Below are 72,089 nucleotides of genomic sequence, written 5' to 3'. Positions count from 1 at the left end.
TGGAAAAAGGTTGCAACAAGCGGATAAAGACTGATACGTCCAAATTAAATTTAGCGCCAATTAGAAAAGCTGAAACCGTTTTGGTGTAGAATGCATAAAATGAAAAGTTGCATCGCGTTCGTGGGGTTAGTGGTTGATTTTCTGGTCGGTTAAAGTCGGAGTTTCATATTCATGGCGTCTGTATGAGTCGCTCTTTGTCAACTTCTTGGTAATATTTCCCGTTTTCATTATTCTCAATTATCTGCAGTCAAATGCAACGCAAGATAAATTTTCGAGTGATTTTCATTTTTCACTGGTGTCAGTGTCGAGGTTTCAATAAAAAAGGGTCGCTCTAGCGAAGGAACATCGAAACTAAGCCGGCAGACTTCATGCGCCACGATGCTTAATCCACGGATTTATTCTCTTAGGTTATCTGGGCCGTATATCTCTCCCGAGGACCGCGGTCTGCCCAGGCATACTAATAGTAAACCTACAGATTGTACTGATAAATAGATACCACAGCCAATGTTCGCTATTTATGGCCAGATTCACACTAACCCGACCGATTTGCAAATGCAAGACGCTGTCGCCTATCTACACAACTCTATTTACTCGAGGGATTCATACGCGATGTATGCTCAACACCTGTTCTGCACAAGTGCTTTTAAAATCAAACCTAAAAGGTGCTCTTAACTTACTACCCGCCGTGATTTGTTCGCAACCAGACGGGCTTTATCCTTTTGACGTTTACTGGACTTGCACACTTTTATGAGACTTTAGATGCATTTCCCAAAGATAAACCAAGAAATTGCATCTAACTGGAACAGTTTGTAGAAATTTATCTCAAAAACGTAACTACAATAATTTTGACATTGAATTAATTAGAAATTTTTATTACGTTATAAAATCACAAACTGCAATTCTCAAGACTCGAAAGCTATAGGTTGTACTATAACTGAAGTAATAAACTGACTTCGAAATGGTGGAGGCGCCGGGATAGCAAGTGTTTAGATGTTTTTTTCTCAACCTTCAAAATCTCTATTTGTAATCTTTCCGTTGTTTTGGCATTTCCTGTTCTCAATTATTTTGAATTTGTGGTCTTTCTTACTTAAGATAGATCAAAATTTCAGTTACAAATATTATATACACGAATTTTTGCTAAAGAAAAAATTATTTATTATCTAGTCCCTTCATTTACCGATTTTATTAGTATGTTGTGTGATACGAGCTTTTTAAGACGCATTATATCACAAGCGAGAATTTAGGGCAAGATTTAGGGATTTTTGTGGCTATTGACAGCATTTGCGTGCGCTGTGCAATTAAATTAATAATTTGGACTGTAATTAGTTTATTCACAAAAATATAATCTTAAAGCGTCCAAGACGTTGTGTAGCTTCCAAGGAAGACGGGCTTTTGTCGCAAACAAGCAAAATTTGAAAATTGGATTAAGGAGAATAGGAAAAAATAGTTTTGAAACAGCTAACATGCACTGATAATTCTCTCACATAATTGCCAAATAATTAGGTTGCCTGCATTGTTCAACAAAATTTCCCTGGTTTTTAATGTAATTATTATTATAGCACTCTCTTGGATATTACAATACGCGTTTTGCTTATCGTAATGGCCTCAGTACAAAATGAAAGTATAGAAAAAATTAGACAGACCGACATATGGAAATTTTCTGAGAGGTGTTTTAATTTTAAGAGGTGTTTTGTAAATATATATTTTATGTGTCGTGAATTCAGTAGTACCTACAATTTCTTTCCATCATATCTAGTTTTTCTATATAAAAAAGTTAATGTTACATTTTTTTAAATTACGTGTAATATTAATCTATACATTTTCTGAAATAAATTATTAATTTCAAATATTAGATGACGTTGAACTACATATAATAATAATATAAATAAATAATTGCCTGAAGATGGTAAGGCAGCAATTGGTCAAGACAATTCGCAGCTTAAAATAGATAATTTGAGAAAAGGACAAAATATTTTTTCTTTTATTAATCATAATATGTGTTCTCCGTTACGAGATGCCAAATTTTACGACCAATTTTAGGTGATGTACAGTGACTTATTATTACGTAACTAATGATGCAATTAGGTAACCAGTTACGTAATAAATTTTGTTTTGGTTAACGATCAAGACTAAAAACAATTACAGGAATAAATTTTCAATTTGCAACGGAATTATGAAAATTTTTTTTACAATTTTTTTACGAAACGTTATGAAAAGCCTGTTATTGCTTAACTGACATAATTTACAAATCTTGTTTGCTGCGCTTACTCGTTTTGGTAAACATTATGCTTGTTAAACAAAATCAGTCCTTCTAACTATTATACGTTATAACTCGATCTAGGACCGTTTTTAGACGAATTCTTTGATTAATTATACATCTTATATTAAATTTTCTAAATTACTTATTTTTTTGTCTAAACCTACTAGATGTGCTCGAATTACCAGCATCGTTTTTCAACCGCTTTTTTCGTTTTTTTTTTTCGTAAACTTTCAATGGTATAGCATTTTAACCTACCCATTTAGCAGGTGATTTTACGTTTATACAAAACCAAATTTGACACGTTCTATGTCTGTAAGACCCTTAAAAGTACAAAAATTGTCAATTGGTCCAGGTATTCATTTCCAATTTTTGAAGATATAAATTTTTAAACCGGAGTGGGCTTTAGAGAAATTTGTGTAACCCTGGAATCAGAACCGAAGAGATCATTTCCAAGAAGTTGTAATCGACACTTGTAATCAAATTCAGATGTCACGCCAGAAAGGCAAAAACACAAGGAAAGTTGGTAACGTAAATAGTACGGAATTACATGTTAAAAAATTCCATTTATGAGCTATTTTTTCGCATTTGGATATTTAAAAATATAAATTAGTATGTTTTAGAAACCCATAATTTGAATAAATTATTTTACACCATCAGAGGCACAAAACTAAAAGAAAAATGTAAACATGTGGTTGGAAATTAAACAAACATCTGGATCAGGGTTTTAAATTTAATATCCCAGGGCAGTTTACAATAATTAATTATAATTATGGCATTGTGAAACGAATTTTTGATAATTATGGGTGAAACGTAGAAATAATTTTATATTTAATATTGATTAGGAAAATTTCGATAAAAATTGAGTAGCGATGGATGGCATAGAGTGAAGTAAGAGGTCGGATATCGCTCACATTTCCACGTCATAAACCATTTTGTGGCATTTTTTGTCCAGTCGTCGCACATTGTCTGCAGACACACGTCGTAGCTTTGTTTAGGAATGATCGAATAAAAAATGTCCCAATTGGGGTTAGTCGTAACGAGTGGCTTTAACGAGAGGTCTCAGGTATGGCGGAAGAACGACCACAGGAAGAGTGGTATCCAGGATAACACAGCTGTTTTATGAGGCAGCTAATTGGGATTCATTACGGCGGCCAGGGTCCTGCGGGTTCGGTGCATTTGGCGATTACACGCGACTTATTCATCTCACTAACTGTGATTTATAAACTTTATTAGGGTAGCTTTTGAATTGGAGAACTGCTCGTTTCTAAGGGTAATTTATAACCCCATACCTGCCTCATATTTAATATTCAGGCGTTTAGGGCCTTTCTATACGCATTCTCTTCATTACGTCGACTCGAATTTCAACGGCATCAAATTTTTATAAGAGATCGAATTAAAGGAATTCCTGGCCTTTGTTTAACACTGGAAGGGAGTGTGAGATCATGCTTTATTTCCAGGCGCTTCTTGTTTCCCAGAGGATAAAGTTTTTTAGTGCAGTTCTAAAGTTAGCGCCAAAAAATAAGGATCGTGACAAAGAAATTGAGATGAAATGAGACGGAAGCCGGAAATTCACTAAGGCGTCAACTTTCGCAATTATGTGGACGAATTACAAAAACACCAACGGTATAAATCTGGATTTACTTTAACGCCTAAAAATTCGGCTTTAATTAAAAGCCTCCTCCATAAAGCCGACAAATGTGATCTGAGCTATCAAGAATTAGCATGGGATAGTCCATATGTAAAGATAATCCCCTGTGTAATCCCTCTATCTAACCCGGCACGCGCAGATAAGAGACACACTGTTATAGTTTCTGGGCGACGTGAAGATATCTTGGGCAAATATGCACTACGAGCGCCCGCAAACTGTCTTAATCGTAATTGGCATCCGACATTTTCGGGATCTAGAGCCAACGCAAACATTTTGTTACGCCAAATCAAAGGAAACTCAACTTTTCAACAATTTAGGGGGTTTATCCCGCTTTATTTAAATGTTTGCAGTTTGTTCCTTTTGTTTATCACTACTTAACTCACGTTCTAAAGCTTTTTTTTGTTTACTTATCCGGCACATGATAATTCGAACTGTTATCTATTCAATCTGTTTTAGTTTTCTACAAAAGGATTTGTGCATCAAAATTGCAAAAACTACGAAACCACTTTAAATCTGAAGTTGAATTGAATTATTTTAAAAACTATGTTATTTTATGCTTCAATTTTCAGTATTTTAAACAGAAACTGTTTTAAATATGCTTCGCTACATTTGTCATATAATTAACCCAGAATATTTCTCCAATCCGTTATATTTCATTATTCAAAATTCAATATAAAACATTTATTCAGAAGAATAGATACAGGGTCTCAAAAACTGGCGCACCAACTCAGTGGTACGTTATTGAGAAGTAAGTGCAGATTACGGGAAAAATGTTGAAAAAATTCCTAAAGTCGTATTTTAAAAAATCTGGAGCTACAAACTTATTGTGTTAACTTCTTTAGTTTTCATTATTTTTTTATGTTTTTATGTTTCATACCAGGTAATCGTTCCGTAACAAAACGATGAATAATTATTTTTAAATTTACTTTCAGACTTTAACAGTTTTTTTAATTTAAAAAAATTAAAATTTATCCAAAAAATCACAATGTGTAGATGTGCCAACACTGGGAATTATTTCCTAGGAAACCGTTTCAAAATGATTTATTTTTATTGTTGCTCAAATTCTATTGCGATCATGACTGTTAGACAACGTTGCCACATATCATTTATCTAAAATCCGTTATTTATCAATAACTTTAATACAAAGAATTTTTTTACTATTTTTACCTTTATATGTAACCAGTTCTCTACCACACACCAATGAGTTGGTGCGCCAGTTTTTGAGCACGCTGTATAAATAACCACGTAGAGAATGATTTAGAAGTAAACTTTAATTATTTTGGAACCATTTTTCATATTTAAAATAAAATCTTTTTTTACAATTGGATGTTGTTCCTAGGTTAAATCATTACCCCACAGACCGGTTTTTTGCTTTAAATATTTGTAACCAAGTTTTAATGGGTTACACAGTTTAATAATTTTAATTTTGTTATGAAAAAACCTAAGGTTCAAGTGGCTTGAAAAAAATAATGTAGTCATTATACAAGAACAAAATTTATCAAAAATTACGTACCATTTTTTAGTAAAAAAAATAAAGCGACCAAAAATGATTTGTATACAACTGTCATAAAAACGGCACTTTTTTTCTTGATGTTGAGTCGTGAAATAACACATTTGTTTATAGGAAAATAAAGCCTTGAAAACCTAAAAATGAATTTTTTTACGGGTCATGATCTTGAATGAAATTAGCTTTTATTAGATGATTCGAACGTTATTTGTTAATATGTGATAACAAATAATTAGGAAATTTGCGCACTTTCACTGCTCATTTTCCTTAAAAAGCACAAAAAACAGCACCACTTTCAATTAAATAAGAATGACAATCCTAGATGACAATAGTATTCGGAAATAAAATTAACTAGACGCCCTCTGGTGATGACTTTTGAACTATGTCGAAAACAGTAACGAAATTTTCGTAATTCCACATTTAATTGACATCTAATAAATTGTTTAACAATTTTGCGTGTATAGTAATAATTCCTTGCATTAGAGGGAATCACTTTAAAAGTACGTGGTGGTAAATACTAGCTTTGACTTTGGTTCTGCGGTTTTTTGTGGTATAAAGTGTTTATTGTTGGAATTTGAAAGTGGATAAAAAGTGAAAAAGATTTAAATTTTCATTACAAAGTGTTATCAAACAGTTGTCTAATTAAAGACTGTAGTAATGTATCACAGCGAACACAAAATTGGGCTCAAGAAACCAGTGAATTAGTAAAGTTTGTGAATTTTAGTTTAGAATTTTTCCACTGATAAAATCATGAAATACTTCAATAAATCAACAAAACTACAATTAAGATTAACAACTGCTAATACACATAAACGTAAATTATGCCAAAAGGTAGGCTTTTCAATGTCTCTGTAATAATTTTCCAATAAAGAAAGTGAACCAAAAAGTCATCGTTATTCGTGTTTTCCTCGTCATCTCTAATTTGTCAACATTCGTTTCTTCCACCAAAGATACAATAGTCATTCCGCATTGGCAATGTAATAATTGTGAAACCTCAAAATTCGTACAACGTTCAAAATATCCGAATAAACATTTTACCGCCATTTATGGTTACTGTTTTCGACCTAGCTCAGTGGCGCCCCCAACGGTAATTTTACTTCCGAATTCAGCAACTACACAAGCCCTAGTTGCCATATCAAAGCACACCGATAAATTTAATTTTTCTGTAAAGATTCGATCGAAACTTTAATTTTGGTAATTTTTCACAGTTGCACACAAAATTTTGAATGCTGCATGCTCATCAAGCTCATCAAGTACAACAACTTTTCTCTATAACATTTTGTAAACTTAATTATTATTTTCACTGTTTTCCTCCTTCCTTTTATGCAAACGAGCCGGTCATTGTCTAATAATTAGTTTGCATTGTTTTTATGTGTATAGCAACAGATTTCAATATGTTATCTTTTCCAAATTATAAGTAAATTTCCGAAACTTTTATTAAAAAATTACAAATAGAAAAAATATTTTATTTGTTGAGCTCACGTTATTTTTCTCATGCGATTTGAATTTAATTTATTTTTTTTTTGAAAAAGAGATCAATTAAATTTTTAACCCCCTCATGCTTGGTTACAATTAATGTTTAAAATGAACACACTAACCTGCCAGGAAATGATTCCACTTAAAAATAATACCCAATTATTTGTAAAAAAAACATATTGTTTATTACTTTTCATAAAAATTCAATATCAATTTTTACGTTGATACGTTTGTTGGGACAGCTCCGCTTCAGACGTTCTCAGTATATCTCAACCTTAAGTCTTTGATGACTAATTAATGTTTTTGAAATATATTGCCTATCAGAACAAAATCTTAAATTTTAAGTATCTCTATGTTTTACTACTTAGAATGGATGTATTTCTGATTACCATTTTGTCGTAGCTCATTATTTACTAATAATTGATATACAAGATGAGTCTGTTAAAAGTAGTTTTACAAAACTTAATAGTCGCACAGAAATAATGAGAAATATTCGAAGACCATTTTCCGATTTTGTTTTAATCTAAACGGTTATCTTTTCTGAATTATTCTCCATGTTTCAAAGGTAGCTATAGGCCTTATAGGCTTACTCACTTACGATTTAAAAGTAATAGAATATAATCTCTTATGTTCAATACAAACTTTTACTAATTAGTTTTTTTTTTTCAAAAAACGATCACTGTTTCACAATTAATAGTTTTTGGGTAAATTGCAGAAATTGCAAAATTTGAAAAAATTTATAATTCAAAAACTATTGAAAATTTGATGATTTTCTCAACGCCAATCGATTGCTCATATCATTTTGAATAACCTTCCATTAAAAGAGTTCCACTTTTTCGAATAGTTTTGCCTCAATCGACGTTTGAAAAGTGAGTGTGTGAGTATTTCAACATGTTTTTGACATTCATCGGGCAATAACTCCGTAACTTTTAAACGTAACCCCACTAAGTTTGTCACATTTACTAATAAGTTCATAATTCCTTTTAGTCGTCTGTTTTTTTTTTCAAGCAAAGCAAAAGTTTAAAAAAAAAATCATGATTTAAAAAAATGGGATAGATTACCCAAATATTTCATGATTATTATTATTCGGAGTAAATACTATACACACCCAAAAGTTTGTTAGATTTCCAAAAACAGAACAAGCATTTTTAGCAATTCTGTATAATTTTCTAAACTTTATGTCAAGGAACGTATAAAAATGCAATTTTTGCGATTTATTACGACCACTTAGAAGATTGAACTGCGACATTGTTTTATTTGCAAGTCCCTCCCTCGATAAAATCGCTGATGGATCAGCAGTACGTTTTAAGGCCACTTACTCCCAAATAGTTATTTTTAATTAAAATTACCTGACAACAAGAATTTTTATCTGTCTACGCTTGCAATAAAAGTCTCGTTTCTGGGCAGTTACGGCGGATTAGTTCGCAATAATTCGGCGTGAATTACTGCCGGTCGAACAGTGGTAATAAATATCCAGAAAGCATAAGAAGCTCGATATCATGTCAACCAAGTGCTGTCATCTCCAGAATGCCGTGAGTAATGCGTTCTCCTCCTTCACTGAACCTTGCCGGGAGTGGAAGTGATGCCCGTGATATCTTTACACAATTTTGCCATGAGTAATAACAACCGATCCGGTTTCGAGGTACAAATCAGGGATATTTTGTGTGAGGGCAGTGGAAATTGATTTATAATCCGGCAATATTCATAAGAAGGAGGGAAAAAGAAATGGCTCAATCGGACGTAATTGATTGGTAAAAGAAGATGGAATTTGATTCCGGCGAATTATCCAGATTTATGCATTATTTAAAGTCTGCTTTTGAAGCTCCGTTCGCACGTTCCAGGTTTGAGTCAATCTATAACTCATCTGGGACGATTTCGTCTAAATTTATATTCATTCAAAGTTCTTTTTAAGCGGACAAGTTTTAATTGGAGGGACAGATGGCAAGTCTTGGCCTTAAAGACAATGCTGGTGCAGTGACGTGTCAAACGCTGGATGAATTATTATTCAAATCCTCCGCTAGACTAATTGTAGTAAACAAGAAACGGGCAGCTAAGATCCGAGGAGCTACACACAATACTGAAAGTCGTGCAAGAATAAATTACAAGCAAACTTGTTCCACTCGCTCTCTGCATACTAAATCTTAGTTTGTATAAACATATTACATACAATCAAGAGTGGGATTTTATTACGCTCCACCACTGACTTTATAACGACTTTCAGCAAACAAATGGAAATCCCCCTGTTATCAGTCGCTGAGATTCGGATTGTGTCTTTATTGAAACTAACACAAAAGTCATGAGTCGGGAATAATTGAGTTAAGCTATATGTTTAATGTTGGAACAGCACCATTTACATTGCAAAGGATTCGTTAGAAATAGAGAATCGAATCGATTCGCTCCCAGCTCAAGGTATCTCCATTATGATTTGTTGTTTTGCACATACTACAATACCATTTTAATTAAATTTTTCCAAAGAAACATTGCCAAAACAACAAATACTTGTTTGAATTACAAAAAACGCCTACCCAAGCACACACACTAAAAGCAATAAAAACTCCAACATGAGAAAAATTGCTTTCATAACTTTTATAAGTTGTTGCTCAAGTAAATATCTATTTCAGATATTGATTTATTTGTTATCAATCTTCTTATTGGCACTGAAACACGACACATCATTAACTTCCACCGACTTGTAGTTTGCTCCGGATAGGTCATGTTATTTGCACTCCTATGTCTAATTACAGAATTTCTCGAAACCCACGTGTAAATAAACGCCGCACGTTTGGATTAATTCTACACGCAGATTTTTGCAAAACTAAGTGCCCACAACTACAAAAACTAGTAAAAGCTTCGAGAATAATTTATTAATTATTATTTATTATTTATTATTTATTAATTATTATTATTTATTTATTTATTAATAATTTTATTATTTTCAATGCTACCAGTTGTAAAAAGTGTGAACTGATTAAAGCCCCTAAGGGTAAAGAAAAGTTTTCATTTTTCTTAAATGTTCGCTCCGACCGCGGCTTCGATAATATGCTCAATTATTTTTCAATTGATACCTAAATTTTTTAGAGATAATTAACCCGAGATAAACAAATATTTGTACATCCCTTTAAAAAATATGGCACACTTTGACAGTGGTCGTATAATAAGATAAATAAAAATTCACAATTTTTAAGAAACTGACAAGAAAACAGAGAATTCTTTATTAGTAGAGCTCAGGAAATATGCAAAATGCATATAAAATACATTATGCATATTTTGGCAAAATTCTATAAATGCATATGCATTTGTGAAATGTGCATATTTCAATGTTTTTTGCCAGAAATTACTGTAATGTACAAATAATCTATGTGTAAGCAAGTAGAATTAAACCCGTGCCTTCTGGTAAGCGATAAGTTGTGGGGTTTCCTGGATTTTTCAGACAGTTTGTGATTATGAATTACCTTCCTATAATTAAACAAATTTTGGGAATTAGTAAATTCTTAATATTAAAATTACTTTTGGTTTTTGAATATGAAAGCATATTCTTTGGTAGTATCTTACAAAACGACAACCATATATTTTGTGTAGTTTGCAGCTAAAAAATATTTTCTTATAATACACCTAATTTTTTCTCCATTTTGAAAATGTACAATTTCATGCATTTCTAAGCCAAATTAAACAAAGCTCAACGTCAAAAATAATAAACCCCACTCTGTAAATGAATTTCAATTTGCGTCAATGAGTTTTTTTTTATTTTAGAAAATGATGCTACAATATACAATTATAACGCCAATAATTAATAAATAAACTTAACAGAAATATGTGTCAAAAAATAGTTTGTAATGGCAAAAAATTAGATATACCTAGTATGTTGTAAGTAACTTATTGGAATTTTGTTATTATTATTGTTACGATTTTTGTTATTAAAAACGATGTATAACCTAAAAAAAATTACTATTTTGTTGTTTTATAAGAGCATGTATGCATATTAAAAAGCATAATAGCATGTTTTTGGTGCTTACTTGTATCCATATTTTAGGGTTTTCTTAATGCACATTTTCTGAGCCTTAGTTTTTAGATTATATAGACTGAATGTTTTAAAAACAAAACAAAACAAATTTCAGTTATCTAGTTTTAGGGCTACCTTAATTGTGCAAATAAAATAATGGTTTTTATCTTCTTTCTACAGGGTGTCCCAAAATTTGCGAATTTCGACTAGTGTGATTATAATATCTAATAAAATAATAAAAAATAAATAAAAAGTAAATAAATAATATTAAGAGTTATTAATTATGCAATTAATAATAATAATAATAATCATAATAATCATAATAATTTAATATAATAATAATTTTACTCTAAAATATAGCAATTGTTTTGAGAATTTTACATTATTGTTTTCCACAATCATCTACATCATAACACCAAACACTGTAATTTTTACCCTACGTTTGAAGACAATGCAATTCAAAGTGCACCTGAATGAAGTGCACCTTTAAACCAATGCATCTTTGTGGAGATGCCTCAAATATTTAAAATATATTTTTAGTTTAAATTTTAAATACTGCTTAATACTGCCATGTTGGGGAATTATTTATCAAGACGTAACATAAAATGTTTTACAATTTAACAATAATTAAGTGTTCTTAAATTTCCTTAATTTATTAATTAAAATTAAATACCCAAAAGTAAATGGCTCCGCAAAATTGTCGGGGGCCCTACGCTCAAATAAATTTTATTCGCTCTGTTGAGACTGCTCAACTGTTTTTAAAACTTAATAAGTTAAAATTTAAAGATTCAACACGATGGCAAGAAGAGTGAATTTATGTTTCTCTTTATCCGCCAATAAATAAATCAACATTTTTGTTCAAAGCTTTATACAAATTTGTCTTAACGTTTACTTAAGTTAAGCTCTTATTCCTGCTTACGAAGCGGAAAAAGTGGGACATGTCGGATTTAATCTCGTAAGTGGTTGTAATAAATCTCTTCGAAAACACCAATTTTCTATGAGCATGCTTTGTTCGATTTTTTTGATTGATACCGTTATTTGCCCTTATCTTATAATATAATCTCGTTGCTGGCCTGGCTGTCATTTAATTACAGGGTTTCCGTGACTGAGTTGATTGGTAACACCAACCCCAAAGCAAGGTCGGCTCACTGGGGTGTACTACAAACCAAGCAGTTAATAAAAACGACACGATATTTTCAGTATATAACAAATTCCTTGGCGGACAGCTAATGCAATCATTTGAGAATTTCTAGTTTTGAAACCAGAAATGTAGCGCTGTAAATACATCCAATGAAGATGTGTAATGAATAAAAATTTCATTATTTAGCAGGACATAAACAGGAAGGTAGTAACTTTCCAAATGCTTTATACTTTGTGCTGACAATAAAATAATTTTATTTGCAACGCTGTGTTCATTACGTTTTAGTTTTATCTGAGCATTGAAAAATAACTGTAATTCTTGCCCGACTTTTGTGTCTCTACTCCGCTAAAAAAATTAATTACAGTTTCGCAATTTTTTCCGTTGTTGATTGTAATCAAACTAGTCGACAAGTGTCGTGTCGCAGGAATAATTTGTAGTCGTACGACAATCCCCATGATCAATCATAACTTTCGAGAATGAAATGAGTAATTGCAAGTCTCGTTAAAAACGACTGGATTTACTTTAAGTAGTTGGTCGCGTGTTGGCTTACCCTACCTATATAAAGTTCGGGTTTATTGAATAAACATCCGAGCTATTATGCCGTACAGAGTTATCTGATTAGATCCCGATAATAAACCAAGAAGTGATGCATGAAAATGTCAACTTTTTACCTAATGGTTTGTGTCGTGACTGCAACGATAATGACAAAATGCTTAAACAGAACCCGGCTGTCAATCGCGACAATTTGTACCAGTTTTTTCCAGCTAAAAACAAGGAATTAATTATTAATTAGCACAGAACTTTATGTACGACATTTGTTTTTAGATAAAAACCTAAGCGATAGGTGCACGAATGCACGCAAGTTTGTGTTTCAGGCGCGTTTTTCATGAATTTTCCTTTCATGTAAGGGACCTTCAGTGCATCGCTCCAGAGTAATGTAATGACAAAATTTTCAGTGAGATGTTTGCCGATCGCTTAGAGGAATTGATATTGTTTTCGTCAACGTTGGGAAGCAACCCGGAAACATCCCATCGCGATGATGGATGTGTAGTGGTGCGAAGGGAAACGTAAAAATCAGAATAGGCAATTTGGAATGGTCTTAAGCATCCATATTTCGCACGTAGTCGTGTATATGTATGAGTTATGGTAGAGGTCGCCACGTCCCAACTATATTTTATTTGTTATCGGATTCGAGTTCGTGACGCTTTTCCCAAATGTCTGTTTGCGGTTTTCATCGAATTACACATACTTTATATATTTAAATCTTTAAATAAACACATTGTGTCTGTCGCCGCATACATTAGCGCGAAATCAGCGAAGAGGAATCCCGGAAACTTGCCCTAGCATTAAGAACACGAAATAATTTCCATCGCTGTGCAAACACGGGGGGAGCTATTTTTCCGATCGCTTCTTAATCGAAGCCGCAAATTGAATATTGTGCCACGTTTAATGGTTTTTTATTAAATCGATGTGAAAGTTTTATCAGGAAAAGTTTAAACATCTTAAAACTTTTAAATTAATTAACATTCTTGTTATCTATCTAACGGCTCGGAATGGAGAATCGGTTTCTTGTGGTCGCGTAAACTTACTACCTCCACTTCAAACTTGGAGAGCATCTCGCTGCGAAACAATCAGAATTATTTCCAAGCACCTCTGAAATTACTCTCCTTCATTAACTTTTTACTAATTATGAAAAGCAAGCTTGTTTTTACACGTAATTAATCGACGTCGCCAAACCAAATTCTACCGAAAATTATGAAAATTAACTTCAACCGCCAAAAAATAAATTAATGAGAAAACAACTGAATATTCATAAATAATAATGAGCTTTCTCGTCAAAATTTCTTTTCACTCTAATTATGCACTTTATTTTTGTCGTTCTCCATCCTTAATTGATACATGAATATGCATGAACCTGAACTTCGCTACCGTTAAATTTATTTTGCTGAAACAAAAACAAAAATAGCCTGAAACCATCCACAACACCGTCTAGCCTGAAATCGCCGAACCAAGCTTTCAGGACTAAAGCTCACTTCGCCGCTCCTGCTTTCAGCAGCGAGAGGGCGCCACCCAGACTTCCAGCAAGAAAACTGAATTATCAAACACCCCAACTAATTGATATTTTAAACTTTGATCGCCACCTACCAGAGGCCACTAATACGATTTGCTTTATTTATGCCCCAGGGTGTTCAAATCTAGTTTTACCATATATTCCCCATTTATTACAAACCCAAAAGTTGGTAAAGTTCGATCAATATTGGGAACCCTTAGAGCAATTTATATAGATGTAGCCGCGTATTGTTATGCTAAGCAGATGGTAAGTGAAATAATTCTGGAAAATTTTTCGCAGCCGATCCAACCGGAAAAAAGGAAAATTTTCCGACGTATGGATATTGTAAAATTGGATTCTGCGAAGGCTTTCCCGCGTCTGATTGTAGCTTGGCGTTTAAATTTTTTATTTCTTATGCTTATCCGGATATAAATCAATATTCAATCGGTGTTTTATTGATGATTATTTGCGCCCCCAAACAGACACGAAATAGAGGTAGAAATATCCTTGCGAACGCCTGAATAAATCCTAAGCGAACTTTCCGGAAATTTATGACATTTAACGACACCTAAACCCCGAAATTCAGTGTAACAGTTTTCTAAAGCGACAGATTTGGAACAACTCATTTTCACGAAAACCCGTTTTCGCTCGAAATATATCTTCACATTATTGTTTCCAGCCCGGCAACATTTCTCCTAGTATTAATTATAACCGAGTTTCGCCGCCTTTCATATCTAATCTAAAATTTCCGATTCAGAAAATAGACTATATGCATGAGAGGCGTCACACGAAACGAGACGATTGAAAAAATATTTGTGAAGCGAAACAGAAATTTCGAAAAGTGAAGCGATTAAATCCGAGATCGTGATTTATAAATGTTTAGTGGTATTAGATTGCGAGTCTTACGAATGGATTACGCTGATCTGAGCTAAGTTTTTAATCTTTTGCGAGAGATAAAAACTCGACCAACTTGCACAAACCGGAAATGCAGCTAATACTTTTAAGACTAAGTGATTGTCGAGATGGTTCTTTAAAGATGCCGTCTGTGGACTGCGGTTTTTTACATTTGTTTCTCTAAATAAGGAACGAAAGCGGGTGTCTTGGGATCGAAGCAACTCTCTCATTTCAATGTTTTTACTCATTATTTTCACACACAAGCAAATTTGTAGTTATCAACTGGAAATTCTCATTTCTATATATGCATTGAAAATATGATGTATCGTCCGAACAAAGCCACCCCAAGTTGGATTTTTATTCAAAGTTAATTAAAACTCCCGTGTCTAAGCGTATAAAAGTTTGTTTATTGACTTTGTTTTGAGGTAGAAAGTGGCGCGTTGAAATAAAAACCCGTATATTTCACTGCTTGGAAGTATGGAAACAATAAAGAATAAAATAGAAATATAACAAGCAAACTTGAATATCTTAGCAGCGCACCAGATAGAAACCATAGAGCTTTATATTCTGCAAACATTTTATGTTATGTGAGGCTATTTCGTGCCATTATGAAGGACTTTAAAATGAAAAATGTGTGCTAAAAATTTAATATTGTGGTTGAAGTCTTAACAAGTTTCAAAACGTCGTCGTTGTTTGTAAATCGAAATGAGGAAAAAATGTTTTGAATAGATTAGAAAAAAAGTAAGTGATAGCTTTTGTTCTATCCTTCTAAGCCGCGGCCCGGATTTTGCTCCATCCGATTTTCATTGTTTGGACTTGTGAAAGAATTTTTAGGAGGAAAAAAGTTTCGGTCAAATGATGAAGTTGGAAGCTGGGAACATGCAACCAAAAACCTTATTCCGACACGGAATCACAAAACTTCCTAATCGATGCCGAGGGAAACAATATCGACCAAAAACAAGATTTTTTACTCACCTAACAAGTTACACAATAAATAAACACACTGTAATCACGTAATAACGAGCCCTCCAAAAATATAAACACATTTCCGATCAGTTAATATCCAACGTGACCTCTCTTTCGGGTGTCCTATTTACAATTCAATTTATTTCAAATTATACACAGTAAGTCTACTAAAGCGTTTGCTGCTAAATGGTAGGTATTTTAATTTTTTAAGTTATTTTCTGCGATTCCTTATAATCAATTCCAATGAATTAATATATAATGGGAAATATTAATAAACGGCAGCAAATGCTTTTACTAGCAATTTTATAAGCAATTTCTTTAATTAATATTATAAAAAAATTAACAAATGCTAGTAGGACAAGACTACTAAATGCTTTTGATAGTTGTAGAAAGTAAATGCTTGACGATATTAGCATTTGCTTGAATTACTATTAATACAGTGCAGCAATAATTGCTTGTGAAAATAAGCAATTGCTACAAAAAACGTAGTGAGTAGTAGTGTTGTGAGTAGTGGAAAATTGTAAAACTTAAAGCATTGGAAGCGTGTAAAACAAAATTTATAATATGTTTTCATGGGTCCAAATAATCTAAACACTAATAAAAGATATAAAAAATGACAAAAAAACCTTTTCTTTAATAAATGCCTAAAAAGTAAAAAATAATGTTTTTCAATCATAGTAGAATATTTTTTCTTACAGGTTAGAATTCTAAAATTTATAAAAGCTTTGGGAGTTGTCAACTGAACAAAGTAATCATGTAATGCCGTAGTATTATAACTCCAAAAGCTTTTATACATTTTACAATGTTAACCTCTAAGAAAAATTTTTTTCTTGTGATTGAAAAACATTATTTTTTACTTTTTATTGCATTTTTTAAATAAAAGTTTTTTTTTTACATTTTTTTATATTTTTTATTATGAAGTTTTGTGTGTTAATTTTTACATTGTTCATGTACCGTGACGTCCAAATGAGCAACATACGTCTATGTCGGTATAAGTTACGGTATGAACATATCGAGAACCCTTTTGTAAACATAACCTAAAATTTTAAAACCCCATTTAACCCCTTGAGGGGGTATTTAACTGCATAGATTGCTTTGTCACGCAGATTAAGTAAGTATATAAAATTTCATTTCATTGGGACAACAGGAACCCTTTCAAATTTGGCTCCGAAAATATGAAAACAGACAGACAAACAATAGAGTGAGTTAAATAAAAGTTTCTAATTAAAAAGAAACACAAGATTCGTTAATTCAAAAGAGACGACTAAGTAAAGTTATTTCGTTTTCGAAAAGAAGGTGTTGAGTAGATGTCGTAACATTTTCCTGAAAATAATAATTACTGAAAAACAGAAATGGTGATGCAACAAAGGTTGTAAAACCGCAGTGATTTGAATTAGCAATGAACGGCTCTGAAAATTTAAATTGTGGCTGCCTTGGATTTGTAGTTTTTTGAATAGATGCCAGTAATTGTTAGAGTTTGAAAAGTTTGAAAAATTAGAGTTTCAATGAAAAATAATTGACATTTTTTTCGAAGCTCAAATCTAGACGGGAACAAATTTACAAAATGGTTGTCATCAAGTTATCATCTAGAGAGATTTTGCTTTAAAAATAGTTTACATCTTAACGTCTATTTCGTAGACTATCTTTATGCCAATTCAAATAAATTCGACTTTATTAAAAATGTAACCGTCTGAAATTATTTACATTTTGTTTTACGATATTATAATGTTCAATTAAAACATTACATTAACGTTAGACAGTACCATAAAAAACAATTTCAGTTTTTTGAAACTTTATTTATACGTTTAAAGCAATGTTAAACTTATTAACGTTATAGTTTTGTTACGTGTTATTCATAAACACAACTTAATCTCTGAGGGATTTGTAATTTTTGAGATTCATTAATAAACTAATAAATGCTTTTAGCAGACACCCAGTGTGTTGCATTGTTCTTTTGTAAGGTTGGACAAAATTTTTTTTAATTTAAATTTTTTAATAATCAATTTATACGTGTTTATCTTCTACGGCAAAAAATAGAATTTTACACACGCTGATTAAATTGTGTTATAGACTTGGGTGCACCGGAGCTGCACCCTTGCGAATTAAGTTTAAATTTTATCGTCTTCTATAAAAAATAACTATTTCAGAGTGTACAACGTAAATTAAAAGATATAGCCCGATGCTTTCAGCCATCACTTCGTCCGGAGCATTTTCTAGTGTTAAAAAAGAAAATGTTAAAACTCCAGCCGTTGGGGCATTCTAAACTCTTGACTCTTGAGTCTCTGCGGAGTTGCGGTTTCTTGTATTTACACCTGTTCAAATTCTTGAAATAAAGTCGGTTCGATTAAAGTGATAGTAATACAGTGTGTATAAAGCGTTAATTTCCTATCGGTCGCTTAATTAATTTTCTTCCATGTGATTTGAAAATGTGGCTATGGATTACCGCACCGGCGCCTTGGACGCCTGGCGTCGCAGTGCACGGCGTCGACTCGTGTCAGTCTGTTGGTAGCACTGGAGCCACCGCGACCTTAACTTTGAATCTCAATTAGAAATGTTTGTGTGTTTTGAACAATTTGTATTGGTTTGTCGAGCAATGTGAGCTTTCGAGGTGAGCTTTGGCCTATTATTGTGGGTCTTATTTATCTAATACATCATAAAGTTTTTACAAGCAAAGTTTAATACAACGGAAGCCGCGTAAAGTTTCTTTACGGGCAACGTATCGTGAATAAGTAATTTTTCGGGGTTGTAAAATTTTATTGCAAGCGCAATTAAACGGGCGGATAATTTAAAAAGTGGCTGTCACCATGCAATCCCGCTAATTTAATAAGGCGATACAATCCGTTCCCGAGTGCTTCCCTCATACATTTTGATGAATCGCTGACGCTCTCCTTGCATTTATTCGCAGTAAACCTGGCCAAATGAGAAATTAGGCGAGTCATTGTAACAGATGCGCGTATCCTTTTTATCTCAAGCTAAATTTAATAAAATTGATGCTGGGAATTTGTCAAGACGGAGCGCATCGATTGTCCACTTGTCAACTCGGATTAAAATAAAATCGCAATTTTTTACACCGACTTTAGAGATTAGAGTGGCGCTATTCCGGTCACGCAACCTGATGAAGGCTTTTGATGATGCTATAAAATGAACAGGGGTGCCAGCGATCGAAAAGTGTAAAATTTTCAAGAGCAGCTGTGACCTTTCAGCCCACCAAATCGTGGATTATTTTCATAAATTAAGCCGAAAAAATGCAGCAAAGCTTACAAGCCCCAATTTGTATTCCGGGCTATTTCCGGACCTGTTCAGTCGCCTGTTTAAAATTTTGTTTTGGCAGGCTTTGAATTTTCTATCGGGTCACATGCAATTTAATTTGTTGCACGATTCAATATTTTTGAGATGTTGGCCGACTTGTTCATGTAGAAATTTTCGTCAGATTTTTCCTTTTCTTTGATGCAGTGGTTTCCGAGCCAAATAACTTTGTAACTCTTTAATAAATTTATTCCGACTTCTGCAAACTCACGATTACTTACAAATCGAATCAACAAAGAGTTTTTTCATACAACCAACAAAGCATAATTTCATTCACCCAAGCCGCTGAAAATGGCGATATTTTTACATTTCGGGACGCACTACATTATAATTTGTCATAAAGGCACAAAAGCTAAACACATATTTGTTCTTCAAAGATAATTTTTCTCTCTACTTGATAAACAACCCTTCCGTAGTCATGCAAAGCACAAAGATTGTTTAAGTTTGTGAACAAAAGAGACAGTTTTAATTAAATGTTGACTTTCGCATTAAACTAATTATTTTCATCTGGAAACCAAATTTTCGAATGGAAATTATTTCCGTAAAAGAACCGGCGAGATTATTTAAGACTTTAAGGAACTAATCCCGTTGTTCCATCCCTTCGAGAAAGTGCAAAGAAAGTTTGGAAGACACTACGTATGATTAAAATACATCATGTCGGGAATACCAAGAGGGATCCACATGGATTTCAAAGTGCCCCAAAACTCAAGGGAGAAGACTTTGAGAAAGGTTGCTCCATTATTGCGAAGCTTTCCGAATTCCATATTTCACTGTTTAAGTTCCGCATTTACAAAAAAATCAATACCGCCGTTTTGAAAAAAATTATTTATTTCTGTGGTTTTCACCAACAACTTGTCCAAGTCAAGTAACATTATTCGAAAAATTGGGCCGATGTGTGTAATTGGAGTTAATGTCCTGGACTTGGATGACCCTCTGACCGTTGTCACCTCTTTGAAATGCAAAATACTGGTAAATGAGATTTTAATCCAGCTGCAGAGCTTCGTGAACAAAATGAGATCTTTTAAATGGCATTAGTCGCTTCTCCAAGTGTTCATTTATTACATTTATTATGGTCCGTCTAGTTCCAAAAAGGGAAATAAGCGACTGCTTAGTCCGGATAAAAATTGGACGAGCATCAATCAAACAAACGTAAAATCCTCCTCCTACTCGTTTTGACCCCATTCTGACTTACATTCTTGGCCTAATATGGCACAAAAAACGATTTTTTGCAACTCGAGGTGCTCCAGTTTTTACCCCGATTAATATCTTAGCACAGTTTGATTGAGAAGAAACTTGTAACTTGATTAGAGACATTTCTCCTTTGAGAAATTAATTCAATTAATAATGCAACCAATACAATTTGACGCCCTAATAATACTAATGGAATAAAACGCCACACAAAGGCGAATTCCCGGTCATTTTTTATCTGCTGTCATTAGGACCAACACGTAAAAATCTAACAATTTAAAACCGTCGTATCGGAGTAAATTTGTTTAGTTTGTCGGTGAAAGCGTAAACATTTTTCACGAAACTTTATGGTTTATTGAGTTATTCTATTAAATTCGGGACAAACTCGGAACACATTGTATAAAAGGCGACCAAAGTTTCTTTCACCCTTGCTGCTTATCTCGGTGAATGAGGGATTTGCGAACTTTTCATTATTGCAAAGTGGAACTTAAGAAAACTGGTTAATTTTCGAGGCGGTATGTGCACGTCTGGTATGAATTTTCTACAACTTCACGTTTTCATTTTATTGGGTGTAATTGTCACGTGGACGGACGTGGTAGAGGAGACAATTTTCATATGGCTTTTCCCAAGCTCTGCGATTGTGAAATAAAATCAATTGTAGTTAACGTCAAAGTGTGAAGGCGCACAATGGTCTTAAACTTCCCCCAGCTTCGAGTTTTTCCCCTTCTAATGAATTTTTTCAATAACAAACTTTTAAAGTTTTATAATTGTTTCGGGAATAAGTTACGTGTGTCAATATTGGCAAATTGAAATCGAGTCATTTTATGAACTTTCTATAATTGCTCGATCTACGGTCCAAATAGATAAAGTTTAAACAGCTTTTACCTAAGCCCACACTTTATCCGCCTTCTGATTCGGGTAGTTAAACCCGGAAATAATCGTTTTGATATATTTCGTAAAAATTCGATCGTTGTTCACGAGTTTATGCAAGTTTTGATTACTCACAGATCGCAGCTTTCACGGAGCTTTGCGAAGAATAGAATATTCACTTCAAATAATTGAAAACGGTATGAGAAAAGTTTCGCGAAAGCAACTTATGATTTTCTGCGAAGTATTCACGTACTTATGTCTGGTATTGTCTAATGTGAATTAACATAAAAGCTCTTTTGCCAAGCGATTTGAGAAGAAATTCCTGTTTTAACGAGAAAAGTAAACTACTTCATATCCCGATTCTTTGTGCTATGAAAAATAACTGGCGAATTTCGGAAATAGTTGGGAAAAATTGCATTGGCTCGATTAAAATTTCTATTTTACTTGTTTTACTCTCTAGTCTAATCATAAATCCGCAACTTTATCTCTCATAAAATCAATTCCGATTTTATTAATCTGTGTTTTTAAGTCATTAGCGCTTATAAGGAAAAACTTTTAGTGTTTATAAGTTTAGTGCCAATAACCCTTTATCGTAATTGAGCAGCTTATAAAATCTTGAGAGTCATCTTAAATTCATATTTTAATGGCGTTTCGCGTAACTCTTTTTGATATGGCTTTATAAAAACGAAAGTAGCATATTTGGTTTTTAGGAGGGTGGTTACGAACTAAATGGAAAGTTTGCGACCACATAAATAAATTTATTTTCCCGATAAAGCGTGTCATTTCGGTTTAGTTAGAAGAATTAAAACCGAGAGTGATTTAAATGGAGCGTAGGTGAGGTTTGAATCATCGAACTGGGGATTTCTAATGTCGACCCTTGATCCTTTATTAAAATTTAACGCTGCTGTTATGGATGTGGCAGGCAAAAAGGAAGACGCATCAAAAAGTTACTTTCAGGTGAAATTCAATATCATAGGTCGAGTATCCACTTCCACTAAGTGATTTTTATATTTGTGGAATATTTTCTGCGTTTCATTAATATTCATTTGGGGTTCGCGGCGGGAAGATAGCGTTTCTCTTCCCCAGTAATAAAATAAACAGCAGCGAAAATCTTCATTTTTATACATTGGAAAATTCCGAGGTGTTCGGAGGCGGAATCGATAAGGCGAGATAAATACGATAAATTGGTCTTCCGTTTCGTTTTATTAGTAAAAGTTATAAAGTAATGATATATGGCATTTGGGGCTAAAACAAATATCCCTTATGAATAGAGACACAGGATTAAACTTTCAGATGACTGCCAAGTTGCAGATTTATGGTTTTAATGACCAGGATTATACCGCCCGCTTCTTGTTGTCGACTGGACAACGGATTTTTTTTTAATTTAATTAGTTTATACAAAAATTCATTTTGCATACACGTGCTGCATTTGTCACACCAGCCGAGGCTCTAATAAATTTCAACATACGAAAATTTACTCTTATGGAACTTAATCGCCATAAAACCACATTCGTGTCGCAAACTGGAGCGAACTCTAAATTTACGCGGATTGCATTTTATTTATTACACCAACAGTATTTGCACAGAGCGTAATGCAGCCAATTTGCACGCAAAGGCCCAGAAAAAATATTCGTAAGAAATAACGGTATTTTCAAATGGAAGTCAAGATTTAAAGAGATAATTTTATAGAACGGGTTCTAACATCTGGAGTCATAAACACAAAAGAACTCCTTCTACATTTTTATGAATGTTTTAAAGAAGATAAAAATAATAATAATAATGACAATAACATACCTGTAAAGGTCAGAGAACAATATAGTAGACAAAATAAAGGAAGGTCTTTAGTGTTTTTGAACTTTTACTCAAAAAATACAATTTTATGGCAAAGTTTCAGTTTTTATTTAAATCATCATTGGTTTTCAAACCTTTTGTTTGTCAATCTCGAATGACCCACACAACCCGTTTATTAAAACAATTGATGCCTGATGACGATTTCAATAAAAATGGAAACGTTGATGGAAATTTGTATTTTTGATTAATAGTCTAAAAACCTTTCCTTATTCGGAAATTTAAAGAAAATAGGCAATAGAAATTAATAACAGACAAATTTTAGAAAAATCTGATAACCATCAAAACCAGCGTATCAATTAATTAATAGAGTTTAGGTTTATAACCAGTTTGGTTATAAGTCTAAATTAAAAGTATCTCCAGAAAATTTGACTGCCGATGAGATTAATGATTTTTGTTATTAATAATTAATAATAATAATATTAAAACATAATAATGGAGGTGATCTAGTTTTTGACAAACCAACACTGAAAACCCTTTCCCTTGACCTACTTGCGTGATTGAGTTTTTATAAAATCTTAGTAATACTGTCTAAGTTAAAAAAACAACAACAATGATGATATACAGGATGCTCAAAAACTGGCGCACCAACTCAGTGGTAAGTTATTGAGAATCAAGTGCAGATTACGGGAAAAATGTTGAAAAAATTCCTAAAGTCATATTTAAAAAAATCTGGAGCTACAAACTTATTTTGTTAACTTCTTCAGTTTTCATTATTTTTTAATGTTTTTATGTTTCGCACTAAGTAATCGTTCCGTAACCAAACGATGAATAATTATTTTTAAATTTCGTATCAGACTTTAGCAGTTTTTTGTATTTAAAAAAAATAAAATTCATCAAAAATCATAGTTTGTAGATATGCCAACACTGGGAATTATTTCCTAGGAAACCATTTCAAAAATAATTTATTTTTATTGTTGATCAAATTCAATTGTGACCTCTACTGTTAGACAACGTTGCCACATATCATTTATTTAAAATTTGTTATTTATTAATAAATTTAATACAAAGAATTTTTTTGCTATTTTTAGCTTTATGTGTAAGCAATTCTCTACCATACTCCATTGAGTTGGTGCGCCGATTTTTAAGCACCCGGTATTTGGTAAAAATTTGTTTACTGTTAAAAACTAGTGTTATTCTTTGCTAATTCCTTTAACTATTATCATTCTTGTAGAATAAAGTATTTTTTTCTAACAAAATAAAAAAACGGGAAACAAATGTTCCAAAAAACTTCAGACCGATTAATATACGATTCCAGCGTTTTCAAAAATCGTAGAATCTACCATCTACGATCAAATAATTTCGTTTCTTGAAAAAAATAAGTGTTGTGTTTCAATAATTTCGATTTAGGGCAGGATTTTCGACACTGAAGGCAATCAACAAACTAGTAAACTTAATTAAAAAAGCTTTTGATAGATAAAGAGAAATATTGAGATATTACATGATAAACTGTGTCGATGTGACGTTCGAGGAAAAGCCCGGGATCTGTTTAGATTCTATTTCTCTAATAGATCTCAAATAACCTGTCTAAATAGACAAAATAGTAGTTTCGGAAAAATTAAATTAGGAGCGCTTCAGGGAACAAGTTTGTGTCCTTTTCTTTTTCATATTTACATAAACGACCTACCTTCAATATTTATGCACAATAAGATTAAAACAATTCAATATGCTGAAGCATATTGGGAAGCGTTTGGAAAAAGGAGAATAAATTGACAATAAAACTCTTAATGAGCTTTGTCGTAGAAATATTAATCAAATTGATGGTGCAGTTGAAAATACAAAATTTCTTAGATTAATAGTTGACAAAAATGTTACCTGGCATGAACAGATAATGCACTTGTGTAAAAAGTCATTAAACAGTATATAGTATATGCGATTAGAACAATATCTTTCATGGTATTATTTAATGAGCGTAGTGACTGCATACCACTCACTGTTTAAACCTTATCTTAGCAATGGATCTGTTCTCTGGAGTACTACTGCTGATAGCATTTTAACCAAAGTACTTTTTTTATACAAAAACAGCAATAATGTCAGTAATGAAACAAGTTGCAAACCTTATCTTAAAAGTTTAAAAATTAGGGCTTGGTTTTTTCCTTTTGGTTCACCTGTTGTGATAGAAATTATGCATTTAACAAATTACATTGAAATTTCTATAATATGACACTCAAAGTACATTTTCAGAGAACAAAAGACCGTAAAATAAAATTTAAAAATTTAAAAATAAAATAAAATATCTAATGCATTTCCCTCGGCATTTCCACAATATCTCACACCACTCAAATCGGAGGCAATTTCAAATATGTGATTAAAATTTACTCTCGAATTTATTTAAACAAATATTCATTGTACTCAGTAGTTTTTTGAAATTTTAAAAGAAAGAACAATGTTTTGAAAATTTAAACATCACTTGTGTTATCATAATATTTAGTGGGGTAAAATGATCTCCCTCTAAGAGAAAACACCTCGTGGAGAGGGTTTTATAATGTGCTAAATTTTTAGACCTTTGGTAAAAGCAGATGCTTTTATAAGCATTTTAACATGGTCGGGAAAGCTAAATACTTAAAGGTTTTTAGTAACTGTCCACTAGTTTCCTTGATTTTCAGAGGGATCATTTTAGGCCACTCTCCCCTACTTGCAATTATGATAAGCGGTCGGCCTATACAGCATGCTCAAAAACTGGCGCACCAACTCAGTGGTGTGTGGAAGAGAACTGGTTACTGGTTAAAAATAGTAAAAAAATTCTTTGTACTAAAGTTATTGATAAATGACGGATTTTAGATAAATGATATGTGGCTGGCAACGTTGTCAAACAATCATGATCGCAATAGAATTTGATCAATAATAAAAATAAATTATTTTTGAAACGGTGTCCTAGGAAATAATTCCCAGTATTGGCACATCTACACAATGTGATTTTTTTTTAATTAATTTGTTTCTTAATTAAAAAAACTGCTAAAGTCTGATAGATAATTTAAAAATAATTATTTATCGTTTTGTTAGGGAACGATTACCTAGTGTGAAACGTTAAACATTAAAAAATAATGAAAACTAAAGAAGTTGACACAATAAGTTTGTAGCTCCTGATTTTTTAAAAGATGAATTTTTTCAACATTTTTCCCGTAATCTTCTCAATAACGTACCACTGAGTTGGTGCGCCAGTGTTTGAGCACTCTGTATAATATTTTGCTGTTACATTGACGTGTCTGTAAGCTTTTTGTAACTTTTTCGACAAATAAATTATTAAGTATATTAATGACCGAAAAATCAAGATCAAGACAGGGAAGAGGGATTTAGAAAATTCGGAGCGACTCAGAAAACTGGGGAATTCGGCGTTTTCGGGAAAAATTCGCTCCGTTATGCGTTGGCTGCATAGTATCGGTTATCAGAAATTTCATAATGAAGCCGTCGCAATCCTCTCTTCGATCAGCGGCTAATGCAGCATTGTTTGGGGTTCGTGTGGGGCATGCAGGCCGATGACGTGACGACATAATAGAAGGTGATATGGGGCTCTAAGGGACACTAACCGCACTCAAAACCGCGAGGACGCATCATTATCACATCCACACTCACTCACGATTCAAAATAGACAGTGAAATCGATACCTATACTCGACTTTAGGGTCAAGCACGTCCTCGACTCGATGATAAACGATTCGGATTTAAATTCGCAAGGAAAAAATCAACGACCGCAACGTTGCAGCGGGACGGAAATAGCACAGAAACGGGGTGAAATGGACAGACTGTCGCCTAAAGGAAACATGTCAAAATATCGAATGATATTTGATGCACAGGAACTCGACACGGCTCCACACAGATGACACCGAGCGCTGAAACAAACTAATTAATATTGACGTGTAAACTGTGCACATTTCGGTTATTGCCCAACGAGAACAAGCGAAATTTATAAAAGAAAATCAAAATTAAAAGAAAAAAGTTAATGAATTTGGGAAATTCATCTCCGGCTGGATTCGAAAGTCACACTAAAGGAAGCAGTATTTTAGCTCCTTTGCTCGTAAATGACGCGATTACAGGAAATAATATTCTGCTACACTTTATCATTATCTGGCTAATCTCGTACTTATTATTCGGTTAATCTCTTAAGGCGATATTATGAGTTTAAATGGATATAATGCACCAGAGAACTAAAATAATAAATCTGGAACAACTTACCCCGAGAAACTTTATCTCTAATAAAAAGAAAATTGTTAATTAATATTAATTTCTGCAAGCGTTAATTCATTTAGGTGTCTGGAACATCAACATATCGCGCAGTTTCCAACTTAATCAATAATTATTTAACACAAGTTTCTGGTTACCTGTACTTAATTTTAATCGATAACAATTTAACCAAATAAGGTTGAAATTTACAGTTAGTTGCTAGTTGGATTGATTAAATGGGAACTTTTCATTTGAAATTTGACGCTTGCTACTAATACGCACAGTTTATGCAAACCGTGAAACATTTGTTGTTGCTTTTTTACAAATGAACAAACATTTGTTTTACTTTGTTGTACTAAAGCTTAAAAAATTCGTTTTATTGCGAGCGTATATACGGATTAATTGGTTTTTAATTTTATGGCCTCACTTTAATTACGATGTTTTATTTGATGAATGGGTCGCCATATTTTTATTACGTGAGATACAAATAACGCAAGTAAAATCGCTGTCTATCGTATAATTTCATAATCGCTGCATAATGTTTGCTTTCACAATTTAATATTGCGCGCATGATTTATTTATAGAGTTATTGAATAGATAGCGTTGAAAAATTCCTCTGGGATTTACATGCAGGTGGCGAAGCCAACTATTCGCTCAGTTCAAACAGTTTTAAATCGGAAAAATTTGACTAAGACAGCAGCACAACACTATGTTGAAATGTGTCAAAATCCTTTGTAAAATCTGTCTAAATTGTGTCGAGTATCAAGAACTTTGCATGTTCCTACCTATATTAGTTGGTAACAATGTTTGAAACTGTTGAAACGTAAGATAAATGCTTTGTTATCGGAAGTGTGGTACGCAAATTTAATCAATGAACAAAAAATACAAGAAATTTGAAGTGCATTTATTACTCTCGAAGATTTTTCTTATGTGGGATGTGGAAGATTAACGGTGCAGCACTTATTTACCATAATATCGATATCATCCGTTGTCAAATAAAATATCCTGACAGTGGTGTTCCATGCGCACTGGGTCCTAATGGGAAATCTCACGGTGCTCCTTTTATCGTTCGTTTTATCGATCTAAAAAGAGTGTTCTCTCGTCGTTTATTTATGTGTGGGATTGCATCTATATAAGCCTCATTTCTTAAACAAGCCATAATGGCTTTCTTTTGCACCGAGGTATTTCCACATTTATTCAAACATTTGCCTTTTGAGCTGTTGATAGGTTTTTTCCTTCGAATCATTGTATATTCCTAAAGGGAAGTATGTTTTTGTCAACCCTTTCGTAGGTGTCGGCCAAACTTTTCGGATAAAAATTTAATGAATTTTCTTTGACACTGTTAAACACTGAAAAGCTTTTACTTTGATCATAAAAGAAAATTGAAAAGTTTCAATAAGTATTTTTTTCGAAAAGCCATATTTCTTACACGATTTATTTACATTACGAACTTTTAAACGATTTATTGTTTCTTAATGCATTTCGCACTCCAACTGGGATGAAATATGGACGCGTTTTTATTTCTGATTGATTCGTAAAAACCCAACGCACAATTTTACGACTAATTACGATATCAATTGTTTAATTTAAGGGAGGTATTCACTGCTAATGTATCTGTTGGCCATCCAATTACTCGAATTAGTCTTTTTGATCAAATGACTGGTTTTGTTTATGAGCGTCACTAGGCAATTACGGAATCAAATCGAAAATCACAGAGGTCGTTTTAACTTTTTTAGTTTAATTAAACGCTTTTATTCGATTCCTGATAGGTGGAGGCCCACCGAATGAGTGCAGTCGGTGCTATTTATTAAGAGTAAATCGGGCAGCTTTCCGCATTTTTTAAATGAAAAAATATTCTTTTTTCCACTCGATTCTCGGTCTATTTTAAACTCGACTTTGTACTATTTCTGTAACTGCGATCCTCTTAAATTAAAATGTCCACGTGTAGTATTTTTGTTCTCGTTTAGAGATAATTGGTTAAAGCTGGAACCTCATTGCTTTGTGGTCTTAACTCCTTAATTATGAGACCAATCTGTGTAATTTTTCCCATTCCGAGGAGACTGACTGATTCAATCAGCTTTTCGCAAGACGTTGGCTAGCTGGAGATTTACAAGTCTGGCGCTTGTTATTTCAGTTCTTTGCTGATATCATACGTCGATATTTCGTTTTCATGGTTGCAATCCTTTCTCGAAATGTGACTGCTTTTATTTCCGTTGAAAATTAACCGCATTTGCTTGAGTAAACAGAGGGGAGTTTTAGTCGAACATTATCCACGCGTGTGATATGGAATTCCAACATCTTAATTAATCGATTGTCGTTTGTGATTACTAACCAGCTTGATGCATTGTAAGTATATTTCGGTCCGGTTGCCTTGTTCCGGTAATTTCCGGGTGAGCTTGTTGCAACAACAACTGACGAATTCTAAACAAAACGCTGGGCATGAGCAATTTGTACGACCTTTGACCCATTTCCTGCTTAGTTTTTTGGCAAGAAATTCGTCGTTGAATGTCTCGTTGCGTTTTTTCAGAAATATGGTTTTGATCAAGTCGGACACCGTTTGTGATTTATCGCCAATAAATCGGGGGACGAGTTGTGAGTGCTTTTGGCCGATTTCATAGAAATTATAAAGCGGGTGGCCCATAAATTAAAAAAGCTATGAATACATAAACCGGCACTGCATGTATACGCTAAGTACGGCTAAAAGAAAAATTCCACATGAATAAAATATTAGATTGTAATTCAGCATACAGCGTTTTTAATGTTTTATTATCTGCTTACTCGTTGTTTCTTAAGTAACGGCCTTATCTCTCCTAAATGAGACAGAGTAGGGAATCTTTTAAATTTAGTAGCTTTATAGGGGCACCAACATAACTCACGCGAATTAAACTATTTAAAACTTTACTTTCTAGTCGGAGACATTATTACCTGAATTTATAACGGTCATATATAATTTGATATTTCAACTTTGTTCTAATTTGAATAGGATGTTATTTTGGAAGTTTTTAAAACGCTTCCGGCCGAAATTAAACGCATAAATTTCAGGAACGGATGTCAAATTCTATCTAATTTCCCTTCAGACATAATAAGTTTGCTCACTTGAAACTTATTATGCTATTGGCGAAATGTACAATTAGCAGGCTATCGTTTCAAAATGTACACCTCGCGCCAACACCGCTTTAAACAAATTTCATTTTCCATCTCCGGTAGTATTATGATATTTAATTAAAGAGCGAGTTGTGCACAAGGGTCTTGATTTATCAGATTAATTGAATTGTGAAGTGGATATTGTAAGTGTCGAGGCCAAGTAGTATTAAACTCGATATTGGTTCGGGGATTCACAAACTGTAGTAAATTATGTAAACTGATTCGAATCACCTATTTTTATCGGACACATGTGGTAGATTAGGTTAGGCCGGAATCCAATTGATTTATCCATTTTGGCCCAACTAAAATCATTAATAACGTCGATAATAAATTTACAGCTTTTCGTTCTATTCCGCGTAAATTATCACCAATTTCATCAGCGAAACTTCTCACGAACAATTTTATGTATAAAGGCACGGCAATCAAGCACAACTCGATCCAATTACAACCTTCTTAAAATAATGCCGGACTTTTTACCGAATCAGAACGCGCAATCAATCAATAAATCGACCTCGGCCAATACGGCCCTGATTTCTCCGAGGGGCACTTGATATTTCAATAAATTTTTGACAGGATAATTTACGTGTATTTCCAAGTGTTCTCACAAATTGAAATTTTGTTTTTTCATACCAATGCAGACGGAGCTGATATTAAATTTTATTGGTCAAACCGGAGCGCAACCCTTTAAAATGTAACCAAAAATTTTCTCCATTTCAATCAATCAGGCCCTGAGTTACGGCCCAAGTAAGTGGCTTTATTGCAGTTGGGAAAGTACAATAAATGGAGAAAATGATTTACGAAATGTGTAAACATTTACACTTAATCATCCACTTTCCCGTAACAGACAATTTTTCTCCAAACTTATGGAATTATTCGACGTGAAACCCAACGCTCTTCATAATTATTGTAATGTTAAATCTCGATGAAATTTGATAAGGCTTTGTTGTGTAAAAACAGCTTTTCGTTCTTTGTTTTCGCTTTAATTTGGTGCCGGCTTGACGGATCTTTACACATCAAAACCTGATTAATTTAATTAATTTAACAAGTTTATGGATTTCGGTATTTAAGTAAAAAGCGAGCTGAAACGTTTTTCCTGAAAACATTTGCTCATTTATTGATCAGTTTTGTCAATAACGTTAATGGGCTCTGCTTTATTTTTCTATTTCAGCATTTTGGATTTTACGAGCCGGGATATTAAAGCATTGAGGAGCTCGTCAACTAATTTTATGTACTTCCTTCGAGATCAAAAACAGAAATACTCAACATTTTCTTAACTAGAGGCAACCGAGCGTATAATAATTTACCTACCAAAAGCCTTTAATGTGAACAAGATGAAATATTATTAATACAGTTGTTTCCATAATCAAAGCGAAGTTAATAATAAAACGTTCCCAACAAGATTAATTGAATTTCGTTTCTTTGGCAGGGAGAATAAAATTGCGAACTATTTCTCTATATTAAAAATATGTCAAAGCAGTTGGAGCAAAGTGGGTGTCTGTGTGTTCTCAGCAAACCGAAGGAACGCTTGAATATTTACAATTACTGAAGAGCTTCCAAAGTTCACGTTTTAATTACTATCTGGACACGTAAAAGCTTTGCTACGTGTTTGTCGTCTTTAGATGCAGAAACAAATAAAGCAACCGAAAGGTACATGTCTGCGACAGCAGGAATGAAAAGGTAGCAGGATATTACACTGAAAAATGAAAAACCCGCCAGATTTATGCAATTTTTATAAAGAAATACCCAAAGTTATTGATTTAGTCGAGCGTTTCAATTTTTTAGGAGTTGAGAAATGTTGATGGTGTTGGGATGAAGGTATCGCATAATTTACATGAGGTTCTTTTCAAGAGGGTTTCGAGAGCTTGGAAAGATAGACTGGCTATTATACGTTTATCACTTTTGTCATTAGAGGTGTTTACAATTCCTGACGTTGAGTATTTAAACATAGAGTGGGATAATATGTGACGTTGAAAAGCGAAATATTTGATGGAAATTCATATTTTATGTGGCAGAACCCACATTTAGAAACCAGAATTTCCAATTTAATTTTTATCGCGGACAATACAAAATTTGCAAGCGAAAATGTGATTGATTCAATTTTGAACTATATTGTTTTTTAATATCTGTCTTTTATTATTTCACTCGATACATAAATTATAATAATTGTCTGTGACATTTTGCACGCATGGCACTCATATCGCTCAGTTCATTAGGGCTTAATCGAAATTTATGCACAAATTCACTTTCAAGTTTTAAAGGTAAAAACAGTGTCAAGATCACAAAGCAACGCTTTTGCATTAAAGTTTAAGCTAAATTAAAGTAAACCGAGATGCTATGGCTAATAAATTAATTTTTAAAATGTGAATTTTTCTAGGATTAAATTTAACCACACGCCTCAATTACTTTCCCACTTTCACTGGCTTTTCCCTAAAAATAATTTATCAACTCATGTTATTAAAGGCGTTTGTGGGTTAGCAAGTTCTAAACTGTGCCAAATATGAACATGAAAATTTTTATGCTCTAGTAAGCTGACCTCTTTAACGGATTCTCCAAGGAGTTAAGAGTTAAACCAGCCACAAATGTGGAGATAAAAATATAGTGAATGTAAATATGAAATACAAGAACAGTATGCTACATAAAACCAGTGTAGATAAATTCTAAGTTAGTCGATTTTTTTTATTTATTTTTGAAATGAAACTGCACAATTTGGCATTTGTATTCATGGAAATGTGTCGCTTACAATTTGGAATAAAAGATCATTTGATGATGATATCGATGGTCAAAGCACATACCATTATGCAGTAATAGTACGGATATTCCAGTAAATATTAGTGTAACCACTGTGTAATCAAACTATGTACAATGCAATTAGGGCGGCATAATAGATTGAATGTACAAATAGTTAATTTAGTAAAATTAAATAAAACCAGTCGCAATTTTATGAAGATATCTCGAATACGTGGTTCATAAATCCCATTAAAATGTGAGTTTAGAACTTTTGATGTAACTATCGTGTGCTTGACTGAACGTTCAGAATTACCGCAAATCTATTATGTAGGACTTATCTTGACTTGAAAAGTGATCCAACTTTAATTTTCAAAAAAGTGGTGCACGTTTAATTAAAATCACTGACGGTTATTTATTCCTGTTCTGTTCCCGGAATATCAACTTTTCGCAAACAATTAATTATTGTGGAAACAAGCATTCACTAAATTCGTAATTTCGTTTTTGTAATCCTGTTATTTCATATTAGCATAGTTGTGGGAGGTTCCAACTTTTAAGGTGGGGTTTCGGTTAAACAGTTATAACTTATAACAAATCGTACATTACAATAAAGCCATCAAAAATGTGCTTGCTGTTTACAACCACACATTTGTTGACGCGACGCAAATATCCATGATTTTTTCCTGCGAAACAAAGACATTTAATTTGGAATGTGGCTAAAATATTACGCAAAAATTGCATTTAAAGATAAGCTCGTTTGATCCCAACGTCAATAACTGTGTTTTTAAACCTGCCTTCTACAATTTTTGCACGATTGAGCTCTATTTGATTGTTTACCACGCCTTTTTCCGAGGCAGTACGTGGTGTTTACCAGTTGCTGCGTCCAAGGCGTTGGTAAGAAAATTAGACGTCGGTAAGTAATTTTGTCGACGCCTTGGACGTTATTTAATAAATCTTTAAAAATATGTAAGGATTTTGCAAAAAACGTCATAAGCACCACGAACGTTATTAAGGATTACCGATCTGAAGATTGTGTCTTCGATCGGTAAAATCTCCTTACCGTTCTTGATACTTAATACACTATACGAGTATGCTGTTACATTTAAAATCAGTACGTTCGATATTTTACATCTACCTAAGCATTCAGGTTTACCTTAGCAAGCAAAACACTTGCACACGTAGATGCTCTAATGTAAATATCGTTGCGTGAGGATTTCAAGTGAAATCCCGTCGCTTGTTACAGGTTTGTGTGTTCATAAACAACGCGAACAAAGGAAAGATTTTTTTTCTAGGATAATAAAGCTTTTGTTCCACTTTCTTGCTATCAAAATCTAATTAGTTTAATTGAAGCAAGCTGTAGTATTTTAATAAACAAATCGAGTCTAAAATTTTATTTTTAATTTAAATATACAGGGTGACTTAGTCTATAACTTTTTGTTACTTGAAATATTTCCACGCGGTTTTCATTATCTGGTATATCGACTTCAAGTCCACAAACTAAAAATGTTTTTATTATACACAGAGTGTTGTATACAGGCTGGTGAACCAAAGTTATACTTTTTTAAATGGAACACCTTATATATTTTTGCATAATTAGATTCTACGCACAAAAATAACGTAACTATATATAAACTACTACGTCTTTTCGTTTCGGAATTATTCAACTTTTCGTTATAAAAAAGATCAATTTTTGAAAAATCACTGCGAAGTCGCCTATGAATATTTTTCGAAAATTTTGCAACAGAAATACTCAGAATTCCCTGTAGTTTTAGCAATAGTCGACTGTTACTTGAAACATGCAGATAATGTACAGGGTGTGCCAAAACACCTCATAAATCATTTTTTCAACTGGAACACTATGTATTTCTTTAGATGTATCGATAGCATTTTTCATAAGCTTTCTAATGATATGCGGTTTGTTTAGCAAATTTGAAATATTTTTTGTGTTCAACGGTTTTTTTCTTTTTTTATTTATTTTATTATTAGTTATTGATGAGCAAAATGCATTTATGTATCAAGTAATAATTAGATTACTAATTTAATTAGTCACATTAGTTCATATAAAAAAATAAAGTACCATTTGACTTATCAGATTCTAGAATAACAAATTTTCTTGCAATAAAATAATTATTTTGAAAAATGTCGAAAAATATGTTAAATTTGCTATGCAAACTTTATACCGTTATAAAGCTTATCAAAAATGCTATCATTACATAAAAAATACTGGGTGTTCCTTTAAAAAAAATGAAATATCCAACTTTTTGCGTTTTGGCACACTCAGTAATTATCTGCGTGCTTTACCTTTAAGTCGTCTATTTGCTAATGAATTATGTATTATGAATTTTTTTGTTACCAATTTGCCAGAAAATATTCATAGGCGACATAGCATTGATTTTTCAAAAAATTGAATAGTTCTAAAACGTAAAAAGATAGACCCATAATAGTTTTTATAAAGTTACATTATTTTTGCGTAGATTCCAATAATGCAACAATATATAGGAAAATATTTTTAAATTGTGGATTTTAAGTTGATGTATCGGATAATAAAAACATCATAGCAATATTCCATTCAGCAAAAAAGTTATAGACTGTGACACACCCGTGGGTATGTTTGAAAAATAAAATTAGTGTGTATCTTGTGCGTGTTTATTTTATTGTATAGCCGAGGGTCGCTTTTACATTGTTTACAGTACATTTAGCACTTTATGCATCACATTTAATTTAGTTTTTTATTGCTGAAGCGAAGGTAATTGTGAAATTCAGCCATCAAGTCGACGAATGCAACTTTGTCTTAAACGATCTATTAGGAATTAAATTTGAGCTTGGTGGAATATTGCATGACCTGAGATATTCTTGCATGAAATCAGAACGCTTTGCTCTATATATTTCACAGCATGTTAAACAGATCAGAAATGAAGTGATCGATACCTCCACGTACTGCGCTCATATAGCAGCTAGATTGACCACATTTTTTAAACGAGTTTAAAATGCAATGAAACGTTTTCAATTTAAATCCCTTGGACCCACCCGACTGCATAAATCGCTTTCTTCTAAATAAAACATTACAAAGAAAAAAAAGTAACAGAGGATCAAATAATCTTGTACTCCCTACTGATATGTTTTCATCTTGTTCGAATTTTATTAATTAACAGACGCCTATTGTTGGATAAGTAGTGTATTAATAACTCTCGAAATCTATTATGACCTCACCTGGGGTGATAATAACCTCTCCACATCGTTGTCAAGAGCCTGGAGGATATCTTAATAGCTTTTCGCGTAAAGCTCCAACTATTGTAAAGCATAATCGCTGCTTTCTTAATGTTTTTACTTGTGCTAAATTAAAAAATGTTATAATTAAAACCGGATACGATGGCTTCCGAATTTAATTACGTTCCTTGGCTGTGTTTTTAATTAAATTTTAATATTTCCATCGATGAAAATGTGGGTGTAAACCGAAATATTTTTAATTTTCCGGTAAGTGTGTGCACAGGAGGAAGGTTTTCGATCGGCGCTGGAATCGTCTAAAATTTGCATTTTAAAAGTTGGTATTAGGATGCAAAATCTGCGAATCCGGAACGTTTGTCTTGTCGGATTCAAAAAGATATGATATCTCTCTATTTGCACGACAGCCATACGATATGGCCGAAATAATTCAGAGTGGGAGTTTTGGTGCAGCCATCGAAAAGTCATGAAATCGAAACGGCGGCAGCAGCAGAAGGAATTTATTGTTTGTTCAAAACCGGTAACCTGACTGCCACTTGTGCGTTTAAATCAGAACAGTAATAACCTGCTTGTCACTGGCACATGCTCTTGTGAAATCAACGTTTAAGATTAACGTCAAAGCTCTATAAGAGAAACAGCGAATCTCTATTAAAATACGTCCCATTGTGCAATTGGTATTGACGTTGCTGTTATTGGTTACCGTTGCGACTCCTCCATCATTTTAGTCGATGCAGTTAAGAGGAACAAACACTGATGATGATTGATCCATTAAGCCCGGATTTTTGTCTTTTCAAGTCGCTTGAAGACTAATCAACCTATGTTTTAAACTTGACCGATCGGTGTGCAATTACGGCACGGCCTCTGTCGAAAAATTTCGATTAGAAATCGGCTCGACTCAGTTTCGTTTTATTTCACAATTAACCATCTGGAATCCTTTCGCCCATTTAACCTGGAAATGTTAAGAATGCCTGGTGAAAAGCAGCAGACAAGTGAGTGACGTTCAAACTCGAATGTTTGGGATTGTTGATTGATCGATGGTTGAGTCAGATGTTTGCGAAAAGGGTTCATCTTGGTTTTTGACTTATCGGGTACTCGGACGGAATAATTATCACTTGCTAGTAAACCGTGTCAAGCGGAGTTGAACTATTTGGCCGGACTTTGTATTGAACTCATTACTCCCGACGGAACAAGTCTATAAAGGAACGTGACTGCGGACGTGAAACCGATGCCTTTCATCTGCCACCGGACTCATTTAAATTCGAAAAATCCTCAATACGACTAAATAAAGGTTAATAATTAGTTGGCAAAAGTTTTAATAGCGCCAATTTCGCAACAGAAACTCAATTCTTGGAGGAAATTTCATATTCGTGGCACGTTTTTTCCCTCCAACTTATTTAAATAATTACAGGCAAATATTGATCACGAAATTACTTTTTGTTTGAGACGCCGCGGCTCGCAACTTTTTCCAAGTCGCTCTCCCTTTAAAACGGTTTAATTACCATCACTCTCACTTGTCCTCGCAGCCACAGCCGCAACTGTTGTACACCATTTGATAACAAGGATGAAAAATTTAGATAAAACTTGAGATGATTTATGGCGGCTACATCATTTGTCAAGCGAATTCGCTCTGCAGAATCGTTTCTCTTCTGTCCACAATTAAAATTAATTAATAGTTATAAAAACCAGTTTGCTGGTTTCGACGATTTGCAACAATTAGACACACTTTCGAAGTAACCAACCAAGTTCCGCTTCCCGGTTCTAACTAAGATGTGAGCCCTGGGAATATGTTGCGGAGCTCGGGAGCAGTTTATGCCTAAACTTGTGGAGTGCATTACGTTGTAATGTGTCTTTTATACACGTATCTTTACACCGAATCGATAACGCTTTTATTATCATTAAAGCGGAGCATCGCAAAAAATCAAACTAATATTTGGACATAACCAATCCACTGTTTTATCAGCAAACTCAGTCGACGACTGCTCACAACTTTATTATTTTATTTTGGGAGTTAGACAACAATTAGCTTAGTTCCACTATTTCCCACAGATGTTTTCTAACGGAAAATAAGCAAACAAAACGGGGACGGCGTTAAATAATTGCTTCGCTGTTCATTAGTTAAAACGACGTCAAGGATCGCTTTCGTTGCTTTTCCGCAGGGCACATTACACGATTTTGAAAAATTGAAAACGTAAAAGGTTTGGTGATTCCACTAGGTCTCTGAAATTGGTTTCTCAGCCTTAATAGATTTCTGTACAATTATGTATACACACTGGTCTGCAACAATATCCTGCATTAAATTAAATTAGTATGAATATTAAGGTCAAATCGTGCTAATACCTGCCTTTGCTTTTTTACTATCATGTATAGTTTTTTTTTACTAATTTCTCAATATTTCTTGGGTTTAGTTATTGCATTTACGCTACCTTAGACCATTTGAAACGTCTTACACCTAAATAAAAGACGATTTAACAGGAAATAGATGATTGCCAGAAGCAATTATAGCCTACTTTTGTAGTAGATTAAAACTCCAATAGAAAATGTGAAGGGGTATGGTAGCGCTCAGCTCCATTTGCGTGTGCGTCATCTGACATTTCTGTCACTACGTTTACATAGTAGGGGCATAGCGGTGACAAACTATCAAATATTTTTTGAGGTTACGAAGTGTTTAAATTATGAGTTGTTACAAAAAATACAGATTTACAAAACAAGAACTAATAAACGCAGAATCAAAAACCTAACGAAACGCAAATCACAAAACACAATAAACGAACAGAAAATACTTGCGATTAACACCGATAACACTTTCGACAATCATGCGACGACGTCTATAATTTACTGTCAATGTCAGTTTGACAAATTCGTGATACTTGACGGTGTTGTCGAAGTGCACATGTAAATTAATGTTCAAGGATACCACCCTTAGATAGCCCTTAGCTGTTTAAATTTGCATTGTTTTTGATAATTTTTTATAGCTTTGTGTTGGTAATGAAAAAATGAAATTGATGACGCACACGCAAATCGAGCTGACCGCCACTATAACTAGAACAAAACATGCTTTTAATATGCAGGTAGTTATACTTTTTAAATGATTTTTAGTGTTTTGGGTCTTGCCTATCATACGTCTTTATTATTAAATTTGAAATTTGATTTTATAGATGTTATTTATACTCTAGGACGGATTGCAGAAAAATATTTTTGATTATACAGCGTGTCCCCAAAAAAATATTACGTCATAATATAGTTTTTTTAATGGCATGTGATTATTTTTTTGGGTTCATATCGATGACCTTTTCGTTCTACACCTTGGTTTTAAAAATTAAAAAAAATACAAACAGTGTTTCCGTGATAACATTATACCAGATACGTGTTACACAAGGTCTGATAGACTTATTCATTAATAAGTTTATTTGATCTGAATTACTAAAATTTGAAATTTGAAAGAACGTTTCTTAATATCACAGTACATTTGCAAATCTCAACACATTTGAAGTTAGTTGACAAAAATTTTAAGCGTTGGACTTTTATTCATTAAGGCCATTTGTTGTGAACAGAAAAGCTTTTAGCAAATAATTTCGAATGTACTAGACTTTGCAATAGATTTGTTCTAACAAAAACTTTTTGTTTTTTAATTTCGTATCGATTGACATAAAATAAACAGTGCTGATTTTTATTAATTAAATTTGCCATTAAAATAGTTGACAAAACGAGTTTGCAACAAATAACTCCCACGGTGTTATTTACGTTAGGGTTGTAGTAAGAAAAAAATGTTCGTTTTTTAATTTCGCATCGAATGATATGAAAACAGGTATTCCCATTTAAAATAAGCAAAATAAAAAGTTAATTAATAGGTCTATTAAACCTTATTTAACACGTATCTAGTAATAATGTTATTAAACGTGCTCTGTTTGTTTTTTTTTTGTAATTTTTAAAACTAAGGACCTGTTTAAAGAACATTTTAATCGCAATTAAAATTTAATTCGAAATTAACTTTATATTTGTCAATGAATTTTAAATGACAATTTAATTCCAATTAGTTTAATCTTGAATTATATTTTAATTTTGGTTTCTGTAAACCGACTCTAAAGGTGTAAAACCGATTTTTTTGGTTTTTATTTTTTTAACAGTAATCACTGAACAAAAGTGATAAAACTGTAGGGACATAGAAGAAGCTAAAAGGGTGTTCTAATGAGTGCAAAAAATTAATAGCTTGCCATTAAAAAAATATTATCAAGACGTCACACTTTGACACTTTTTTGGGACACTCTGTATAACTACAAATATTTTTTTAAAATGCATCCTAGAGTATAAATAACGCTTACAAAATATGAAGAGTCTAACTTTAATAATAACTGAGCTACAGAAATACGTGTGTTAATTTTAACGGGTTACAGAATTGAACAAATAAAACATTTTTTCTATTTGTTATTTTTCAATAAAAGTTTCGCAGATTTAGTTAAAATTTGTAAAAGAAAACATTGAAATGTGTACCCGCCTATGGGTACAAAAATAAGAGTGCAGAACTATCTTCGTTGTGATAAAAAGGAGCAATTTAAACAATTTAAAACAACAATGAAAATTATTGCTATGTATACAAGCTAATTATTAAATACTGACCGGCTCGTTTGCATAAAAGAAAGGAGGAAAACAGTGAAAATAATATTTGAGAATTTGGCAAAATTTTATATAGAAAAGTTGTTGAACTTGATGAGTTTTATTTTATTTTATTACTATTATTATTTTTATTGGTAAAAATAATACACGTATTTCTGATACACTCTGTATATTCTTATTTATCTTGTCAGCATTTGATCCAAGTTTATTTGTTGATTGATTGATGTTTATTTGTTTGTTGATTAATTAATTGTTTTTATTGTTTTCAGTCGAGGTACATTAATTTTGCTCTACAGAAGATTTTAAAAAATGTCTATTACTTCGTGTTTTTTGTTAGCTAGGTTAGAATTAGTCAGTTTGTTGAAATACTATTTATCTTGCTACAGATCTAACTGTGGCTAGAATCAATTTTAGAACTTTTTAGGAAGTACGTGTCAGCAAGGCAGCTTTGTGAATTGTACTCGTACTTTTTTATTATTTTTTTTTTCGTATTTGTAGATATTTTTTAAATCTGTAAAAATATTTGTGTTACGGTTACAAATACCTATTAATTTTATAGCAATATTTGTATTGTCAATATGCCTAATTATTGTTTGAGAAATGAGGAAATTAATGAGGTGTGTATGTTTTTAGTGTTGTTTTTCCAAAATTTTTGTTAACATTCTTTGAACTTGAACTTGACCTTGAAACTGAGGGGTGGTTTCTCGGAGCCGATTTCACTGTTTGCCTGCGAGTGAGTCAAATGAAAATTCGTTTTGCGTCTTTTTATTGTGACTTTTGTCAAAGTTTTGCGATAAATTAGCTCTTGCAGGTAGCATCAGCAAGTGAGCATGACCGATTCAGTACACGGTCGATTAGGCGTTAGTTTACAATAACCGTTTCGTCGATAGGTCGCCGGAGTACTGAATAAATTAATCTGTTTGCTGTGTCAAGCAAACTGTTTGACACCAAACATTGCCACAAACAATCGTCGGAACAATGGACAAAATTGCGTAGGGTGTGGTCTTTGGCCATCGTTAATGATATATTGCATCAAGATCGTGTATTCAAACTTTGGTGGCGGAAGTGCAATAAACGCCCGTTTGAATGCCGATAGGGATATTCCGTGTCCAAAACTTAAATTAGTTTACATTCTGTGGAAGTTTATCTTGGAGAAAAATGCCGTAATGAGCTTTAAATTGAACGTTCGCTCCTCAACATGATCGATACATCGAAAAGCAACTCTAGTAGAAAAAGGGTTTCGCAAACAACTAATTAGAAAAGCGAGCGAACGTTCTGCGGGATGATCCAGAACCCGAATAAACTCGACTTTTATATCCCGCTCTAAGGCGAGCTTTATGGCCTTCTGCCCGTATATCACTTTATTTTCAATAAAAAAACGAGTAAAGTGCACTCGCTGGTACAAAGTAGCGGCCGAATCTGGAATTTGATTTAATTGCAGCGACACGTCCGAGCCATTTCCGCCAATCTATACACAGAAATGTTCATGATTGAATGAAAAGCGCGCTAAAAGTGGTCTTGTTGTCCCTGCAATATTTTATATTTGATAGCGTCTCGTCAACATTTCCCCTTGGGCCTATGTGCGAAATTGGAGTCGGCGCGGTTTGAAATAAAAAGGAAAGAAGTTAGGGTCTTGTTTGCATTCTAAAGTGGACTCGTTTGTCCCTCAGGATTTTCTGATTTACAAATAGAATAAATTTTCGAAAAAGTTTGGCGCAGACTCACATTATCCCCTTTCTTTCATTGTTTCGCAAACAGTGCTTAGCTTTATTGCATCCAATAAAGCAGGATTGCTCTCTCAATCTGCGCGAGAAAGATTCCTTTCCAATTCTTATCGACGGACTTTTGATAAACACTCACAATTACTTACTCTTGAAATATTTAACGACTCGACAAAAAGTAAAGAAAAATTACGACGCCCAGTACTTTGGGAAGATATCGACGGAATTCTGATCACGACCGAAATTGATTCAATTTATGAAGGATTTCCTTCTCACTATTGTCAAGAGACGTGTTTTATTGAAGCAAAATCACGTGCGCTGTGTTAAAGAAGCCTTTTTAATCCCACTATAGACTACCTCATTACCTAATAGGGCTTCCTAAATCCCGACAACAACCCTGAAAAAACAAAACTACTTGCACATGTACACAATACTCAAATATGTTTGTTTAATCAACAAATCAGTAAATTTCTGTTTTTATTTGAGAACTAGTAACGTTACGGAGTTCTAGATAAAATGTGAATTACAGTGTGTTTGAGTTCGAAATAGTAAACCATTTACGTTTTCAATTTTTTTAGTAATTGCTGTTATAATTGCAGTATCTGGGCCAGATGGGGGGCATTATCGAACCGTTCCGAACAAAAAGAAACAATCCGCTGCATTTGCAGTGATAACAATTTACGATTTGTGTTGGCTAACTAGAGATCGTTTTGCCGCATCGCACGATCAATCTAAATTGAATTTTTGTGCGTTTTCGATTTTTGTTCATGAAATTTTCAGGCATACGGTGTCGTCTATCAGCTACGGTGTGAAATGTAATTTATCCTCTCAAATTTTTCTAGGGTCACTGTGTGTTTGTCACGAGGACGTAACATAAAGCTTTGCTTTACAAGGATAGATTGGGTCCTTTCTACCTGACTCAACAGCAGTTATTGTGAATATTTGATGAGTGGGTTTCGCAGCGACGAGTTGGTTTTTATTTTTGGAAAGTGTGATGTTAACGTCGATCATAAAACGTCGGAAGTTTTATTGTTAATTTAAGAAGTGAAAATTGTGAAGCGTCGAGCGATAAATTTGGAGAAAATGGATCTGGCCGAACTGGAATTAAATCAATGATCTCTGCTCGGGAAAGATTGATGAATAACTTTAACCTCCTCACTTCTTGATAAAAAGTTTCGAGCAGCATATTGTGCTATTTTCGCTCTATTATTCGATGGGATTTGAATCTGATTAATTCTAATTTATTATCGGGAAAGTTTGATACAAAAATGTTGATGCGCTGAAAGTTTGGAAAGAATTCGTCGCTAATCCCTTTACCCTATTAGACGAGCATGAGGTTATAATCTCTTTGAATCCTCGGAGGATTATTAGAACGGATTTTGACTTTTTTCAACTCTGATTATTTCAGTCGTTTCTTGAGTTTTTCCCTTTTTGCACTTGATTAAGTAATTACGTGGAGCAAGAAATATTTAATGCGTTATGTAAAACGAGGAAAATTCCAGTTTCAAATCCTCTGCAGATCCTTAATCCCGTGTAATGAACGGCTGAGCCATTATTTTAAGCACTGATGTATCTGTGTGTCTCACCAAAAGCTTAAAACGTCACACTTTGTGCTCCTTTTGCTTAATAAAGTTAAAATTATCCCACCTTTCTATGGACATACATCTCCAACTCACATAATTCCACAAAGACTAGACACTAAACAAACGAAAATAAATGTAAAATGCAAAAAACGTGCCCAAACGCAATCATTCTCTGTTGTGTGGTCATTCATTGAACCAGACATCGTTTGAATTGGAAATGCTCCCCTACACCGGTCAGCTTCGATCAATCCCAAGCCATTGTTAGGGCACAGAAAAATTACAAAATTCGACCCAGTTTTCTCGCTGAATTTTCCTTTAAACACCGCCGATTTTCATCTAGAGTAACACAAATATTTACTTTATTCTAGACAAACACACGTCAAAACATCTTTCGAATCGTACACAAAATTGAAACAATATTTTATTCCCGTTTCAATTTAAAACCGAATGAATTGAATTATCTGAAACACAATAAAACAGACGAGTAAAAATATGAAAACTATTACGTTCTTTTCACCGCGATCAAAATTCAATAGAGTTTGTGTTAATGTCGGTTTCGACAAACATGCCATTATAAATTATTTATCGCATTATTTTGCGCTTCAAAAATAATTTGCGCAACGCCACTCCATGATTTATGAACTGTTTCGGATTGTTGTGCATTTTTATTAGAATTTTCGTCCCCCAACTTTATAAATAAATAGGAAAGAAATCTTAAATGGAAATAGTTGGAGCGTTATCCTGGCGATGTCTTAGCGAAAGTTTTAAGGTGTTCTACAGGAGAAAAGTTGGCAAATAACTTATACGAGCATTTATGAGTAAAAAACACGTTATGCCGGATATTAATTTAAATTTTAAATACGATTTCTTTGGTCTGTTTCAGGGTCGAGTGATGGAAAATGTGGGTTTATTGGCTGGTCTTGCTTGGAATGCTCGTTGAAAGAAGCCTCTCATGCCCCGTCTCCTGTTCCTGCAAGTGGAAAAATGGCAAGCAAACTGTGATCTGTTCCGGTAAAAGTCTGACCGACATCCCCGACGGCTTGGATCCGGGTACTCAAGTCCTGGATTTCTCCGGCAACTTCCTCAGCAATCTCCGTCGCGAACTATTCAGCAACAAACAACTGATTAACTTGCAGCGCATTTATTTGTCCAATTGTCAAATAAAAATAATAAACGAGAAAACTTTCAAGGGTTTGTCAAACTTGGTCGAGCTCGATCTCTCTCGGAATTTGCTTGAAACGGTGCCTACGAGTTCGTTTGTGGACTGTCCTTCTTTAATGAGACTAACTCTAAGCTCGAACCCTTTAACCGTTTTAAAAAGACTGGCTTTCAATCATTTATCGTATCTCAGCACACTCGAGCTCGATAAATGCAAAATTGTGGAGATTGAGGACGGGGCTTTTCAAGGCTTGCACAGTCTGGAGTGGCTACTCCTCGAAGATAATGGTTTGAGGACGATTCGGGGGGAATTACCCAGGAATTTGAAAGGTGTGGAGTTGCGGGGGAATCCCTGGGAGTGCGACTGTCACATTAAGGAGTTGCACGTTTGGCTGGGGCGCTTTAACGTGCCCATCTCCGAAGAGCCGACTTGTTCAGGGCCTCCTCGACTCGCTTCCCGGGTTATTAAATCGATACCGGTCTCTGAACTCGCTTGTCTTCCTGACGTATCCCCCACAACGTTTTATCTGGAGCTGGCCGAAGGCAAGAACGTATCTCTGCAATGTCACGTGCATTCTATCCCGGAAGCTTCCGTCTCCTGGTGGTTCCGCGGACAGATCCTCCAGAACAATACCATCGTATCCCCGGGAATCCACTTGATTTACTTCGTGGAGGAGGGCGCGGAGAACAAGCGCAGTGAACTGTTCATCTATAACGCCAACTCCGAAGACAATGGTACATTTATCTGCAACGCCGAAAACGCCGCTGGAACATCGCAATCGAATTTTACAATCAAGATAATTATTAAAGAAGATCCGATTGTAATTATCGTTGAGTTTCCTTTCGAATGTCTCCTAGCGGCGGCGATCGGAGCTGTCGTTTTAGCCCTCCTAATAATCTCCGGTATCATCATATCGATCCTCCGATGCAAACGGCGGAAAGAGCCCCTGCAAGGAAAAACCGAAGAGGACACTAACCCCAAGCCCACCCCCGACGACGACACACTTTACGTCTGCGAGGATCACCCGGTTCCTAATCACCAAAGCCCAACTTTGCTCTTCCAAGACCAAAACCCCGACCTTATCAACCACCGATGGCTCGACTCCGAGGGCTACCCCCTCGACTACGGCCTTCCGAAACTCCCGACGAATTACTACCGAACGCTGCCGAGTAGGCCCAAACGACAATCACTCCAAAGACCGAGATACTCGCAAGAAGCCGAATTCCTGGCTTACGATCATTACCACACCGATGTCCGTTACACAGCTGACGGATATCCGTTGCCGTCAAATGACGGAGCTCCTTGCTGTTCGATTCAGTGGCCGGTTTGTGTGCCCGCGAATCTACACATGGTTAATAATAATCCCAATGAGATGGTTTATGAGCCGCCGAGCGGAATTATCAAACGCTGCGTCGGAGCTCAAACCGAAGATGAGAAGATTGATTCCAATGAGGCTGGAAATGAAGCGATGACCGAAAGTCCAGATGAGGGATATGAGGGAGAACCGGCCGTCGTATAGTGTTAAGAGAGCGCGAATGCAATCACAGGGTAATGTTTTAGTTAGGTTTTGTATCCCGATTTCTTTATCTAGACTGTGTATATACTGTAGAGTTTTAGAATTTTTTTCGTAATAAATTACTTAATCGGAAGCGTTTCCAAATTTATGCAATAAATCACGATATTACCATAATGTGTAGAGTGAATATTGTTCAACAAGCTCTATTGTCAGCGTCGAATACAGTTTTTTCCCAATTACTTTTTATTTAAAACCGTCTCTAAATTTTCACAATGATGTTAACGAGCCAGCACTAGTAAACTAATTGAAAACATTAGTGATTGTATGGAATTTTAAACCAAGTCTGCAGAAGCAATAAAAATAATACCATTTGTGTTTTTCTATGAAGCTTTTTTCATCGTTTAGAGTTGTAGTGGCTTTACATTCTCCAGTAAATATTATCACCCTTAACAACGTATAATCATAAAATGAAGTACTTAATACCTATCTCTAACTTTTTCTTGATCTGTCCATTGATATGAAATATAAAAATTCGTCTAATTGTGGGAAAAAATGCTTTTGAGAATGTGAAATGCACCTTGTTATAAAAAAAATTAAATACTTTATAGCATATTAAGTATCAAGAACGGTAAGGAGATTTTACCGATGAAAAACAATTGTTTTGACGACTTCAATTAAATGTCTGATCGATAATCCTTAACGTTTGTGATGTTTATGGCGTTTTTTATGGCGATCCTAACATTGTTTAATAGTTACTTACCTAAAGAGTTTAGAAATTGCTTTCCAAACAAGTTAGGTACAATATTTATTGTAAAGAATCTCTCAAAAAAATTATACTTTTTATAATTTAGTGTTTTTTGCTAATGGTTTTTTTAGTAAAAGTAATTTTCTAAATTTTCCTTGTTATTAATGCTAAATACAAATTTTTAAGTACCGTCGTGATTGGCGGTACTCGTGTCACTTGATCAGCAGCTGAACATTTGTACGATCTTGCCTGACACATCCCTCATAAAGTGATTAGGAAGTAAAAGTTGTATAGTAAGTATATCTTTTGGGAAACTTTACTGACTTGGAAACAGTCTAGTAAACAATCAAATTGAGCTCAATCGTGCATTTTTTTTTCATCCGTATCGTAATCAATATTTTACTTTCATAATATTCATGCCGGAAAGTACCATTTTACCGGACTAGTCCGCTGGATGATTTTTCCCGGACTAGTCCGGTAAAAACGAGGCAATGAAATTGGAAGTTTGGGGATTTATTTATTATAAGTATTAAATGTACAATTATGTGCAGAATAGCTACATGAAGAATGAGGTATTGCAACTGCAGTCGTGTTTTTAACATTGTTAATGACGTTAGACGCTCCTTCGAGATGAATAAATCCTCATCACGGTTGCAAAAAAAATGTTGTACGCATTACGTCCGGAAAATGATCTACTGCTACTCGTAAGCTACCAGGACTCGTCGTCGACTCGTCCTGGGATTTGCTTACTTGTCCAGTAAAACCCCACTTTACGGACTTGTACTATATAACTATATTTTCCAACTGGATTTTGGACAATACTACTACATTTTATTTATATATTATTACGTTGAAAATTTTATTTTCTGGTATGCAAAATATACCGGGTGATCAATTTCAATCCCGAACACCACATTTGTCGTTTCTAAGGTAAATGTAGGAATATTAAGCATAATCAAGGATAATCATATTCTATAATATGTAGTGTTTGAGATTGTAATTAATCAGAATCACCTTTACATGAGGGTTTAAATGCAAAACTCTCTCTGTGATTATAAATAAGTTGTGAGGTATTTGCAACAAACTATTGAAAGTTGGTTGTATTTAGTGAAAGTTGGTTATAGTAAAAATTGAATGCCGTAAACTATATAAATCAATGTTTAATGATAAAACTAGTAGACGTTTGCGAGGGTCATGATTTTTTTAACAGTGTTTTTATAGGACCAAATTTTCAGGTAGATAATAATTGTCAAGTTAGTGGTTTTATCAGAATTGGAAAAGTACCTAAGGGCTCATGGCACTCACTTCGTTAGTGCCATTTCGCGGTGTTTCTGTGGGACATTTTAGTCTGGTGACCCTTCTAAGTTTAGAAATATTCGTGCCTCGTAAATTCTCAAAGGCTTGCAACATTTAAAAAGTTCTTAAGGGCTCGTGTCGATGGTAATCAATGAAACAGGGAGACTTTCGCGGCCAGACCTTACCCTGAAAATGCCCCTAGCAAAAGAAGTGAAACGTTGACTTTTCCCTACAAATTGATGTGGTTTGACGTCGAAAGACTGTTTTCTCTCTAGTTCTGGTTGTTTTTCTCTAATTTTCATAACATACTATTTAGGTTTTAAAATTTTTTAAATTGATTTTACTCAAAAACGGTGTGTTATATCGAAAGAATGCAAGAAACTTTTTTGTGTGATAATCAATGAAATTTAAAATTTTGTTGTTGAATAGTAATTTAGCTTTATAAAAAGCAAAGAGTGAGTTTTAGTTATTAACTCAATGATTAAATGAATTTTGCAATTAAACCGAAATAAATTAAAAGAATTAAAAAAATCACTAAACCCCAGATAAGTCGTACACGTCTTAAATTTTCAATTCAATATCTAATAAGTAATATAATAACTGTAAAAAAATTCATACTGTCGTATAAAGCCATGCTACAATTTCATTTGATTCCAAAAGTAACAAGTTAGTACCCGAAGTGTAAAACTGTACAGTGAATTTTGCTTCAAACCGAAATTTTTGTATAGTTTCACTGTATTTGCAAAAATCAATAGAATCTAGAATTCCTGTTTAAATGTTAAATGTAACAGCTTCAAAAAGCCGTTTTTCGAATTTTTGACAAAGAGTGAGTTTTGTGTTGATACGACTTATATACAGGGTGATTCTGCTAAAAATATATTTTACTGTATCTGCAAAACTAGTGGATAAGAATCAGAGTTTGCTATTAAATGTTTTTTTTCTATGATTGTGAGTTTTTTAGAATTGTTCTGTAATTTCTTATGATTAAAATTAATTAATATTAAATTAATTTTAAGATAGGTACAGTAAAAATATACGGTTAAGAGACTTACCTTGTAGTTATCCATAGAAGCAATTGAGCCTTTATTTATCCGGAAATTTTTTACTAGATCTAAGATTTTTTTAATGCTTTTAAGAAAAAATAAGTCCCTATTAGTTCAGTAAAAATATTATTGTTGTCAATGCTCTTAGCTTATCGTGAAAATTTAATTTTTCTATCATAGTATCAACACTCAATCAGCATTTCAGTCTTTTGTGCTTGGTGTTCTTTTCTTATTCCTCTCGTAACTATCTTTAGCTAAATTGTAACGAATAGAGCAACTGACACGACATTTTGTCTCTGAACTAACATGGGTCACTAAACTGTGATGTCTGTGATCATCTGCTTTCAACTAAGTTTCCTGAATTTAGAAAAAATGTAACAAATTAACTAAAAATAAAAAAGTTGTTCCAGGTAATTCATGCTTTAACGATTTATTATTTTGGGTGAGTTGCGTTTTTCCTCGTTTAATTAGTTAATTAATCTGGTCTAATTCCGCGTTTAGTGATCTCTGTGGACATGGCTTATTTAATTGTTGGTGTCACATTAATTGCAAAGCCACACCACAATCAAACATATTTGCATTAAATGTGATTTGTTATCTCTTTAAAACCATTTCCAAACAGTAGTCGCAACAAAAGTTAATCATAGAAATCATCCAGGTCGTTCTACCGACTCAATTCCATTTGTTGATTCAGCTGCTACAGACATGATTTTTCAAACACTGATTTAATAACCATAAATCCTTTATATTCAAAGCTTTTGTTAATTAAATTTCTTTCAGCATGTACCTTATATTCATTTTGTTCGGCAAAACGTTGCCGCGTTAAGCTCGACACTCATCATTCTTTTAAAATGACCGTTGCCCGATTTTAATTAAATACTCGTACACAACCTGTTGGCGCAGAAATTGTGATAAAAATCCGGTTTAATTGAATTCGTTGATTCTTAATAGACAAGTACTGATCTAATGTACGTTGGTAATTAACAGTGTCGGGCATGAATTACAATGGATTAGAGTTAATGCTAGATGGAGCAAGTCAGCGTAATTGTAACGGACATTATTGTCAATGAGCGTTAGTTTAGTACCCATCTGACTTTAGTCACTGTCTTGAGAGACGAATATCAGACGCCAAAATTGTTAACATGGCAATATCTCGGCGGAATTTAGTGCAGAATAGTTTGCAACAGCTTTTTACTTTATTAAAGTTCGTCTACAACAACAAAATTGAATAAAATGATCACCAATTAGTTAAAATTCTTGCCACGGAAGTGGCGGTTTTTATTTTAGGAATAGAAATAAAGCCGCGTTTTTATGCGTCCTGTAAAATTTTTATTGGCTATTTCAGCAATGACCCTTCATATTAAATTAAAAGCTTTCCATTTATCTTTCTTGTCATGATTTAAACTAAATCCATTTCAAGTAGCATGTCCCTAGTTTAAACGAGCATTACTGAACCTCTATGACTCCATAAAAATCGCGTTCCAATATCTTCAAGTCTTTATCTTCCACTTCTCGCATCGTTGAAACACTTTATGCGACAAAAGTTTGAATATTAAAATCTCCATTCAAGTCAATAAAACTTACAAAACAATAAATTTCATCGCATGTTTGAGTAAATGAGCAGAAAATTAGAGCGGTGAAAAATTAAACCATCAGGAGGGAGCTTGAATACCTTTTCATTCGTCCGGACAGTTTTGAAACTTTAAATAGGCAAATACCTTATCTCGTGATTGAAAAGGCCCTTGAATGGGAAGGCTCATTCGATTTGGAGCTCATCGAAATGGCAATAAATAATTTATCATTCGAGTTTTATTCAATTTGTTGTCCGCCGACTTATGTAATTAGAAAACTTCTCGATTGTATCGCATCACCTGTATTTATTTTCTTATTCCATAACTTTGTGAATCTTGGGGCAAAACTTTTGAGCTCGACTCTGATAAATCAGCTTGTTGGCGCATAATTCGTAGTATCAGCCTACTCCGTGACGATATAGACTGTTTATCTGTTAAATTTGTACTCGTAGGGAAGCACACATGTGGGAGATGGTAATATTAATTTGTTTAGTGAACCACAGGAGGGCAAATAGCGCGCCTCCCCATTAGTATGTACTGTAGATACCCGTGGTGCCATATTCTAGTCACTTAAGACGTAAAGTAATGTTGATGTTGTCACTTTTGTAATAAAATTCAATAAAACACTTGTGTTTTTGTCAAGTCCCTTTTTTCCTCTCTCACTCTTTGAGCCGTTTGCCAAAGTAGAGCACTCGGCATAACGACTATCAATAAAATAAAAATGAAAGTTTTATATCTTTTTTAAGTAAGTAAAAACCTGTGTGACAATGCGTCTAGGTTGGAGAAGATAAGACACTTTAAAGCTTGGAGAGCAATAACGTCCGCGTAGCGATACGATATATCCCCAAACCCTTCTTGTGCGCCATCCCTCTTCCTTGCGGCTTCCGAGATAATGGTAATGTAATCTTGGGACAAATATAATTCACGACATAAATCCCAAGCATGATTGTTGTTAGTTTACTTGCTTTTAGGTTTACTAAGTTACCTCTAGAAAACGCGAACGATAAATTTATTTCCGCGAACGTGGAAGAAATCTTTTTTATCGACGAGATAGATAACTAAACATTTTGCAAGTTAACATGAGTTCAATAACGGGAAGATGTACGGCAAGAATCCCACATGTCCGGAAGTCAAATGGAGGCTATTATTTAGTGTCCTCTAAAGCGGACGAGAAACTGCTTTCCATACTACCGAAAGGTTGCCGCTTGTTTAGGAATAAACAGCTTGAAACACACTCGCCAAACCCAAGATTAACCACTTTAGGCCTTGCTGCCAGCTAAATTTTTCGACATATTAAGCAAAGGAGGCAAGTCTGTGTGTACACATCACTTCTCTTTTATATCCAAATTATAATAAACATTGTCCATGTTTATGAGATGAATCAAAAATTTTCATTTTATATAATAATTTTTTCAAGCGTAGTCTAGCGTGGATCTAGGGAGTATAATTTAATCCTTATAAAAATACAGAGTAATTTAGGCCTAACTGCACCGGATCGGCTTATGAATAACGCTTAACAAAACTAGGCTTACAGATATACGAGTAAATGTAGTTTAAATAAGTCGAGCTGCACCGTGACATTTTATTTTATAGTTGTCGATAATTTACAAATACGTAAAATTGTTAGGAATTTTCTTTTTGTTTTGCTATCAAGAATAAAATACTTCAACAAAATTGAAATTAGTGAGTACTTATTTAAGTTTTTAACTTTGAGTCAATTTTATTTAAAAAAAAAAGTTTTCCTGTTTAGATATGGTAAAGTACAATGGCGAGCAAAAAATTTTGGGCATCTTGACATTTCACTGAGATAATCGTGTGTAATTCCCCATCGTTTTTGACAATGAAATGACAAAAGTGCCCGAAATTTTTTGCTCGCCACTGTGCCAACAAAAGGAAAATTGCAAACGTAATAATTTTTAAGACCAAAAAGAAATAAGATTATTCTACCACTCCAACCTATGATTTTAATAAAAAAAGCAAAGAACTTTTGATTTCGAAGACGAAAAAGCATTGTCCAAGAATTTTTATCTACATCACAACAATTTTAAAATTCAAAATTGGAATTGGACAAACTACGAGTATAAACCAACAAATTTGAATCAGTCTGCTAATCCAAAATTATAAAAATGTGTGATATAGAAAATGCGTAAAAGTTCAGTTTCAAAGTTGTATTCTGAAGTTACAACTTTAAAAAAGCATTTATTTAGAATTCGAGAAGGAGAAAAAAGAATTCGAGTTAATGTTGCATGAATTCAAACTGATGAAAAAGTCTATAGAATTAGGTATTCAGTTGAAAGAATTGAAATTAAAAAAAATCAGTTCAGTGCTGCCATAGCTAATTGATAAATCTTGCTTTTGTGTTTAACATTGTTATTTAATAAAAAAATTAAAAATAATAAAAAGTTTTATTGTTTAGTGCGATAATTATTATTTCGAAAATCAATAACTTTATTGTTATATGGCTAAAATTTTACCATTTACTGTCTATTTATCTCATTTTCATCATCCATTCCAGGTTTTTCTTCCGCCTGCATCTCTATTTTTTGCAATAAATATTGTACAGAAGAGCTGCTGCAACAATTATTACCAATTCTCAATTTTCAAGTGACAGCAATAATGAGAAAACTTTTTACTATATATATACTAGATGTGTATTGAATTATTTGAAGCAATAGAGGATATTTTTTCATCATAAAAGTCAAGAATAACGCAATTTCTCATCGATCCGTTTAAAAATAGTGCTTTTAAATTGCTTTTTTGGTGTTAAGTGCTATTTAATCGGTACCCAAGATACGGTTTAGTTTAAACCAAGCTTTGTACAATTTTAAGTTACACCTATTTACGGTGCAGTTTACTTAACGGGCTTAAACAGAGCTTATATTTTAAAACTAATAATCCATTAAAAACCAATAATGACTATTCAAAGTTGTAATCACTATCACTGAGTTTCCGATATCTTATTCAGCACTTTTTCCGAAAATTCTTTATTATGTTGAAGTTATTAAAAATATCAAGATTGCTATTGTAAACTATAAAAATAAATGATCTAAGATATAGAGATAATAGTACTTGTGTCGCATTGCAAACACAAATATGTGCTCTATGAGAATTGTGCCTTCATAAAATTTACTTCCAATAATTGGGTCTAGATTTTAGAAAAAGACGAAATGAAAATATTGCTACATGATACTGGTAGAGCGATTCTATTCTCTACCATTTTAATTCTGAAATATACTTAAAGACGTGGTCAATTTATTTTAAGTCATAGATAAATCTGCTGTAATTATTATCAAAAGTTTCGTAACAGGGATAATACATTATAAAGCATTAATAGATGAAGCAAATTACTAACGTTTCAATAGGTTTATTTTTTAAAGTAAAATTTAGGATGTGATAAATAGAATGTAATAGCTCTAAGGAGACACTCGTAGTTTCTACATAAGCTAAGAAAAGTTGATGTTCATTATCTGTGAGTGATGTGTTTCTGAAACGAGTAGCACAAGCATATAGATAGTACAATTTTTTTCTTTTAAAATAATTTTCCTCTTATACGTAAGTATATCCCATGTGACATGTCGGTTTATAGTAGATTTTTGCAACAGCGCATTTGAATTGTTTAGAGTGAAATGGTTTCTGGTGGGTTTTCTTAGTTCAAAATGCGTCTCTGGGATTTACTTTAACATATAATTTTATTCTTTTACAGAAACTCTCAATTTGTGCTTTGTTCTTCACTCAGAAAAAACTAAATGCGCTGTTGCAATTTTACTATGAACTGAAATGGGATATACATTGGTACATTGATACATTTTTCTTATTAATTTTTTCACTAATAAAGAAAACACTAATAAGAAACTAAAATCACCAAATGACCATTATAAGGGGTATCGCGTAAGATAAAAAATAACTACATCAGATAATGTACCATAGTAATTATTTGTAGAATAAAGTTTCTACATATGAATAAGCAACGAATGGTTAATAATATTTTCCAAAAATACTTAACTGCTCCTTGGTGTCAAACAGGACACTCATTTTCACATAGTTTAGAGTACACATTGCTGCAGTGCTTCAAATTATTGTTATACTCGTGTTGTCAACAACAATCTGTTTGTCTTTGATTTGAACAATTTTTTGGTCAATAAATATTAGATCGGTTTATGAGGAAAAACCAACCCGAACATTTCTTTTCAATTTTCAATTAACTGGAACTATGTTGTATAAAGCTGGCGTACTTTATTTTCTTATCTTCTTATACCTGATGTACGTATTAGTCCCAATATTGTTTTTATAGAATGGAAAACATTACAAATAAATTTTATGGTTGTTGCTGTTTTGGAGATAGGGAAGGAGGTAAAAACAACTTTCAGCTTAACTGTTTATTAAAATGCTTTAGGTTTTGGGAACGGCCGTTCCCATTTACAGACATTACATAATATATTTTAGTAAACTGTTTTAAACCATCATATAGTCTACACATTATAGAAAAACTAATAATTAATCTGATAAAGGTTTTGTTTGATTTACCTGAATGTAATTATACAATTACATTCCAAGATATTTCTCTTAAATCACGTCACATGTTGATGGTCGAAGACCGGTTAAGGGTTAGAAATGTCTGTTAGGGTTAGGAAAATTTAAAATTTTAAAAAGTTACAACTGTTTGAAATAAACTCGGCGCATCCACCATTTTATATCTTGCTAATTATCTTTGTTTTATTCTTTATACCATTATACCATTTTATGAATGTAGTAAAAACCAATTATTTATTAGCCTTTTATTAAAAAAATATATTTTGTATGTTGGTAAATTAGACTGAAGTACTAAAACGATATGTAAATTATTTTTTCACTTTGTAACCGACAAGTAAAGAGCAATTTGATGTCATGCAGTGACTTGCAAAATTTATAATTACATTTATTATTTTTTCAGTTAAGCTATCTTTAATAATACATATGTACATTTCATCCATTATTTCAACAAAAATGTTTTCACTTTATTTTATTATATTTTCCATAGGAATATTTATGAAAACAACGTATATGTATTTGGTAAGGCAATTAAAATGATATAAAAATAAATTTTTAACGTTTTAAATTAACAACAAATAAAATCATAAAACATGGAAATGGTGGATGCGCAGATTATAACACGAAACATAATTAACAGCAGTTTATAGTGCGAACCGAAAATTTATAATAAAATTCATATATCGTTAGCAAAATATTTATGGAAAAAACGCTTAGAATTTAGTTTTTTAATTGTCTTTGTTCTTTTTTTGGAGACATAAATGAAAAACTTGCATTTTTCCAAGTAAAGTTTATACATCGTTTGTCTACTATTAATCACAAGTGATTAAGTGTTCTCCATTCATACATTTTTTTTTAATTTTTGTATATCAACCAGTGCTGTATAACGTTTGTTTGAGAATGCTGTTTTGTAAAGAAATCAAATCATTATCAAGTTACGGAAATATCAAAAATCAGAGCAATCACGCAAATAGTGATAAATACGTTGTGAATAAACATGTTCACAGCATGATAATTTAGTATAATGCAAACTAAATATTAGTTTAACTGCGACACTACTATATCATGTTCGATGTTATAGAGATTAGTTGGAAGTTCAGCACTATTATATGTTCTAACTTTCCTTATTTGCAATACTTTACCAAAAAACTTTTGGTCGTGATTAAGTGTTTTGGATTTCAATCAAAATTCTGTATTTGTTTTTAACACTTCAGGCCTGAGGAGGATTCAGTGATTCTTCTTCTATAATCCACGTTATTGATGAGCTGACATGAACCCCACTTCTAGGATCTGTAATCGGTTTCACTCAAGAAGCTAGATAATCTCGCGATTATAGCATTTTCATTTAATTAAAATGATCTGGCAAGAAAATTGAGCCAATCAATAAGTTTTCATAGAAATGTTTGCAGTTGCATACAAGTAGGTTGTCTCAATGCAAGACGTATCGTATCACTTGGCGAACTTTTGTTTAGCAGAAATGAAATTGTTTCTCTTTGTTTGGTATAAAGTGTTCGTGAATGCGAACCTAAAGACGGGGTATCACATGACAACTTATTTGTTTGAAAAATATATGTAGGTCATGCGAAGCCCGAACTAAAAAATGCTCGCCACTTTATCACCCACGAAAGCTCTCTTTTAATTCAAACTTTTGGTATTTTTTCGTTTTGTTGAATCAACGAGACGTGATTTATGTACAAGACAAGGAATGTCACAATTACGCAATTCTTTCAAGAAGTAGGTCGGGTTATTTCCGATTTCTCTGGTCAAGTATTCAAGTATGGTGCGGGCTCCCATGGGATGAAATTGTTCATCCCCGGGTTGATTCACAGTGGGAAAAATTCCAAGCATCCTCCAAAGACTTGATATAAAACAGGCGGTGGGATTATCGGGTTTTGTTTCCTTTTTCTCGATTTAATTTTTGATTGAATGAAATGTGTCGTGAAGGCGCTATTATAGCTCCGGTTTAGATGTTATTCAATGATATTTTAAGCAAGCGGAAGGTAAGGGAATCTCTGAATAATATATGACTCACATCATGCATGGGTAGCACATACGAGAAAAAGGGATATAAATTCTCAGATTGTCAAGAAAAATTTTCAACTCAGCAGTAAAATGTTTCCTTTTATATTTGAATATAAAATAAATCTTCGTTATAGTAGATTTGCCGTTTGTTTTATTAAGTGACAAAGAATCTTCCCCTAAGAAAACGCACGCTAATTCTCTTTACCCGGTTCCATTCCACTGTAAATCTGACACGCCACGAATTAATGATTATAATAATTATCCTAATGAGTTGTTTACTCGCGAAATTTTCTTGTCCGTTTCCGCTCCACCGATGAGTTTATTTGATAGAAATTTAGCCAATCCGAACACTAATGAAGGTAAACATGAAATCAGACCTGCTTTAAACTTGTCGTCAATATGAATATCTCTATTGTGCGGCTCAAGCCCGGGAAATGTCTCAATTTTGGGAGAATATTGGAGTGAAATAAGAAAACCCAACAAAAATGTATCGATAGTGAAGCTTCCGGAACGCTCGTTACAGGTTAGCTCTAATGGTGTCAACAAGAAATGTGTTCCACGCACCGGTAATAGCGAGATTAGGATTTGAAGATTGCTCGCTCGGGCTCAAATTAGACTTCTATTTAATCCGATTTCACGTGTTTAAACAATCAAATAAATAGGGGCAACACATCTAATCTAAACCCAATTTCTCTACTATTTCGAAAAAATTACTCTCGCATTTGCTTCATTTATTGCAGCACTGTTTACATCATAAACATCAGAAAGAATTTGCAGTGCATTCAATCTGCCTTATTTGTTCATAGAATTAACTTATGCTTTGTTATTTAAACTGAGGAAAAATAGCGAATGTAAACAACAAAACTGTTTCAAGCTTCAAGTTTGCATTAGTTGGAGTACTGTGAAATTGATTTTTTTTTTGGTTAAACTCTAGTTAAGTGTTTTTGTTTGTTCGGTAACAAAATTATCAAACAAGTTTATTCACCGCTGCGCTGCCACAATAGTGTGACTATGGAGCACTATAACTTAGGAGACGTAACGAGAAACAAAATCTCAGGATTTTCTGAACACAAAAAAAGTGCAAATCAAATGCACAGCAAAAATAATAAATGCACAGTAAATATAATACTTGCACAGTAAAAATAATAAATACACAGTAAAAATAATAATTGCACAGTAAAAATAATAAATGCACAGTAAAAATGATAGATGTCAAGTGAAAATAATAAATGCACAGTAAATAATAGCATCTCAAAACTAAAGAGTGTAGAATTCCACATTTCCAGTTTTCGAGTTTTCGAGTTTAATCGTTCCTGTTAGTTTGCTGGGGCGAAGCCCCAGCCTGCAAGCTTGCTAGCTACTGAGCGTTTATAATTTAAACTGCAAACTGAAACTAGATACGATTTTTTTTATTTTTTTTTACTGGGCAAATTTTAATAAAATACTGTGAATGCTTTACTTGCCATTTAAATTTTTTACTGTGCAAAAATAAATTAAATAGTGATCATTTATTATTTTTTACTGATCAAAATCCAATTTATTACTGCTCGCTTTATAATTACCCAAAAAATAGTAAGGCAGACTAAAAATAACGGCGCTTTGAACGTTATGCCGTCTCGGCGCCAAATCGTTTTAATAGTATACATATTAAGTATCAAGAACGGAAAGGAGATTTTACCCTTTACTTAATATACTTAGTATACTATTAAAGCTTAACGTTCGTGATGCTTATGACATTTTTTTCACGATCATTACATTTTTTAAAGATTTATTAAATATTGTCAATATAATAATTGTCAAAATAGCAGGTTATATTTACCGGTTGCTACGTCCAAGGCGACGACAATAGTTATCTACCTAACGAGTTTGGAAAGTACAATTTCCCACATGAGAACTTTGTTTACTGCACGAGCGCCGCGAATGCTGTATGAAGTGCGAGTGTGAGAAATTGCTTTACAAACAAGTTAGGTACAATATTTTTTGTAACGAATATCTCAAAAAATATTTTTTTATAATTTATTTCTTTTTGCTGATGTGTTGGTAACAGGTCAAACAATCATCAAATTGACATGAACTATCACTTATCATATAAAAAAGTATCATTTCCATTTCAACGGTAGCGATACCAACCTATTAAATATCGCTAGCCACTGTTGCATAGCAAAAACACCGCAGTGTGTGAAAGTTATCTAAAAGCCATGAGCAAAAAAATTTACTTACCGTCATCTAATTTACTTACCGACGTCTTGGACGTAGCTACTAGTGAACAAACACCACGTACTGTCTTTGTAAACAAATCAGTAGAGCTCAATCTTGCAAAAATTAATTTAAATCTAACCAGTTATCACTAATGACTTTTCAGAAGAAACATGAGAAAAAAGTTATTTTAAATTTTAAATTTGCGTTTTGTCCCGTATTTTTTAAGACTGTAGAAAACTAGATTTTCTTTAAAAAAAGTGAAAGGCCATATCTCTGTTATCAACGGTTTAGGCCCCAAAGACGTTCAAATACGCTCAAGCGACGGATTCGTTCCATTTTACCGAAGATCAAGTAACAGAAAGTTAATTTATACCTAAGCTGTAGAAATATGCTGACACAGACTTTGTCACAGGAATTCTATATAATTTTGTTTCCTACACTTTTTTGTATCTTTTACCGTATTCTCAGCGTTTTGATAAATATATGACGGTATGCAAAGATTTATCGCTTAAAATTATCAATTTGCGTTTTGTAAACGCTGTAAATACGGTTGAAGATACAAAATATGTGTGAGAAACAAAGTTGTGGAGAATAAAATTTTCTTCAAAAATGTCCAAGTTTTTATCGACAACAGTTTAGGTATAAATTAACTTTCTAAAACTTGACCACCAGCAAAATGAAGCAAATCTATTGCTTGAGCATTTTTGAACGACTTTAGAGCCTCTATGGTTGATGATAGATAAATGGTCTCGCGGATCTTTCGTGGGAAACTCATTTCCTTATAACTTCCTTCCTAACATTTTTTTTGTATCTGTAACCGTATTACCAGGCGTTTTGAAAAATATGGAGGACAGTACAAATTAGTAAATATAGCTTACAATAAAATTTTTGCTTTATGTTTATGTCTTACCACTAAGAATTTGATGGTCTACCTGCCTGTATTTTTTGTGTTTGTTCTCAGTCATACAAATACAACCATTTTTCAAATTCATTGCACTTGAAAACTTAGATCATAATGGAACAAGTATGCTCTCTGGCGACATTAACAGAACTATAGAGTCGGTAGCGTTTTATTTCTACTTCGTTTCATATCCTAACTTTTGGATATTCGTAAGTGTGACAAAATTTCGTTTCCAAAACTGGAGTAGTAATAATAAAAATATTAAATCTTTGAAATTTTAAATAGATATTTGTTTTTTGTATTGGAAAACCAACAGAAATTCAGGGCGAGTTTATTAATTCATCCTTGAAAATTAAGTTGATGTTTTAGTCTCGTTGTGAGCGCCCTCTTTTGTGAAATAATCGGTATGTGTTAACCTCTAAACCGTCCATTTTTCTGTGTAACGTGACCAAAGGCAGTTGGGAGAAAATATAAATTATCTTACATAAAGTGGGTATTTTATCTGGCGTTAAAAGCAAATTGCTGGACCATTTTTTCTGGTGTGGGAATAGAATAGTGAAGCCAAAATAGCACAAAGCTAAACTAATAGGTATTCTGATAATGCCAGGTATAATTGCAGAGGATTATGTAGAATATTGCATTGTGTCGTCGCCACAATAATCAGTCACTGTCGAGCTGTAGACATCTAAACGCTTTATTAAAGAATAAGCCTCGTCATAATTACTTGCTGCATTTACAGTTTCATATTAAAATAACGATTTATCTTGGCATTTTGAATCACGGTAAGAATTATTATTAAATTTCGGGACGTTGATAGATAATTTTAATTAAAGTTATTGAAATTAAGTCCGGACTTCATTAGCTCGTTAATAAATCATTAAATGGAGGGTGGGATATGGATTTGTTCCATCGACACGTTAACTCCTTTCTAATTAGAATAGTTTGCAAGTTTTTTGATTCATACGTCGGGAACTTCCAACCGCAATTTATGTGCATGAAACAATACGACCATTCCATGTTATTTCAGATTTATTGTCATAATGTAATTTCAGAATTAAACTAATTACTGTATCATTAAAGTTAGACGTACAGGACAACAGTAGTGTCGGCTTTGTGGTCCTAAATATCACGGGACATATTTATTAGTTAGCAAAACTGGAATTTCGCTCGGCGGGCTTGAGAAATACAATTATTTAGTTAATAAATATGTAATTAATGATGCATAGATGTAGTCGCGTAGTTGGGCGAATTGAGTCAATCATAATAAAATTTATTGTGGAGAACCTGATGAATGCTTTTTGTTTTAATGAAGACTATCAACTTAACGCAGCTCAGTTAGAACTCGGTTGCGAATTATAAAGACGAAATTAGTATTCATTATCGTCTCTACTGCGGTTTTCTACTTAGTTGTCGAGTGTATTAAACAACACTACAAACGGTTATTTGCGCCATAATTCAAGGATTTTTGGCGAATCACTTTTAATCTTGTTAATAAATTGACGATTTGACCGTATTTAAAATTCCATCAGAGGTGGAACGAACGAATCTCTGATGCATGGACGGCAAAAATGATTATGAGAGAATGCGGCTGGCAGATGCGCTCACCAAAATGGTAATTTATAGAAGATTGGGAGCATATCGGAAGCTCATCAAAACCCGCGGAATTAGGACGCGGCCTGGAACATCCGTCTCCTAGAGTGATTTATTGGCAGCCGTGATTGGACAGGAAGAACCGCACTCGTTAGCTAGACCCACACTATTTCTGACAAATTCATCGCGCACTCACCCTATTTTATATTAATAACATCGCCGATGCGAAATCATCAACTTTAAATTTATTACCAAAAACGGAGCGAAATTCAACCCACAGAATTATCACAATACAATTTGCTATTTAAAACTACATGTATATTTTATAGTTCATAATTTTATACCTATAGGGTTTTAGAATAAAATTATTCGAATGGTAGTTTATTATACAGGGTCGATAAAAATTATTAATACAGCTAAATATTATAAAAACTATTTATCAAAATTTATTGAAATTTGATGTATGCTAAAGAGTATATATATATAAATCTATCGTTTCAGCTGTTCATTACATTTTTATCTCCATTTGTTCTTCGGATACGAGGCTAACTTAACTTTTTTTAAATAGCAACTAGGAACAAATTTAATATTTTCTATGCATACCTTAATTTAATCGAAACTTAAAAGTTTTGAAAAATGTAAAATTTTGTTAGCCTTGAAAATGTTGTCTTTATCTATCTTTAGCTCTTTATTGTTTAAACATTGACCAAAAAATAAGTAAAAGGTAAAAAAAGTTGCAAAAATAACACTTTTGAGTGAAAAAGAAAGCGTTTTAATTAAAAAAAAAAATAAACGCGAAATACTTGATTTTTATGCTATATAAGATGATAAACGTGAAATTTTTTTTCGCTCAGTTTTACTTAAATGTACCATTATTAAACTAATTATTGCACCCAAGTTTAATTTTTGGCTAATATACGAGTAACAGATAATATAAGTATTTTCAAAGCTTATTTGGTTTTACTATTCCAGAAAATTTTTGAACTTTAATTTTTTTACCATTAAAAGTTAAGGTGAGTATTATGAAACATCAGTGAATTCAGAAAAAAATGCTTTTTTAAAAATGATTAGATTTGACCCTACGTGCCATTAAAAAAATCATGTTAGCCTTGCATTTTCAAAATAAATGACGATAGAAATTTGAAAAAGCTCTCAGTTGATAGACTTTAAACACTTTTAACTGTTTACCAAATTTCAAGATTCTCTGTTAAATTGTTCTGAAAATATTTAACTGTATCCATACGTTTTAGCGACCCAGTATATATTAATGGATAGGTAATAAGTGAAGTAAGTAAACCAATGATAAATATTATTATTCAAAATGAACGACGAAATAAAATAATGCACATTACAAATACGTATTTAAAATCACAACAACTTAAAAGTTGTTTTGTAAAAAAAATATTTTAAGTCGACGTTTCGAGTTGATCTTAACTCTTAAGTCTTACCACTTAAATAAAAAATTCTTACAAGTCTGGGCTTCTTCAAATTAACTCCCTATTTCAACCTCAGTAATTGTCACCGACGATTAATCAGTCTATTTGTCAAATCGGACTAATTTTGGCTGCTGATGTTGTCAAAGATTTGACAGTAGCCTAATTTTTGGGTACATCAAACAATCAGTTGATTAAGAATACAAGGTGAGTCTACTTAATGTAACCTTTACTTGATTTCAAAAACTAATAGTCACACAGAAATCATCGTTTGCTACTAAACACCTATGCTCTTTTTAGTTTTATTTATTAATGTGAAATTTTTGAAAATGATTCTGCAATTCCTCTAAATTCACAATTTTTACATTAATAACAAATCGAAATTTCATTATTTCTGGTGTTTATGCTTAAATGGTGTTTGGTTGGAGCAAAAAATTATTCAAAAACTTTTTAAATTTTTAATTACATAACTACAGTGACTTAATTATTTTTGGCGCTCTGATACGAATTCGATTACAAATTTTGAAAAATTGAATAGTTTTCTTTAATTTGTTCACGCTCTTCAAAAAATTGCAACTTTTTTTGTTAGTTATTGATTAATAAATCAGTTTCATTTTTTTGTGTCCACTTCCTAGTGTAATTTGGGTGTATTGACTAGTGTAAGTTGCTCTTTAAACAATTTTGCCCGTTCAAAGAGCGACTTAGAAATTTATACAAGGCGCTAATAAACTGCGCGGTTTTTAGATTAGAATCCTATTCATTGATATCTTGATAGAAACATAATAATTGTTTTTGCAACAAAGGAAATTTATGAATATTAATGAAACAGTGATTAGATTGACAATTATTGTCATAGGTCTCCAAAATTTAAATATGTAATTACATGTGTATTTTTTGTCTCTACCGTTTGGTAACATTTGAATATTTATTTATGCAAAAAATATTTTTGTTCTCAACTATTTTATTATAAAAGACTGAATTTATGGAATTATTTCACAAACATTTATCTACAAAAAGCGAATATTTGACTGTAATAATAAATAACATTTCGATTCATGCATAAATCTTCATTGTTATATTTTGAATGGCCTTTGTGAATAATACAATGTGTTCAAAAATGGTTGTTCATCAAGTCACCTATAAAATTTGAACGTAATGTACCGCTTAATTTAAATAGTGAATGCCGTGAAAGTAACAGATCCGTCAAAATGATGCAAAAAGGCTGCGAATCCAAAAACGAAGAATACACAACAACAAACAACACGAAAATATAAAATACAAATCAAGACAAACCCTACACTTGAAATAACTTTGCCGAAAAATGCAGAAAAAGTGAGTAAAAACCTAATTCAAAGAGCAACTACAATAGTGATTTGGACGAAGCTGCAAATTGAATTTGAATTCTATAGTCAACTTGATGAACAACTATTTTTGAACACATGTAATCACAGTAACGATTCTCAAATGATGTCTGTCAATTGCGTTTTATAGTAAAAATAGTAGTTTATTAATAAATATGAAGTAATTAAAAGTTGTTCATTATCTACGAGTAATGTGTTTCTGAAACTAATGCATAGCACTAATAGAAAAAAAAATCATCAAATGATCATTTTATTATACCGAATAAAAAAAATTAAATCAAATAATGTAAGATCGTAGCTATTTGTAGAATGAAGATGTACTACTGCTACTTGTATGGATTAAGCAACAATATTAATTAATATACCTATAAGAGAAAATTATTTTCGCTATCTTCCTATTATCTCTTATATAAGAAAAAATTACTTTCTCTTTTAGTAGCTGTTTAAAAACTATAAAAACGCCAACGTCGCATTTTCTCTCAAAATGGGCTATTATAAATTATTTATGCAACTAATAGAATAAATTGTCCATTTGGTGATTTTTTTATTTTATCAGTGAAAAAATTTAACAGAAATTTCTTAATGCACCTATAAGAGAAAACATTATATTATACACGTAAAGAAAAGTTAGCATTATCAGCTTATCATTAGATTTACATTACCAACCCGGATTAGGGGTGAACAATGCACCTAATTATATAAGGATGTCTCAAAATTCACGCATGTGCTTTGGGAATTTGATTCAAAAGGCTAATACAAATCGAAAGTTAACGGTATAAAATTTTCAAATTGACCATCGTTATCGAGTTACTGATAAAAATTTAAGTAATTAGCTTCATGCTGTCTTTTTGATTATTTGTGTAACATATACATATTTATAAGTTGATGTTAGCTTTGTCAAAATGCTTTGAATCGCTCTGTCTAGTGACAAGTATTATTAATTTCCTTCGGTTTTGTATGTTTAAAATAATATGATACCGCTGCATTAGTGCATTGTCGATATGTTAAAAGTTTAGTTTTAAGTCAGATGTGTCTATGGTGGCAGTGCCACTCCTGAGGCTAGAGCATATGTGAAAAAGTTTCCAAATCGCATTGTTGCATATTTTGTGACATTAAGTAAATTCACTGTTAATAAAATTTAATGTCTAAATTTTAAATTTTAGTTTCTTATCAATAATTTGATAACGAAGTTCATTCAGACAATTTTCAACTCTTAACTTTCGATTGGCACGGGTGCCAATTATGAGGCACCCTATATAAATTTCTTCAATTAATTAATGATTATGAACAGGGTGTATGGTTCACTCCAAATCCAGGTACGTGATTAGATTTTATTTCTCAGTTTTTCATTTAAAGCAATAGGAACTACTTTTATACCCGATTTTGACACTGACAATTTTTTATAAAAAAAAACGGATAATACGTGACTCAAAGCTAAAAATAAGCAAAAAATATAGTTACTGCTTTCTAGTGTAATATTATTCACAAGTGAAGAGGATATATTCTATTACAAATACAAAATTTAACTTTTAATTACTTTCAGCATCGTTTGATGAAACAAACCTCATACGTATGCTGATTTCAAATCTAAAAACTAAAAATACCTCACGTACATCACGCACATTAAAGAATCTTTGCACTCCCATAATGCTTTATGAAAATATGAACGAATATATTCCGATGGATTTTAAATTGAATAAAAGTGTTGCCGCGCCCGTTTTTAAGACGACGAATCAATTTTCCAATTTGACTATATCACGACCTAAATGTGAAAACTCGAGAAATAGCTCTCGAAAATTATTGAGAGAGTCAGAATGAAGTTTGAATACTCTGTTTTCGACTAAATGATAAATATCGCAGACGTAGGAAAAAATTTGATGTTATGGCATATCACCGATGTATCCTGAAATTGTTTTCGTAGCCTGCCGTCTGTCTCGTATAATAAGCGGCAAATAAAAAGAGAATTGCGGCGAAAGTTTAGGGTTTATAATATAACACTCCAACCGAAATATTTTTCAATACTCTTATTAAAAAACTACGAATGTGCAAAAGTAATTAGACCGGCGCATTCACCATTTCGCCCATTTTTGTTGATTAAAAACGAGCTTCACATCACCAGCACGTTATTATTAGCGAGCAAAATCATTTCGTAAATTTTGCAAATATGTAGCTCGTTTCGTTGGTAAACTTCTGGTTTATGACTTAATTGTTGCTTGAGATAATAATGGTGAGAAAAGCGCAGCTTGTCTAAACTGGGATAAAGCGCAAGTACTAGAATATGGAATAGTGTCGTCCGTATTATAAACCAGTCCGTATTTAAAAAATGAAATACGAAAATTAGGAAGCAGCGCTGGTTAACATTGGTTCGTTCGTAATACGGGTTTTGTCGCGGGATTATCTCCTTCTTTTAAACTGGTTTCAGTAAGCTTCCCGCCTTAGATTATTTTTATAAAATTAAAGAAGCAAAACGAGGCGTGAATACATTTGCTCCCACTCGAGTGAAAAATCCAGGAAATGAACTAATGAAGAGAATCTGCTGACGAGGGACTTCTCACAATAGTTAAAATCAAATGAAGGTAGGAGCAGAGCGAGCACATCGTTATAGCGCTAGCTTTAGTTTCAAATTTTTTCCCCTGTTGTCAACACATTAAGACAGGGGAGCACCTGCGTTCGGAAACTTTAATCAACTTGCTACTTTTACGATGGCTACTAATTTGATTAGCCTAACCCGCGGAACGAGCTTTAAAAATTAAAAACATCACAACAAGTAAATTTCGGAGTGTTTTTGCGGAGGATTTCTCCGGTAAAGAATGAGTCAGCGTTTTGTAGTAGTTATAAAACGATTTATCCTTTCGCATATCAAAAAACAGCACGGTCTGAGGCCCGTGTAATAGCAATCCAATACCGCTGACTATTTCAATTTTATTTGTTTTCTTCAAATAAGTACATTCCACCAATCCGCGTGTATACATTAGTAGATCAAACACAAGGGGGTACGTAGATTCGCAAGCGAAGCACTTTTGACGAACCTTCAAAGCGGCAATTACTGTCTACGATTCTCGACGGTTTTTTACAGATTGCTATTGATAACAAGCTCGACAATACGGTAAATACAGCTCCGATGCTCGGATGCTTTTTTACCTAACTATTTCGAAGCCGTTACTGTCGAGACACGCAGATAATTTACATGAAAAAGGAATGTTTAGTTCCTTCAAGTGGATGGCTTGTTGATCTATTCGAAACGGAGTTATTTTAATTTCCACTGCTCCGAGTTGTTTTTATTAGTTTGACCTACATTTTTACGCCCTGTCGCACGAAGTCATCTCAATTAAGCCTAACATAATTAAATTAAAGCACCCAAGTGTCAACACTATCACTTGAAATTTAAATTCTAAATCAATGGACGCAGTAGTTGTAGTTGATTTGTTTACAGCGCGTGTCGGAAATAAAGAAATAAAATCCGTACAAATCTCGCAGTTGATTAAGTATTCAGTGACCCATAAAAAATAACTAGGAGTCTCTAGTGGTTTAATTTAACTGGAAAGCTCTAGTGCAATTCAAATGTGGTCTGCTATACTACGTGCTGAATAATGTTTACCAATAAGGCATCTAACTTCGTGTTAGACCACAGCTGAGGTACTCGCATACAAACCTGATATAGATATGATAAATCACATCTATTTCCACACGTTCCCTCCATTACCAACTTGACAATGATTTATATCTTCTTTTTGCACAATTTGACCATGTCTATCAAGTGCTCGCATTTTTTATGCAAAATGACCAAACACAAGATGGGGAAAAGTCGCCTAATTTTATTAAATGCTTGACAAACTCGCCGGCTTTGACAAACTTTTCGAGACTTTTTCCTAATTAAATTCTCGTCAAAAGATAATTAATAAAACGCTAAACGGTAAACAAACACTGTCAAAAGGATGCCCAAATTGTGCGTCACACACAAAAACAACCATTTCAGATGAAGTAATTTAAAACATGGAGGAATTCCATTTTTTCCGATATAGATTTAAAATCTGTCACTTTCAACGAAACTGTTTTTATTCCACAACTTGACGAGATACAAATGTTTAAAATATTACTTTGACCGCCTTTCGCAAACAATACATGTAACAAAATATCGCTGTGGTTTATATTATTTGAAATACACACGTTATTTAATTCTAAATTTGTTTAACCGCGTTACCGCTCAAACATTAAATAAATTAAAAAAGCTTTATTTGCGAAATCATTCATGATATTATCTCAAATTACATTCATACTTTTAATTAAATTTTTTTTAATAATAAGCTTATAACTCATTCTTTTGACTTGCACTCACATCCATGAAAGATTTAATATTCTAATTCAAATCCGTTTTATTAGTCGTAAGAGATGTAAAAGAACATTTCTAACCTTCTTTTATAAACTCTTAAAGTTCATGGTTTCCGTAAACTTCACGTTTAAGGCACTAGGGAGAATTTTTTACTATTTGCTCTCTTCCACATAATTGAAACTTGTACGAAAGTTTGCCTAATTTAGCAATAACTCGTTTTCAAGCATTATTACGTTAAAAATGAGTTTGCAGTAGGCTAAAGCCCTGCACTTGACATCTAATCCCCTCTGGATGAAAACTAGAAATAAAATCATGCTTGTGCAGTAATAGATGTAAACAATCCTCGCGAAAGCTCGTTATAATTACCCGAAAGCTCATCGTCGCAATTTCCGTTCCAGTCACGTGTTTTAAAGTGCTGAGCATTTTCTGAAATGCCTTGAGCTAATAGACCGGGTCAAAAGTATTTTATTTGTTAACGTACAAGTACAGATGGGTTTTTTATACGATGGGTCGTAAGTAATATATACGACATAGTCTTGGCTTTCTTTTTTCTAACTTTGACCTCTCGGGTCATTTGTACTGGATAGAAGCTTTCAGCTTGAAATACTACCATTTTACGTGAACTTGAAACAGCTATCAGGATTTTCGTTTTATTGATTTCGTGTGTTTCACTTGAGCTTTGATAAATAAAAGTGTAATTAAGCTAAGAGTGAAGGAAATTGTGTTCGATGGAATAAAATGAATAAATCAGGTGAAAAGATTTTCAGTGGCGAAACAATTTGTCATAAAAGCTATTACACCGGAATGGACCCCAAGGATTGGAAATATGCCATTTGAAACATCGAATTGCATGCTAATGGAATTAATAATACACTTGGAACGTTGCGTAGCGTTTTAGGCAAAACTTGAATTACACGGGAAGTTAGACAGTTATTTTCGCAAAGTAATTCATAATTTTATTTTTAAATTTGGTTTTAGTTGCGAACTTTTAACAAAGTTGGAGCTTCTGTTTGTTTTAATGATTTAACTTTTATATGAAGTAGGTTTATGAGCACGTATCCATACTTTGGCTAAACTAAAAGTTTCAAACCTACGGTAAATACGGCAAGTATTTAGATTGTAAACAAAGTTAAGACGTATTTAAAAAATAACACTCTAGCCCGGCGCCTCCACCATTTCTATACTAGCAGGTCTATTCTGCCGCGGAAACAAACTGCTTGCAACGCTGTTTGATAAAACATTATTTAAAATTTAAAAATTATTTGTTGCAAAATTCTGACCCGGCGCATCCACCATTTTTATTCAGTTTCTGCCATTTTAAGTACACTGAGAGCTTTTGCTTGAATAAATTACAATTCCACTTCAATGCAAGACGTTATATCGCCGTTATTCAATTACCTTCTAAGTTTCCTAATTAATTATTGATGTTGGTAAACAGCATTTTCGTATGAAAATCCTCTTCCTCAACTTTCAACATTATCAGCATCTGGGATTTTCCGTCGATACGCCATAATTTCTCACATATAGGGTCAAAGGTAATTCAAAGATCGATGGCTGTACTGTCAACACCGTTTTGCAAATGCCATTACCTCCAACACATGGTGCTTCCACTTAACCTATTGAGCTTAATATTGTGTTCTCAAAATTTCTAAACAAATGTTTTTTCCTTGATGTATGGCTTTATGTGGCGCGAAATGGAAGTTAGAAGCAATCTGGATGAGAGTAGGAATAGAGAGATATCTGATTAGGAAAACAAGAAGTCGAGTGCGGGGTAAGAGAAGAGATAATTAATCCTCGACTTCTCAGTGTCACAGACAGATGTTCCACGGAAAAACTATTTGGGAGAGGATAAGCCGTCTCTCAGCGAATTGAATATTAAAAATCGAGCTAATGTTAGTTTTGCGATTATGTGTGAAGGAGGGAGAATATGGAATTAGACTGCCGGTCACGGGGGAGAGGCAATCCCTCAACGGCTGAGCACCCCGATGAGCGATGATAAAGATTATAGCGAGGTAAAACGACTTGATAAGAAGGTGATAAACGGCACGGGAAGACAAGGAGAAAAAGCGGCTATTGC

The 72,089-nt window shown here is 33.2% G+C and overlaps 1 protein-coding gene across 1 annotated transcript; it reads left to right on the top strand.

The window, feature by feature from the left end:
- Window positions 1–18,406: 18,406 nt before the first annotated feature.
- LOC662117 (leucine-rich repeat-containing protein 24) lies at window positions 18,407–52,273 on the top strand. Its single transcript, XM_968234.4, has 2 exons — window positions 18,407–18,550; window positions 45,203–52,273. The coding sequence occupies exon 2, from the start codon at window positions 45,219–45,221 to the stop codon at window positions 46,995–46,997; it is 1,779 nt and encodes a 592-aa protein (XP_973327.1). The 5' UTR covers window positions 18,407–18,550; window positions 45,203–45,218; the 3' UTR covers window positions 46,998–52,273.
- The last annotated feature ends 19,816 nt before the right edge of the window (window positions 52,274–72,089 follow it).

Source organism: Tribolium castaneum, chromosome 9 (genome assembly GCF_031307605.1).
Source record: "Tribolium castaneum strain GA2 chromosome 9, icTriCast1.1, whole genome shotgun sequence".
NCBI lineage: Eukaryota > Metazoa > Arthropoda > Insecta > Coleoptera > Tenebrionidae > Tribolium > Tribolium castaneum.
Note: the sequence above shows the minus strand (reverse complement) of the source record. Positions and strands in the feature narration are given on the sequence as shown.

What these genes read in the sequence shown, in the direction of transcription:
- LOC662117 (XM_968234.4), top strand. Translation starts at nt 45,219, where the DNA reads ATGTGGGTTTATTGGCTGGTCTTGCTTGGAATGCTCGTTGAAAGAAGC.